Source organism: Onychomys torridus, chromosome 2 (assembly GCF_903995425.1).
Source record: "Onychomys torridus chromosome 2, mOncTor1.1, whole genome shotgun sequence".
In the NCBI taxonomy this organism is placed as follows: Eukaryota; Metazoa; Chordata; class Mammalia; order Rodentia; family Cricetidae; genus Onychomys; species Onychomys torridus.
The window spans coordinates 147,071,947-147,126,602 of NC_050444.1; the positions used below are offsets into that span (position 1 = coordinate 147,071,947).

The 54,656-nt window shown below is 49.7% G+C and overlaps 4 protein-coding genes across 5 annotated transcripts; 3 read left to right on the forward strand and 1 right to left on the reverse strand.

Moving 5' to 3' along the window:
* The first annotated feature begins 6,160 nt into the window (after nt 1–6,160).
* Nucleotides 6,161–8,969, forward strand: Nr0b2 (nuclear receptor subfamily 0 group B member 2). The gene is made up of 2 exons (XM_036177443.1): nt 6,161–6,708; nt 8,672–8,969. The coding sequence occupies exons 1-2, from the start codon at nt 6,168–6,170 to the stop codon at nt 8,911–8,913; spliced, it is 783 nt and encodes a 260-aa protein (XP_036033336.1). The 5' UTR covers nt 6,161–6,167; the 3' UTR covers nt 8,914–8,969.
* Nucleotides 8,970–24,283: 15,314 nt separating this feature from the next.
* Nucleotides 24,284–33,618, forward strand: Gpatch3 (G-patch domain containing 3). The gene is made up of 7 exons (XM_036177431.1): nt 24,284–24,751; nt 27,346–27,761; nt 29,506–29,680; nt 30,322–30,381; nt 32,104–32,225; nt 32,466–32,593; nt 33,020–33,618. Exons 1-7 carry the CDS (start codon nt 24,298–24,300, stop codon nt 33,234–33,236), a joined length of 1,572 nt encoding a protein of 523 aa, XP_036033324.1. The 5' UTR covers nt 24,284–24,297; the 3' UTR covers nt 33,237–33,618.
* Nucleotides 33,619–33,726: 108 nt separating this feature from the next.
* Gpn2 (GPN-loop GTPase 2) lies at nt 33,727–40,652 on the forward strand. 2 transcript variants are annotated; one of them, XR_004944188.1, is made up of 5 exons: nt 33,727–34,253; nt 35,307–35,463; nt 37,878–38,038; nt 38,159–38,333; nt 39,014–39,074. XR_004944188.1 is itself a non-coding variant. In XM_036177442.1 (5 exons), the coding sequence occupies exons 1-5, from the start codon at nt 33,843–33,845 to the stop codon at nt 40,366–40,368; spliced, it is 933 nt and encodes a 310-aa protein (XP_036033335.1). In that variant the 5' UTR covers nt 33,732–33,842; the 3' UTR covers nt 40,369–40,652. The 2 variants fall into 2 exon arrangements, 1 of the variants encoding a protein (XP_036033335.1); XM_036177442.1 differs by lacking the exon at nt 38,159–38,333 and adding an exon at nt 40,296–40,652 and having other exon boundaries at nt 33,732–34,253; nt 39,014–39,144.
* Nucleotides 40,653–52,004: 11,352 nt separating this feature from the next.
* On the reverse strand, nt 52,005–53,233 carry Sfn (stratifin). Its single transcript, XM_036177444.1, has one exon. It carries the CDS (start codon nt 53,139–53,141, stop codon nt 52,395–52,397), a length of 747 nt encoding a protein of 248 aa, XP_036033337.1. The 5' UTR covers nt 53,142–53,233; the 3' UTR covers nt 52,005–52,394.
* Nucleotides 53,234–54,656: the final 1,423 nt, after the last annotated feature.

Genomic DNA, 54,656 nt, shown 5'->3' on the forward strand with positions numbered 1-54,656 from the left:
GTGTTTTGATCAAGCAGTGACTTCAGCCGTCTTTTCCTACGAGCCGGCAGTCGAGACCCCGGAAGAGAGTACTCACCAAAGGGACCACCTCACCTACTCCATCATACCGGGCCAGGCTTTTGGAAAAGTGCACGAAACTGTAGTTTGCATAGAGCCCTAGGCTTAGAAACTATTTGCAGCTGGATTAATGCTCTTCCCTTACTGTCTGGAAATTAACTTTTCTGGTCTTTGTTTTATTTTGGTGGTGGGAGTGGTGGTAGTGGCTTGCTTTGTTTTGCTGTGACAGGGACGGTGTACCGGAGGCAAGGATGAACTTGAACTCCCGGTCCACCTGCCTTCATCTCCAAGTACTGAGATGGCCTGTGTGTATCACCTGAAGATCCCCCACCCGCGTGTATGCATTTATTTTTTACTTTGTAAACCTGAAAGTGCTATACTGTTGGAAGATTCTTACCAAACATTTCCTGAGAGTCAGGCTGTATCGCCTTCCGTGGAATAGGGACTCAAGAGGATTGAACCTCAGATGAACACCCGCAAAGAGCGGGACTCCTCTCCCCTATCAGACGCAGGTCTCTGAGGGCTGATCTGTGTCATCTGCCAGTTAGAAGCAGTACTCGTTAGTTTTATGTCACCTTGACACAAGCTGGAGTCATCAGAGGAGCCTCAACTGAGAAAATGCCTCCATAAGATGCCACAGAGGTAAACCCGTAGGACATTGTCTTAATTAGTGATTGACAGGAGAGGGCTCAGCCCATTGTGGGTGGAGCCACCCCTGGGCTAGTGATCCTGAATTTTATAAGAAAGCAGGTTGAGCAAACCATGAGAAGCAAGCCAGTAAGCAGCACTCCTCTATGGCCTCTGCATCGGCTCCTGCCTCCAGGTTCCTGCCCCGTGTGAGTTCCTGTCCTGACTTCCTTAGATGTGGAAGTGTAATCAATCCCTTTCCTCCCTTGCTTTTGGTCATGGTGTTTCAACACAGCAATAGAAACCGTAAGACAGAAGCCCTGGACTTCTCTGAGCAAATGGCTTCAGTCAGGCTCTGGCCTATAGCGATCTTGACCACAGCCTTCTCTCCAGGGATTCCAGAAATGACACCTGGCCTTAAGCTCCCCACAGTGAGAGGGTCCTAGCTTCCAGTCTGGCAGAGAGGCTCTACCTCCTTAGCTTTCTCTTCCAAAAAGTGGGGATGGCAGCAGCAACAGTGAGGAATGCCAGCCTTCAGGAAGTGCATTAGTGTGCTTTACATCCACTCTGAGCCCCACAGACAAGGGAAGTTCTGTTGAAGCAGTTTGTGAAGCTGAAAAAAATAAGAAAAATTTTGATCAGTTTTTTTTGGTTTTTGATTTTTTTTTTTTTTAGTTTTTTCGAGACAGTTTTGCACCTTTCCTGGAACTCACTCTGTAGCCCAGGCTGGCCTCGAACTCACAGAGATCCGCCTGGCTCTGCCTCCCGAGTGCTGGGATTAAAGGCGTGCGCCACCACCGACCGGCTTGACTCAATTTTTAGATTTATGTATATCAGTGTTTTGCCTGCATGGACCCCTGTGCATCATAGATTTGCAGTGCCTGCAGAGGCCAGAGAGGGTGTTGGAGCTCCTGGAACTGGAGTTACTGGTGTTTGGTTGTGAGCTGCCATGTGGGTACCAAGAACTGCATCCTGGTCCTCTGCAAGAGATCAAGTACTGTAACTGATGAGCCATCTCTTCAGCCCCAACATTCATTTCCTACACACACACACACACACACACACACACACACACACACAGAGAGAGAGAGAGAGAGAGAGAAACATGAGGGTGATTATCACCAATTCCCATCCAACATAACAGGGTTTGTGCTGGGTTTGTCCCTCTGCATTGACACCTTCCATCTCCCACTCTGAGAAATGTGGTTTCCATTGTCCTAACCCCCCCTTACTCGACTTGAGCATAGAAGCCAGCACCTTGCACATGGTAGGCAAGCTCTCTCCATTAACTACACTCCCATGCCAGAATCAGACTGGAGTACTGGCTGATTCTAGGAACTGGGAAGATTGGTGTCCTGTTAGAGCAGAAAACAAAAGCATGTGTACAGAACAATGTGATGGATCAAAAGACACCAGTGTAAGCATTACAGCTCGGGTGGAAAGGGATCCTGGCAGTCGGGAGCCAAGGACTACCAAAGTCAGCTTAAGCTTAGCAGCTCACAGCCCTGCTGCAGGGAAAGGCTTACCCGATGTCACAACTCTGCTCTGCTAGCGGAAGGTTTCCCAGCAAAACTGTTAAGTTCTGCTCCGCTCTTCTCCACTCTGGCTCCTGTGAATAGTTGTTACTTCTCTCTTCTACTCCACTCCAGTGAAAGAAGGTCTCACCAAACCTCATTCAAGACGTATATTGGGAGGGAATATCCAGGAGGGTGGCTGCCTCTGCCATGGTATTAAGAGGCAGCAGCAGGAGGAGGGGTCCTAGCTGGATCAGGAACAGAGTGGGAGAACAAGGAAAGAGAGACCATGATAAATGGAGACTCCATGGGAATAGGAAGAAGCAGAGTGCTAGAGAGGTCCCCAGAAATCCACAGATACCTCCACTATAGACTACTGGCAATGGTCGAGAGGGTGCCTGAGCTGACCTACCCTGGTGGTTGGGTGGCTGAACACCCTAACTGCCATGATATCTCATCCAGTGACTGATGGCAGCAGATGCAGAAATCACAGCCAGGCCCCAAGCAGAGCTACAGGAGTCCAATCGACGAGAGAGAGAGAGAGAGAGAGAGAGAGAGAGAGAGAGAGAAGAGGGATTATATGAGCAAGAGATATCGAGACCATGATTGGAAAAAGTACAGAGACAACTAGCCAAACTAGTGGAAACACATGAACTGTGGACCAATAGCTGAGAAGCCCCCATGGAACTGGACTAGGCCCTCTGGATAAGTGAGACAGTTGTTTAGCTTGAACTGTTTAGGAGGCCCCCAGGCAGTGGAACCGGGACCTGTCCTTGGTGCATGAACCGGCCTTTTGGAACCTAGTGCCTATGCTGAGACACTTTGCTCAGTTTGGGTGCAGGGAGGAGGGGATTGGACCTGCCTCAAATGAATGTACCAGGCTGGGCTGACTCCCCAAGGGAGATCTTGCCTTGGAGGAGGTGGGAATAGGGGAGTGGGAAATGGGGGGAGGCTGGGGGGTCCAAGGAGGGAGGACGGGGGAATCTGTGGCTGATATGTAAAATGAATAGAAAAATCTCTTAATTTAAAAAAAGGGGGGGGGTTGGGGATTTAGCTCAGTGGTAGAGCGCTTGCCTAGCAAGCACAAGGCCCTGGGTTTGATCCTCAGCAAAAAAAAAAAGGGGGGGGCTGGAGAGATGGCTTTAGAGGTTAAGAGCACTGGCTGCTCTTCCAGAGGTCCTGAGTTCAATTCCCAGCACCCACATGGTGGCTCACAACCATCTGTAATGAGATCTGGCGCCCTCTTCTGTATACATAATAAATAAATCTTTAAAAAAAAAAAAAAAGGCAGCAGCAAACTGAAGAGACACAGGGTTTATATAGGGCTTCTTAGGGGCAGAGTTTTTCCAGGGAGAAGATTTTCAGAGTGGGAATTGGTTGGGTTTCAATCCTCTTGAGCTTGGACAAACTGAGATTGGCTAGATTTCATGTCCAATAACAACAACAAAAAACCATCTACCACCAAAGCAGCTAGGGGATACAACTGATGCAGCTTGGAGGTTGAGGGAGGAGGGTCCCGATTTCAAAGCCTACCTAGCCTAGGCTAATAGAGTGAGATTAAGGCCAGCCTGCATAACTTATACTTGCTCTTGTGGAGGTTCCAGGTTTGGGTCCCAGAACCCACACAGTAGCTTACAATCCTGTGTAGTTCCAGTTCCACGACCTCTGAACCCTTCTTCTGACCTCCTTGGGCACCAGATGTGCACACGGTGCACATACATACATTTGGGCAAAACACATAATCTAAAAAAATAAATAAATTGAAGTGGGTGCACTGGAGGGCTAGCTAGAATGAGCAAAAAGAGGAAGAGAAGGAGGAACTGGAGGCAGTGGAGCAGGAGGAGGAAGAGGAAAAAGGAAGCGGAAGAGGAAGGGAGGGATTCAGGATGGAGTGTGGTGGTGCATGCCTGTTTTCCCAGCACCCGGGAGGAGAAGACAGGAGGATCCAAGAGTTAAAGGTTAATCTTGGCTACATAGTGAGTTCAAGGACAGGCTGGAGTACATGAAACCCTGTCTCCAAAAAAATAAATAAATAAAATTGTTAAAAATGATTGAGCAAGATGGGTTAGCAGATCAAGGCAGTTCCTCTCAACAAGCCTGGCTGAATTTGATCCCTGGAAGCCACATAAAATGGAAGGTAGAACTAACTCCAGTTCATACACACAAAAATAATATATTTTTAATTTGTTTTATTTTTGTCAGCAGTCATCATATCCAACAAATATTTAAAAGCAGCAGATGTGGTAGCTCAGACTTGTAATCCTAACAGCAGGTGGCTGAGGCAGCACAGTGCCGAGTCAAGGCTAGCCTGCCACAGAGAGCAGTCAGCACAAAATACATAACAAAAGAACGGAGCATCATTCTTCCCAAGTCATTCCTAGGAAAGAGATGAGACCTGAATGTAACTTCCAGGACCATGCGAGGACCGCCTCACCCAGCTCTGTCAGTCCATCTGCATCGTGGTGGTCTCCCACTGACGATGCCTTGCCTGCCGTACCTGACGGTCTGTTCTTTTCCGAAGGGAGGCCTGGGCTAAGATCCACACCAAGCACCACAGTGAAAGCAGCATGCCTGCCTGGCTGCAGGGATAGAGTGGGGTGTGCTCTGTCTTCAAGTCCACACCACAGGGAGACCTTACTGTCTCAGATAAGACAGCCAGGCTCACAGAACCCTGGAGACCAGCAGACAGTCACATCGTGACTGGGAAGCAATGGAGCCAAGACCAGATGCAAGGGCAGAGGACGCCAGAGTCGCTCTCCTGAAGCGGAGCACCAGGTTGCCCAAGACTTTGGCGACAGCAAGCCCGCTAGGCAAGGCTAGCCAAGGTCAGGAACCTGATACAACTGATGATCTCTGTTTCCCTCGTCCCTCACCTCCAACCACTTGAGACAGATATCCAGGACAGAGAAGCCATGTGCTAGCAGAGATGTGTCTCCACTCACACCGTAGGTGGACCACACCTGCAGACCAGGTAGGGGATTGGGGGTGGGGGCTGCTAGCCACTAGTGCTGGGAAACTCACACCCTGGCTGCACACTTGGATGCATTCTTGGCAAACAAGGATGACTCAGAGGTCAGAACTATCTGTGCTCCGTCCCTTCCACTCGGAGTGACTTGGAGCGGGTCACTTCACCTCTTCTAGTCTCACCACTGCAATGGAAAGCAACCCCCATCTAGCCGGTCCTCAGTAAATGACAGCCGTGCAGTTTCCCAGTTTTGCAAGGACCAGCAGACCAGCCTCTCTGGAGCTATAGGAACGCAGACTGAGCGCTGGGGGCTCTGAATGGTCTTCCTCCAAAGAGGCCCCTGCACTGGAGTGACAGGAGTGGGGGAAAGGGGGCTCCTAGACTGTACGATGATCAAAGTCTCCCAGGGACCTGGCTCCCTTCCCTGCAGCCTGTTCCTTACCGACAACAGGAGCAGAGCCCCAAGGTTAGGCAAACACAGCAGAGATAAGGCACTTCCAGACTGGGTCATGCATTCAAGGCTTTAGCCCGCGCTCTCTGGCTGGCTCTTTGGCTCAGTGAGAACCCTGGTCTTGCATGCCTGAAAGTAGGCACCAATAGAAACAGCAGTCACAGCCACTGGCTGGTTGGGCGCCCAAGACCTTGGTGCCCTGGTACAGCCCAGGTTAATGACCTTGTTTATACACTTGAGTCATCCGATAAAGGGCATCCGGGCAGCGGGCAGGTGGCCCTGTGCCCTGCAACGGCCACTTCATTGACTAAAGCGAGAGCAACGCCACGTGGAGCTCCAGTGCCCATCCCCCACCACTTCCTCAGCAGGTCCCGCCAGGGTCAGTGCGTGTGTGCATTGTGTGTGTATGTTTTTTTTTTTTTTTTCAATGAACATGACTTCTGGAGTCAAGGTTGCTTGGCCGTTCCCCCTCCCGCCCATCGAGGATATAAATAGCACCCACAGTACAGAGGGCCAGATAGCTGGGGAAAAAAACAGGAACAGGACGCCAACCATGAACTCCAGCCCGTCTGGGGACTGCCCATGCGTGGGCTCTGCAGGCCGCCCGGCTATTCTGTACGCCCTTCTGAACCCCAGCGTCAGGGCCAGGCCCACTGCATCCGCATCCCGAAGTCACTGCCTGTGCCAGCAGCACCGGCCTGTGCGTCTGTGTGCTCCTCACCGCACCTGCCGGGAGGCCTTGGATGTCTTAGCCAAGACGGTAGCATTCCTCAGGAACCTGCCGTCCTTCTGCCAACTGCCCCATGAGGATCAGCGGCGGCTGCTGGGGGTCTGCTGGAGCCCTCTCTTCCTGCTCGGGTTGGCCCAAGATACTGTGACCTTTGAGGTGGCTGAGGCCCCAGTGCCCAGTATACTTAAAAAAATCTTACTGGAGAAACCCAGCAGCGGTACCGGGGATGCCCAGCTACCAGAACGGCCACAACCCTCGCTGGCTGCTGTGCGGTGGCTCCAGCGCTGTCTGGAGTCTTTCTGGAGCCTTGAGCTGGGTCCCAAGGAGTACGCCTACTTGAAAGGAACCATCCTCTTCAACCCAGGTGAGCTCCCAGACTCTCCCGGATAGGGGCCAAGCTGGGAAGGGACCCATCCAGGGAACAAACCTTCTTGGAGCCTGACAGCCACTGTCCCTTTGTATGTTTGTTAGACTCAAATAGATAGCTCACAGGAGAGGCATAGAGAGATTAAACAACTACCTGAAACCATACAGCAAGGTAGAGGCAGAGCAGGGCTGGGAATGCTGGTCAAGCTAATGCAGAGGTTGCTCTTTGCCGCTGTGACTCTCAGGGACTGTGGGAGGGTGGAGGGGGTGGGGTAGACACAGCCGTGTGGCAGCCACATCTTCAAGGGCAGGCTGTACAGTGAGGTTCTGAAGGCTAAAGTCCTCCGTGGGTTCAGAGAGGCCACACAAAAACAATGAAAGGGTGAGAGTGGGCACTTCTTGGGAAATCTAGCCAGGAAAACAGTGATGGGCGGGGTTGGGGGGGGGGGAGGGTGTCGGGTTGCGGGAGGCAGATGCGGAGAATTGAGGCACAGTCTCACCACGTACCTCTGGCTAGCCTAGAACTCACTGTGTAGAGCAAGTTGACTTCAAACTAAAAGACCATGCCTGGCATGGGAAAATATTCTTTGTAGCTTTGAGGGAGACAAGAAACAAGCCTTGAAAGTTAAAGTATAATGCCAAACAGCAGTAACAGTACCAAAGAGGCACATGCATTCACCATATGTCAGGACTTAGTCTAAGGGTTTTACAAATATTGGTTCGGTTAAACCTCATAACAATCATGGGCGACAGGTACTGTCATTCCCTCTTGACAGATGGAGAAACTGAGGCATGAAATTAAACTACTCATCTACAGTCACTCAGAAAGATTAAACTACTTGTCCAAGGTCACTCAGCTAATTAGTGGCAGTGCTGGCATTCAAATCCAGATAGCCTGGTTCTGTTTTTGTTTTGTTTTGTTTTTTTCAAGACAGAGTTTCTCTGTGTAGCCTTGGCTGTCCTGGAACTCTTTCTGTAGACTAGGCTGGCCTTGAACTCACAGAGATCCACCTGCCTCTGCCTCCTAAGTGCTGGGATTAAAGGTGTGCACCACCACTGCCAGGCCTTGTTTTGTTTTGTATTTTTTTTTTAAAGATTCATTTAGCAGGTTGGGGATTTAGCTCAGTGGTAGAGCGCTTGCCTAGCAAGCACAAGGCCCTGGGTTCGGTCCTCAGCTCTGGAAAAAAAAAATTCATTTAGTCAGGCACTGGTGGCTCATGCCTTTAATCCCAACACTGCAAAGGCAAGGCAGGTGGATCTCTGTGAGTTCAAGGCCAGCCTGGTCTACACATGGAGTTTCAGGACATAGAGGGCTGCACAGAGAAACCTTATCTCAAAAAACAAAATAAGATTGATTTATATATTATTTTATATGTATGAGTTTCTACCTGTATGTATGTGTGTGAGAGCTCACAGAAGCCAGAAGAGGGTGTCAGGAATTGGAGAAATAAGCCGTTGTGAGCCACAATGTAGGTGGGAACAGGCCCCAGGTCCTCTGCGGTAGCAGTAAGTGCTCATAACCACTGAGCCATCTCTCTAACCCCTATGTCTTTTCTATCCACATTATGTACTTCCTGTCTATAAGTAGATGGATCAATAAAATGAAGGAGATGGTGGCTGAACCCTCCAAGGTGGCAGAGAAGGCCAAGGCTTATAACTCATTAGTAAAGTACTGCCTCCCGAGCTACAGGACTTGGATTTGATTCCCAGCACCGCCAATTAGGTCTCTTCTCTATCTTTAAAGGCTGGGAATGTAGTTCAGTGGTACAATTCTTACCTAGCATGTTAAAGGAGCCATTGATCTATAGTCCAATTGTAGAAATCCTGCCAAGCAGGCTCTAGCATGCACAAGGCCCTGCAATTACACCCCAGCATATGAGGGAGGGAACTGCTAACATTCCCACTTCCTGGGCTAGCCTCTAGAGTAGCTGCTCACAAGCCCTCTTCTCTCTCTGCCACAGATGTGCCAGGCCTCCATGCTTCCTGCCACATCGCGCATCTGCAACAGGAGGCTCACTGGGCCTTGTGTGAGGTCCTGGAGCCCTGGTACCCAGCTAGCCAAGGCCGCCTGGCCCGAATCCTCCTCATGGCCTCCACTCTCAAGAACATTCCATGTAGCCTTCTGGTAGACCTCTTCTTCCGCCCTCTCATCGGAGATGTTGACATCACTGAGCTGCTTGAAGACATGCTCTTGCTGAGGTGACCTGCAGAAGGAGGTCCAGTGCTTCCAAAGGGGAGCCTGAAAGGCAGCACTCAACTCCCCAGGAGCAGCCCTCACCTCAGCCACACCCCCAGCCTGGACTTCCTTGGTTTGAACACAGTGTACTACTAACTGCCTAGTAGGCCCTTGGTGGCCCCCGAAGCCTCTGGGCCAGGGACAGGGAGGGAGCATGAATGAGGTTGTATATCAGGACAGAATTCCTCCTGACTTTGTATAAAACTAAATTAAGTTATTGGTTTTTGTAATAAAAGGTATGACTTGCTGACACGGTAGTTGCCTGTGGAAGGAACCAGCCAATCTCCAGGGTACACCCTACTCTTGCCAGAGAGGACACCTGGAAAAAACCAGAGACCAGCTCCTTAATGTTCTAGAGAGGGGTGCTAAGGAAAAGGTTTGTTTTACAACTGAATGAGAAGCCACCAGAAAGCCTCATCTCACTTCCTGCCACCTTTATACCCTTCTCCCTGAGCAGGGGCACTTTTGGTCCCCGTCTCCAGAGCCTTTATTGTCCCCTTTCAGGTTACTGTCCCCTAGAGGCTGTCTCTCACCTCAGAGGAATTGGGTTTGCAGCTAATCACAGAAATGCCCCATTCTCAAAATAGACAAGGCCACTTCACTTTCAAGGAGTTTTGACCCTCGGTGTTTCCCCGCTTCCTGCAATTGACAGAAGATATTGGTCCGATACTCTCCCAGCACCAGGGACAAAGCAGCAGCCAGGGGTGCCCTGGAAGCAGCTTGGAGGCAGAGGCAGGCAGAAGGTTAACTATGGCATGGCCACCCTAGTTGTTAAAGTCTGAACCCATTGTGTCCTAAGTCCTTGAGCTCCCTTCCATCTTCCCCTCTGCCCTGCCACAGCCCCCTCAGGGGGTCATTCCCATTGTCCTGGTCACCTAAGCTGTGCTTGGTCAGGCTACAGCCTCCAGCCCTGCTCCATTCAGAGCCTGGCTAGGGTCTGTTTTGATTGGCTAATGTCTGTGCCTCAGTGTTTGTTAAATATTTTGACCTGGTTATCCTGGGTCAGGGTGACTGACCAGAAGGGTGGGCAGGAGGAAATGATATCAACACAGTTGCCCATAGGGCTTTCAGACCTCCTCCTGTGCTGATCAGGCTCCACCCCTTTCACCTCCACTTTGGATCCTTCTCACGGGGCCAAGTTAATCATTGCTCAGAGAGAGGTCATTCTTCCAGGGGCAACAGCCGAGGAGTCACCACTCAGGCCTGGCTCTAAAGCTCCCAGCTTAGGATCACACCTCCTCCCCATTATAGACACTGAGTGCCAGCACCAAGAACACCCCTGTGCCTTCCCCCAGCTCCTCATTATAGAACCACACAGCTCAGATGCCACAAGAAGGATTCACAGAACTCAGATGTACAGCTCAGGGTTACCCTCACAGAATCTCTCTCTCTCTCTCTGTCTCTCTCTCTCTCTCACACACACACACACACACACACACACACACAAAACAGACCCTCAACTGACCCCCACATAGTACTGCACGTTGCAGCAGATTCCCCCCAAAACCATATATATGTACCCAAGCCACACAGTCACAATACAATGCACCTGTGCACCCAAGAGTGGGCATACTGCTTGGAGACACCTTCAATCTGCATATGTTCTTCTGTTTATGTTACTTTCTTTTTTAATGTGTGTGGATATTTTGCCTGCATATGTGTCTGTGTATATGTCCATGCCCAAAGCCATCAGAAGCCAGGAGAGAGCATAGGATCCCCCTGGTACTGGAGTTACAGATGGCTGTGATCCCCCATATAGGTTCTTGGAATTGAACCTGAATTGGAATTGAGTCTTCTGGAAGAGCAGCCAGTGCTTTTAACTGCTGAACCATCTGTGATGGTTTGAATGATACTGGCCCCATAAGCTCATGTTTGATTATATGGTCCCCAGTTGCTGGAACTATTTGGGAAGGATTAGGAAGTATTGCATTGGTGGAGGAGGTATGTCTTTCAAAAGACTTGCCCCATTCCCAGTTAGCTCTGTGCCTGCTCCTTGCATATCAAGATGTGAATTCTCAGTTGCTGCTCCAGCTGCCAACCTCTGTCTCCATCATAAACTCCAAACCTCTGGAACCATAGAACAATTAAATTCCTTCTGTTATATGTTGTCTTGGTCACAGTGTTTTACCACAGTAGAAAAGTAACTAAGACACCGTTTCTCCATCCCCATGCCCTTCTTCTTATTATTTTTTGTTTATCTATTATGTATAGTGTTCTGCCTGCATGAATACTTACACACCAGAAGAGGGCAGCAGATCACATTATAAATGGTTGTGAGCCACCATGTGGTTGCTAGGAATTGAACTCAGGACCTCTGAAAGAGCAAATAGTGCTCTTAACCTCTGAGCCATGGCTCCAGCGCCTCCCCCGCCCCCTACTTATGCCCTCCCCTCCCCCGTTTTTAAATGAGACAGAATCTTATCACTTAGCCCAAGCTGGCTTTGTGATCCTCCAGCCTGCCATGTGCTGGGGTCACAGGTTTGCACTATTACACTTGGCTGTGGAATGTGTTGCTCCTCCTCTGCTATGTAAAGAGAAAAGTAGCCAAACCTCACTGAACATGGAGGCTCATGCCAATCACCCCAGCACTCAGGAGGCAGAGGCAGGATTGCCATGAGTTGGAGTTTCAAGGACACGGTGAGTTCAAGGACAACTTGCCTTATATAGTGAGATCATGTCTGGGGGAAAAAAAAATTTAGGGAACCAGGTGTGGCAGTGCACACCTGTAATCCCAGAACTTGGGCAGCAGAAACAGGCTGATACCTGAATTCGAGTCCAGCCTGGTCTACAAAGCAAGTTCCAGGACAGCCAGAGCTACACAGAGAAACCCTGTCTCAAAAACCCAAAACCTAATAAAAAAATAAATGAGAGAAATTAAATTAGGTCTGGAGAATGTAGCTCAGTTGGTAGAATATTTGCTCAGCATATGCAAAGTCCTAAGTTGACCTCCAGCCCTGTGAGTGAGGCTCCTCTAATCGGAGCACCTGACATTGGACACAGGATGATCAGAAGGTCAATCATCCTCAGCTACCTAGTGAGTTCAAGTCCAGCCTGGGCTACAGGAGACCATGTCTCAACAGATGAATGAGTGAGTGAAGTGGTGACCTATGTGTATACATCTTCAGGTAGTTCTCAGAATCTACAACCCAGGCCAAACTGCTCTGCCCAAACAGCACTCAAGACTTTAACTAGATAATCACTTTAAAATGACCTGAACATTCACTTTCTCAGCCATTTCCCACCAGTCACTCCCTAGAGAAATCTTCTAGTGCAATCCTTTAGAGCTGAAAAAGCCCCTCATTCCACACCCCCACCTCCCAGCAGACCTTCAGACCTGGCCTGAGCCACCGACCTCTGCCTGCCTGGCCTCCTTCTGGCACATCCCAGCCCTCCCACCGTGCCGACACAGCAGGTGTTTCCTCCATGTGACCTGATCAAAGGGATTCAGGCACTTGGGGCCATCCTCTTTTAATGTCTTTTCATCAATGGCCTCTCTTAGTCACTGTGACACCATCTCAAATCCTCAAGCTGGCTTCCTGTCTCTCCCTTTCCATTTCCAAGGCCACCAAGTATTAGGGGACATTCTCCTCAACACCCCACACCAGTTTCCCCCCTCAACTTACTTAATCTTTCCATCATCCAAATAGCTTTTCTTTTTAACTCTGTCCTGCTCCTTTTCAAAAAATTACTCTTTCTAAATGGTCAAGAAGTGTGACGTTTCTCTCTCTCCCTCCCTCCCTCTCTCTCTCCCCTCCTTTTTAGTTATTCTATGTGTGTGAGTGCAAATGTGTTTGTATCTGCTCCCTCACCCCGTGGAGAGCCATCCAAGGACAACTTTCAGGAGTTGGTTCTCTCTGAACCAGCGGGAGGTGACACTCCTTCCATGTGGGTTTTCCAGAGCTGGGAGACTGTCTCTATTATCAGCATCTCCGATTGGGCCTGTGTCGGCTTGGGTTCGGGCCTCTCTTCTGGGAGAGGAGGGAGAAGCAGGCCCAGCTGGGGTAGGGAACTTCCTGGATGTCTAAAGCTAATGGCTGTCAGTGCTTGAGACTTAAGCTCGGGCTCCTGTGATGCCAGAGGTGGAACTCTTACCATCAGCACAGGCCGCAGTGAGTCACAGACAGACTCGGGCAGTCTGCTGTCAGCTCAGCCCTGCTCACTGACCATCTACTTCTAAGACAGGCTCTCTGTCCTCAGGCTCAGCCAGGGATGACTCACTGGAGAGCTGGAGAGTGACTGGGGCTTCAGGGCAGCTCAGGGTACTGGTTTATGGCCATCACTAGCTCTATCTTCATTAGCCAGATCACTGGCTGTGCGTCAGGCAGCCCGCAGCTGCCAGCTGAGGTGCTGTGCCCAGCCATGAGCCACCCTGCCCTCAGGGCCTTTGTGTACCCTAGAACCTTTGACGCTGCAAAAAAAAATGAGGTGCTCATCCATGATCTGTCCAACCATTCATTCACGTATTGTATCACTCAGTGTCTCCTGACATTTAGTCAGGCCAGACTCTGTGTTAGATGTCAGGGGAAAAGACAGAATGAATAAGACCCATACTCTTCCCCTGGCAGATGAAGATACCGAAGTAATTATGCTACAGTGATCTGAATTGCGTGGGAGCAGCAGTTACAGAGGTCATTAATTGTGCCCAGAGGTGGGAAAAGTGCTTCCCTGGAGTGCTGATTACTCAGAAATGTTTGGAAGTTTGCAGAGGTGAGGCATTCCAGAGGGAAGGGAATATGTGAAGGCACCGAGGTGCCAGGGACAAGGCGTGCTCCCTGAATGTGACCCAGGACCTGTGAGTCTGGGAGCAGCAGAAGATGGACCTGGGGGTTTGTATCACAAAACAGAACAATAGAGAAAGGAAACTAAAGATCTGGTGGAAGAGACCAGTCACTGTCTGAAGGGAGTCACGGTCAACAAAAGGGAATTGACTTGACGTTTGTTCATGGCAGGGCATGGCTAGAGGAAAGCCAATGCTGTGTCCTCTGTGAGTCAGGACAAACCGGGTGTGGTGGTTCACACCTGTAGTTCCAGAACTGGGGAGTGGAGGCAGGAGGACTGGGAATCTGAAGTCAGTCTCTGCTACATGACAAAGTTCAGGACAGACAGGGATGTATGAGGCCCTCTCTAAAATAGCTCCTCCCTGTGCAATGGGACACACACAGTCAGGCTAGAGGTGCAGGACAGAGGTAGAGTGCTAGCTCACTGAACATGAGGCCCTGAGGTAAATCCTCAGCACAAGAAAAAAAATCTAATAACAACATCCCAGGACTTGGTGGCACACATCTTTAATTCCAACACCAGGGAGGCAGAGGCAGGTGGATCTTTGTGAGTTCAAGGCCAGCCTGGTCTGCACAGTGAGTTCTAGAAAAGCCAGGGATACATAATAGAGAGACCCTGTCTCAAACAAACAGCAACAAACCTAACAAAAATACAATACCCCAGAAAACTTCAGACCTAAACTCTTCCTCAGAGTTTTCCACCATATTGATTCCTAGGACACAAAGGAGCTAAGAGGTGGTACACATCAATAACCCCAGGGCTTAGCCGGTGGTGGTAGTGCATGCCAGCAGACCCAGCACTCAGGAGGTGTGGAGGCAGGAGGCTCAGAAGTTCAAGATGCTTCACTGGGTGAAAGTGCTGACTTGACAAGTTCAATCTCTGGAACCTTGTGGCGGAAGGACAAAACCAATTCACAAGGTTTTTGACCTCCGTACCCTCACTGTAGCATGTGCATTCCCACACTTCCCACACACAGAATGACAATAAAAATTAAGTGTACTTTCCCACCTACATATTCGTGTTCATGCAGACAACCCTAATAAATGCAATGGGTCTCAAATACATACATACGTACACACATACATGTATGAAAACTCACAGAGAGGCTTGGAAAGGAGAAGGAGTTTGGGGGAGGGGTAAGGAGAGTAGGATAGTGGACTCAGAAAACAACAACAACAAAGTGGATTTTGCTCAAAGAATACTATGCATATATGAAATTGTAAAAGAAAATAAAAGACTTTGGGCTGGAGAGAAGGCTTAGAGGTTAAGAGCACTGGCTGCTCTGCCAGAGGTCCTGAGTTCCATTCCCAGCACCCATCTGTAATGAGATATGGTGCCCTCTTCTGGCCTGCAGGGATACATGCAGGTAGAGCACTATCTACATAATAAATAAATCTTTTTAAAAAATGAAAGAAAAGGAAAAGGAAATTTTTAGGAAAAAAAAAAAAAGCTGGGCAGTGGTGGTGCACACCTTTAATCCCAGCACTCGGGAGCCAGAGACTGGCAGATCTCTGTGAGTTCGAAGCCAGCCTGGTCTGTGAAGTGAGTTGCAGGACAGCCAGAGCTGTTACACACAGAAATCCTGTCTCGAAAAACAAACAAACAAACAAAAATACCAAAAACATCAACAACAAAAAGTACAGGGCTTGAAAAATGGCTCCAAGTTAAGAGAGTATCCTGCTCTTCCTGAGGACCCGGGTTCAGTTCCTAACACTTACGGCTGGTAGCCTGTAATTCCTTCTCCTAAGGTCCTGGCCCCTTCTCCTGGCCTTCACCGGCATCCACACACACAGACACAAAGGCTTAGTTGTTGTTTTTTAGATGTGTGCTACCATACACGGCTGGATTTTATTTATTTTTACTTTAATTGTATGGATCTTTCCTGCCTGGATGTTTGTGCAGCATCCTGATCCATGGCCAGGAGAGGACCTCAGATCCCCCGGACTGGAGTTACAGATGGTGAACTGCCATGTAGGGACTCAAACCCAGGTCCTGTACAAAAGCAGCTAGTTCGTGTTCTCTCTCCCCCTCCCTCCCTCCCTCCCTCTCTCTCTCTCTCTCTCTCTCTCTCTCCTTTGTTTTTTTTGGTTTTTTGGTTTTTTGGTTTTTTTTTCGAGACAGGGTTTCACTGTGTAGTTTTGGTGCCTGTCCTGGAACTCACTCTGTAGACCAGGCTGACCTTCAACTCACAGAGATCCCCCTGGCTCTGCCTCCCGAGTGCTGGGATTAAGGGTGTGCACCACCAACCGCCCGGCGCAACTAGTGCTCCTAACAACTGAGCCATCTCTCCAACCCCCAAAACAGTCAAGTCCAAGATCCTCCTCAGTTACATAATGAGTCTGACACCAGCCTGAGTCAGATGAGACCATCTCAAGAAACAGAAAAGAAAGAAAGAAAGAAAAAATAAAATAAAATAAAATGGATTGTTCATCTTATTTGCTTCTATGTGATGCTATATGATATTTCCTGTTTATCATTTTATTTTGTTCTATTATCTATGTTTGCAAGTATTCTGCCTGAATGTATGTCTTGTGAACCGCTTGAATCCATGGTACCCTTTGAGGCCAGAGAGACTTCAGATTCTTTACTGTGATCTGTGATGTGGGTGCTTGGAATTTCACCCAGGTCCTCTGGAAGAGAGCCAGTGCTCTTAACCTCTGAGCCATCTCTCCAGCCCTCTGTTTATCTTTTTTCACTCAGTATTGTGTCCGTGTCATCCAGCTGTGGCAGGAACAATTAACTGTCATTGTTGTAAAGTGTCTCATTATGCCACAATTCATTACCTATTATGCTGATGAACATATGGTTTGCTCCACATTTTATGAATATGACAAATGACCTTGCTTTAGTGACTGTTGCTTACTTATTTACTTGTGTGTGTGTGTTGTGCTATGTACATGCATGTGTATGTGGGTGCACTCAACGGTGTGTGTGTGTGTGTAGGACAGAGATCAGGATGTCTCCTCTGTCTCTTCTACATTTTTAGATGAATTTTTAATGAATTTGTTTATTTTTATTTTATGTGCATTGGTGTTTTGCCTGCATGTATGTCTATGTGAGGGTGTCATAGCCCCTGGAGCTGGAGTTACAGACAGTTGTGAGCTGTCATGTGGGTGCTGGGAATTGAACCCAGGTCTTCTGGAAGAGCAGCCAGTGCTCTTAATTGTTGAGCCATCTCTCCAGGCCCGTCTTCAACATTATTTTTTTGACTCAGAGTTTCTCTGTGTAGCCCTGGCTGTCCTGGAACTCTGTCTGTAGAACAAGCTGGCCTCAAACTCAAAGAGATCCACATGCCTCTGCCTCCCAAATTCTGGGATTTTTTAAAAGCATGCATCTCAGCTGGGCAGTGGTGGCACACACCACTAGCATTCACGATCACAGCAGATCTCTGTGAGTTCAAGTCCAGACTGGTCTACAGTGTGAGTTCCAGGACAGCCAGGACTATTTCACAGAGAAACCCTGTCTCGAAAAATAAAACAAGACAAAAGAGCACATATCACCATCTCCTGGCTGTGTATTATTATTATTATTTATTATTATTATTGGTTTTTGGAGACAGGATTTTTCTGTGTAGCTTTGGAGCATGTCCTGGAACTCACTTTGTAGACTAGGCTGACCTCAAAGTCACAGAGATCCGCCTGGCTCTGTCTCCCAAGTGCTGGGATTAGAGGCATGCGCCACCACCGTCTGGCTTATGTTATTTTTAAGACAAGGTCTCTTGTTGAACCTGGAGCTTGCTTTATTAGCACACTGGCTGGCCAGCCAGGCTCTGGGATCTGCCTATCATGATTCCCTAGCAGTGGGGCTACAGGGGTGAACCATCATGGCTGCTGTTTATGTGGGTGCTGAGGATATGAACTCAGGTCTTCATGCCTGCAGAGCAATGACTTTACTCACTGATGCATTTCCCCAGCCCCTCATTGCGTATTTTAAAATACACAGCTCTTTGTAGACCACTCAATATATAGAATAAGAACGACCAAGTCGCAGATGTACGCTCAGCTTTATTCGATCTTGGCAGTTCTTCAGAGTGGTTGTACCAATCCATACTTCTATCAGATTTTAAAATCTAGACATTAAAATGGGGGCAGGTGGTGAGATGACTCGGTGGTAAAGGTGTTTGCTGCCAAAACCTGGAGACCTGAGTTCAATCCCAGGGACTCATGGAAAGATGGAAGGTGAGAACCGGCTCCACAAAGTTGTCCTCTGGCCTCCACGGAATGTATATCCCCACACACAAACAAATCTTGTACACATAGTACTATACAAAGATAAAATCCAAACATGATGTTGTTCCCATCAGAAATTATATGAGCAGTCATTAGAGCTTTTTTTTTTTTTTTTTTTTTTTTTTTTAAGGTTGGGCATGATTACATATCTGTAATCCCAGCATTTAGGAAGCTGAGGCAGGAGGATTGTCATAAGTTCCCACCAGCCTGTACTACATAGCAAAACTTTGTCTTAAGAATTATTTTTTTGAAGCAGGGCTGTGTTAGTACACGCCTGTAATCCCAGCACTTTCGAGGCAGAGGCAGATGGATCTCTGAGTTCAAGGCCAGCTTGGTCTACAAAGTGAGTTCCAAGACAGGCAGAGCTGTTACACAGAGAAACCCTGACTCAAAAAAAACACCACCAACAAAAAGAATCACTTTTTCACTCTGGTCGGTGGTAGCTAATCCCAGCACTCCAGAGGCAGGTGGATCTCTGAGTTTGAGGCCAGCCTGGTCTCACAGTGAGTTCCAGAATAGCTGGGGCTACACAGACAAATCCTATTTCACAAAAATAAAAAAAAATAAAATAAAAAAGGATTTTTTTCACCCACTATGTAATTCCATGGGTTAGCATGGGTCCTCAGACTTATTTTTGTTTTTTAACTTTAAGTGAATTTTACTGGCAACATAGTTTTTGTTTATTTGCTTTTTTTTTTTTTTATTAAAGATTTACTTATTATGTACACAGAAGAGGGCGCCAGATCTCTTTACAGATGGTTGTGAGCCACCATGTGGGTGCTGGGAATTGAACTGGGGACCTCTGGAAGAGCAGTCGGTGCTCTTAACCTCTGAGCCATCTCTCCAGCCCTTGCTTTGTTTTTCTGAGACAGGGTTTCTCTATATAGTCCTAGAATTGACTTGTAGACTAAACTGGCTTCAAACTCACCAAAATCCCCCTGCCTCTGCCTCCCGAGTGCTGGGATTACAGGCATGCCCCGCCACACCTGGCCTACTGGCAAGATTTTTAAGATGAATCTTGAGTTAAAAAAGAATGATATCGGGAGCCAGGTGTAATGACGTGTCTTTTTTTTTTTTTTTTTTTTTTTAATGTGCACTGGTGTTTGGCCTATACATTTGTCTTGTGTGAAGATGTTAGACCCCCTAGAACTGGACTTACAGACAGTTGTGAGCTCCCTTGTGGGTCCTGTGGAAGGGCAGTCAGTGCTCTTAACTGCTGAGCCATCTCTCCAGCCCATAATGACCCATCACTCAAGAGGCAGAGGCAAGTGGATCTCTGTGAGTTCTAGACCAGCCTGGTCTATAGAGTGAGTTCCAGGACAGCCAGAACTACACAGAGAAACCCTGTCTCGACAAACCCCCAAAAATGAATAAAATAAAATACACAAACAAATAAATCATGAAAACAAACATTTTATAAACTGTCCCTACGAAACTCAGAGTAACAGCATGGTGGACCTCACCATTGCTGCATCAGACATCTCCACCAACACTGAAGGCTCCTTCTCAATCCGTCATCCCCCCCCAAAGCTAACAGCTACCCTGATTTTCAATAACGCCTTCTTTGACCTTTGCTTTCTTTCCCCTCCCCCATTCACGTGCTCAAGGCAGGCTCATGCTCTGTAACGAGTCTGGCCCTGAACTTGCAGTAAGTCTCCTGCCTGTCCTTCTAGGTGCTGAGACTACTTGAGTACCCCGGAATTTTTTTGCTTTTTTTTTTTTTTTTTTTGAGACAGGGTTTCTCTGCGTAGCTTTGCGCCTTTCCTGGAACTCACTTGGTAGCCCAGGCTGGCCTCGAACTCACAGAGATCCGCCTGGCTCTGCCTCCCGAGTGCTGAGATTAAAGGCGTGCGCCACCACTGCCAGGCAAGTACCCTGGATTTTTTCTGATTTAAATAATCCCTAAATTTTGTTTTTAGTTTGCAAGTTTGACTTTTGCATAAATGAGACGATTCTGGCTTCTGACTTCCTTTCTCTGCCTACACCTGAGATTATTAGTACAAAATACTAATGTTTACAAAATGTCATGAAGTCATGAATGCTGACAGAGACTGTCAAGTGGAGAACAAGAGACCAACACCACTAGACTCAGCAGCAGGGTTTAAGGATTAGTAAAAAGGACTATCGCAATTATGAGGGCAGGAACCATGGCACTGAGGGGGGGCCCTGCCCCCAACTTTGAGATCTTCAAGGGTCTCAAGGGCAAACAGGGTTTTCCTTTCTCAGGTGGGATTAAGCAGGAGCTGTGCGAGCGGAAGTGGGATGAGCTGCGAGCACACGGCGAGTTGATGGGGTCAGTAAATGGGAAATATTTGGCCCTAAAGCCAGCCCAATCTGTGAGGGACTTGTGAGGAAGAGGAGGGAAGGGCTGACTCAGTCTGAGAATGGGCCAAAGTTCAGAGACCCAGGGAGAAGGAAGTTAATCCAAAGCTTGATTGGCAGGGACAAGAAGGTCAACTAAGCTTTTATGAGGCAAAGAACTGGAATTTGGAATCTGTCTGGTCTCTCGAAGGTAAACAAGGCTCACTCCTGACTTATGTAAGTCCAAAGAATAAAGCTGCTTCTCTGCAGTGAACTGTATTCAGGATACAGAAGAATGGTCTGGGGTTTTTTGTTTTTTGTTTTTTTTTTTTTTAGCTGAGGATAGAACCCAGGGCCTTGCGCTTGCTAGGCAGGTGCTCTACCACTGAGCTAAATCCCCAACCCGGTCTGGGGTTCTTAACCTCATTGCTGGGCTGTGGTCTCAAGCTCCACTCTGTCAAAATAGCTCATGACAAGCTGGGTGGTGGTGGCACACGTCTTTAATACCAACACTCAGGAGACTGAGGCAGGTGAATGTGAGTTCGAGGCCAGCCTGGTCTACAGAGTGAGTTCCAGGACAGCCAGGGCTACACGAGAAACCCTGTCTTGAGAAAAAAAAAAAAAAAAAAAATCCAGCTCCTGACAAATGCATACAAGACCTCTTTGTAGTTTTTGAGGCAGGCTCTCATGTACCCCAGGCTGGCCTTAAACTTGTTAGACAGCCAAGGGGGACACTGAACTTTTGATCCTCCTGCCTCTACCTTCTGCTGTGATCAGACACTACACCAGTTTCTGCAGTGCTGGGAACTGACTCAAGGCTTCGTGCACGCTAGGCAAGCACTCTGTCAAGGCAGCCATGCCCCAGGCTTGTCTGTTTGCTGCTGCGTCTTATAGTCATATATTAACGGTTTTGTTCTGAATTGCTACACATGTATATAATGTATTTTATCATTCTCGTTCCTTCTGTCGCTGTCTCTGTCCCCTCCCTGACTGACTTCTTTCCTTGTTACTGTCCTTCCTACTCTCTCTCTCTCTCTCTTTCCCCGAGACAGGGTCTTTCTGTAGCTTTGGAGGCTGTCCTGGAACTCACTCTGTAGACCAGGCCCACCTGCCTCTGCCTCCCGAGTGTTGGGATTAAAGGAGTGCACCACCACCGCCCGGCTCTACTCTCTCTTTCTATCTTTTACAAATTTTATGTGTATGGGTGTTTTGTCTGCATGCACATCTATGCAGCCTGTGCATGCCTGGTGCCTGTAGACCAGAGGCGGCATTTGGATATCCTGGAACTAGAGTCACAATTATCAGCTGCCATGTGGGTGCTGGGAATCAAACCCAGGTCATTTGCAAGATGCTCTTAACTGCTGAGGCATCTCTGCAGCCTCTAACCTTGTAAACTGTTTTTTTTTTTTTTTTTTTTTTTTTCCAAGACAGGATTTATCTGTGTAACAGCTCTGGCTGTCCTGGAACTCACTCTGTAGACCAGGCTGGCCTCGAACTTAGAGATCCACCTGTCTCTGACTCCTGAGTGCTGGAATTAAAGGCATGTGCCACCACCGACTGGATTTTTTTTTTTTTTTTTTTTTTTTTTTTTTTTTTTTTAGTGAAGTAAGGAGTTTCTTTTAAGATCCCTTAAAGGAGCATGGGTGAGGGGGTGTTGTCAGGAGCAGTAACACCTTACCAGTGACCACACTACTGAAGAAAATGTCTCTTCCTCCCTTTAGTGTGACTTTTCTGTAGGAAATGAAAACAATGATCTCCTCACCCTAGATAGGGAAACAATGACAGACCAAAGTCCACATAACATTAACCAGCAATGATTCTCCCAATGTCCAACTTGGTGAACCAATGAATTTATTGGAGTTATTTTCAGGAGTATGGGTAAGGGGTTTCTTATAGTAGCTAGATGACTCAAAAGCAGACAACAGCATTACTGAAAAGTTATCCCAACATGGGTGATGAATCACAAAAGCTGCACCTCTGGAGTTCCCCACTGGACTTGCAGGCAGCCAGACAGGTTAGAAAGTCTCTTTCCTCCAGCAGTCCTTACTGCTTATATCTGCTTGGGGAGGGGACTTTGTGAATCTTGTATGTTTTAGGAACTGAGACTTTTGAGTTGTATACTTTTCTAAATTGTATTTTGTATGTATATCTGTGTATTATGTGCATTCCTGGTGTCCTCAGAGGACAGAAGAAAGCATCATATCCCTTGGAACTGGAGTCACAGATGGTTATAAACTGCCAAGTGGGTGGTAGAAATTGAACCTGAGCCAAAGCTCTCAACCACTGTTATCTCTCCAGCTCCTGTTGTTTACTTGGGGACTCTTAAGGACCTTCCACCCAGGAAAGAATGTTTCAATACAAGGAAATTGCTACAGAATAACCCTTCCTACTGAAAATACCAAGCAGACACCATAACAGGCTGTCAGTCTTCTCTCAGAGATCAGGCCTCAATTTCAGTTTCCTGAGACTTGAGCAGCAGTTTCCAGGAGGGCCATGAACAAGACATAGTCCTTGCAGTAGCTCCCTTTCTGCACGTACTCTGACTGCTCAAGGTTCAGCCTACTGTTTACTGTTTGGGACCCCTTGCCAACTTAGAGCTACGTGCATGGGTCAATGTGAATGTGTGAGGCCAGCCAGCCTCCATGGCAGCTCAAGGACAGAGCCTGGGACTTGTCCAGGCCTGTCCCAAAATCATAACTGTAACCTCCAACCAGTAAATTCAAAGGTTACACACCCTCACCCAGTCATATGATGCAAAGGCTTGTACCATCCTGCTTGCAATTTTTCCCTTTAAAAAAACCCTCACCCTGAGAGCTCAGGGCCAACCTCCTCCATCCGCTGTGACAAGTGTTGGACATGGACCAAGCCTGGGCTAGCTTGTTTTCAGTAAACCCCTTTGTGTTTTGCATTGTATATCGGCTCTGTGGTGGTCTTGCTCAGGGGGTCTCGCTACATGGCACAACATTACCATTCAACAGCTTATAAATTCTTAGGGTGGGGTCCAGACTCAGCCTTTCCATCCTCCATGGTAGGAGGCTGTAGGGCCTAATTTTGGCCAGATCTGCAGTTGTTATGAGTTCAAGAATGCAACCAGGAGGCTAGGTGATGGGTCAGCGATACGAGCATTCTCTGCTTTTGAAGAGGATCTGAGTTGGGGTTCCAGAACCCACCTGGCAGCTCACAACTCTGCTCCAGTTCCAGAGGATCCGCCGCCCTCTTCTGGCCTTCCGGAGCACTGCACACACAGGAGTTGCATTATGGTAGTCCCAGTATGGATGCTGTTCATGTGTAAGGAACACAAAACACCCTGTAGGGGAGGTAGCCCACTGCTGGCCCTAGGATTTTCATTTAATAACCCATGGCTTCTGGGAATCGTTTCCTACATCCATATAGGTACTTGTTTTTATTTTGTTATTTAACTTTTAAAATTTGTTAAAGCTTTATGTGTGAGGGGTTTTGCCCACCACGTGTGTGCACCGGAAGAGTATGAGCCTCCGTGTAGCATGTAGGTGCTGGGGATCCACCCCAGGTACTCTGTGAGAACAGCAAACGCTCTTAGCTGCTGAGCCATCTCTTCACCCCAAACCCCTAGACAGGATCCCTCTCTATGTAGCCCTGGCTGGTCTTGAACTCACAGACATCCTCCTGCCTCTCAAGTGCTGGGGTTAAAGGCGTGCGCCCCCACGCCCGGCTTTTTCAACTTTTAGATTCAACCTTGTTGTGTAGCGCTGGTTGGATCGGTATTACTTAGTCCAATCCTGCATCAAACTCCGCCAGCTCTCCTGGCTCAGCTCCAGGGTGCCGCGCCCAGGGTGTCTCGGTGCTGGGTTAGCTCTCCCTGAGCCGCAGCGCAGCCCATCGGAAGAGTTTCCCGTCATCATCGGTGCATCTGAACACACGGTTTCCGCCCAAGAGCCGCTAAAGCAAACACAGCTCGGAGGACTGACCGGTCCTAGAACTGGCACTCTAGAAGCCGACTCCAGAGTCCGAGACGTGGTGTTCTCGCGAGAGTTGACTCCCAGCGATCATGTGACAACCCAAGATGGCGACGCCCAGGGAGGCGGACGAAGAGTCGCCGGTGTACCTGGTGGTGAGTGGTATACCCCCTAGGTTACGCTCGGCCCAGCTACGGAACTACTTTAGCCAGTTCCGGGAACAGCGCGGCGGAGGCTTCCTGTGTTTCCACTACCGACATCGGCCGGAGAGCGGCCCTCCGCAGGCGGCGGCTCCCGACGCCGCCCGAGCTGCCCCCGACCCTGCTGCTGAGGATCGGCTTCTCGCCCAGGCCACAGCCCCCGATGCCCGCGCTGTCCCCTCCCGGAACTCTGCTCCCGTCCCGACCCGCACCTGCTGCTGCATCGTCTCGGTGCGGGGAGTGGCACAAGCTCAGCGGCTGCTTCGCATGTACTCGGGCCGCCGGTGGCTGGACTCTCAGGGGACCTGGCTCCCCGGGCGTTGTCTCATCCGCAGGCTTAGGCTACCCACTGAGGGTTCAGGTAAGAGGGAGAGAGAGGCCTTGGGACGGAGGCACATTTCCTGGGTAGTGGAGATAGGTCAGACCTCTGCTTACCGCTGTTTAGGAGTTTTAAGTCCGTTCTGGACAAAAGTGCGCGTTTTCAACCTCAACTTGCACTTAAAAGACAGAAAACCAAACCAGAGACCTATGTAGATGAGTTTCCAGTTTGTCCTTTATTAAGACCATTCCTCTGAGGAGTTGATTTTGCACAACCGATAGGATTTTTCGGAAAGAAATTTGGAGTCAGGCGTGGTGGGGCACGCCTTTAATCCCAGCACAAAAGAGGCGGAGGCAGGTGTATCTTTTGAGGCCAGCCTGGTCTACAAAGCCAGTCCCACGACAGCCGGGGCTCCGCAGAGAAACCTGTCTCCAAACAAACAAAGGAAATTTGGTTTCTTCTATCTTAATATAAGCGACTGAAGAACTGGCTCTGCAGAGGAAAGAATTAACTCTAGAGAGCACGGGAGATCGCTGCTGGGCTGCAGGAGGCAGCAGAAGGGGGCGGGGCACAAGTGTGTCCATTAGGGAAAAGAAAGCCAAGAGTTTTCAAATGCCAGATGGAGAAGTTTATACAAATGATTTGAAACAGTTCTTCCTTGGCTACAAAGAGTCATTAACAAATGTGGTGTCGAACACCTTTAGTGCTAGCACTTGGGAAGCATAGGTAGGTGGATCTCTGTAACTTCCTAAGTTGGAGGTCAGCTTGGTCTAGAAAGTGAGTTCCAGGATTAAGTAGCTCAGACCCTATCTCCAACAAACAAACAAACAAACAAAAAACAAACTGACGCTGGTTCAAGGGTGAACAAACAGTTGCTGAGCAAATGTCTTCAGAGAAGGATGTGTGTGTGCGCGTTTGTGCGTGCGTGCGTGTGTGTGCGCGCGCAAGGTTATGGTTTTGGCAAAGTCTTTAGGAGCAATGTCTAATCAAGGTATACTTCATGGGAGCAATGAGTTGCTTCTCTGTGTCATATAGCCTATGCTGACCTCAAACTCTGTGTGTGTTAGAATGACGCTGAACTAGGCATGGTAGTTCATGCTTTAATCCCAGGAAAGGCAAGCAGATCTCTGGGTTCAAGGCCAGCATGGTCTACACATGGAGTTTCAGGCCAGACAGGGCCTTTCTCAAAAATAAAGAAGGAAAAGAAAGAACCTTGAGCTCCTAACCCTCCTGCCCCGCTTCAAGTGCTGGGATTATAAGTGTGTGACACCATATCTGACCAGTCCATCATTTCCTTATTGAATTCTCAAAACAATCCTGGGCCACCAACATGGCCAGATCTGAAGACCTGAGTTGGATCTCCAGGACCCACATGGTGGAAGGAGAGAACACACATTTACACACCACTTACACACACTAATCAAGCAAATCATAATTTAAAAAAATCATTTGATATGCCTGGAACACAGATATGTGCAGTGGGAATTGGTGACAGCTGAGCACCCAACGGTCAGCATAGGACTGGAAATATAGTTGAGAGGTAATGATTCTATCTCTGGTACCAATAAAGGCTAATCGTCAGGAAGCAGATGTTGAAGAAACCGGTATATTCCTCCAGGGAGATAAGAAATACGAGGGCTGGAGAGATATGATGGCTCACAAGTTAAGTGCACTTAGTTAAGTTACTGCTCTTGCAGAGGATTCTTTTTTTTTTTTGCCAGAGCTGAGGATCGAACCCAGGGCCTTGTGCTTGCTAGGCAAGCCCTCTACCACTGAGCTAAATCCCCAGCCCCCAGAGGATTCTTAATTCCCAGCATCCACATGGCTGCTCACAACCGTCTTTAACTCCATTCTCGGGGTTCTGACCTGCACGGGCTCCTTCATGCATGTGGTGCACATACATACATACACTCAGGCATATATACAGAATCATCTGTTTGAATTATTTTGTGGAGACAGGATACACATGTGCTTTGACACTAGTGTGGAGGTCAGAGGTCACCTTGCAAGAGCCAGTTCTCTCCTCCTACCCTGTGGATTCTGGGGATCAGACTCAAGGCCTCCAGTCTGGAGGGAAGTTCATCATGTTAGCCCTTTTTGGAGACTGGCCTCCAACTCAAGCTCCTCCTGCCTTGCTTTCCTGGGTGCTGGTCTCTCAAATGTATGCCACCGTGCCTTATAGGAATCAGCTTTTTAAAAAAATATTTATTTTATGTATATGAATGACCTGTCTTCATGCACACCAGAAGAGAGAATCAGATCCCATAACAGATGGTTGTGAGCCACCATGTGGTTGCTGGGAATTGAACTCAGGATCTCTGGAAGAGCAGTCAGTGCTCTTAACCTCTGAGCCATCTCTCCAGCCCCAGGAATCAGCTTTTAAACTGAGATTTACTACTGACTTGAGTATTACTGAAAGCTTCTAGGGATTTGTTTGTTTGTTTGTTTTGGTTTTTTGAGACAGGGTTTCTCTGTGTAGCTTTGTGGCTTTCCTGGATCTCGCTCTGTAGACCAGGCTGGCCTCGAACTCACAGAGATCCACCTGCCTCTGCCTCCCGAGTGCTGGGATTAAAGGCACGCCACCACCGCCCTGCCCTTCTAGGGATTTAACATCCATTCTTCCCCTCTTCCCTAAGATCTAGGGCCCTTTCCCTTTAAGACCCGGAAGGAGCTCCATAGTCGAAAGGCAGACAGTGAAGCTTTTACCCTGGCTGACCTGAGGCAGCTCCCCGAGCTGAATCCACCAGTGCTGATGCCCAATGGGAACGTGGGCACGCCCCTGCGGGTCTTTTTGGACTTGATCCGGGCCTGCCGGCTTCCACCTCGAATCATCACCCAGCTGCAGCTCCAGTTCCCCAAGACAGGCTCATCCCGGCGCTATGGCAATGTGCCCTTCGAGTATGAGGACTCGGAGACTGTGGAGCAGGAAGAACAGGTGTATACTGCCGACGGGGAGGAGATCCCCCAGGAAACCTGCTTGGAAGATCCACCAGCCAGCCTCCTGGATGAGCCTGAGGGTGAAGAGCAGCCAGAAGAGTCTCACTCGGAGGACGTGAGTCGTGCCGCCTTTGCTCATCTCTAGCAGAGGCCAGGCCAGGGCTGGAAATCTTTTGGTAGGATGCTCACCCAGCGAGCACAAAGCCCTGAGTTTGAACCCCAGAGCGCACCAGTCTGACCGGGTGGTGGTACACACCTGTAATCCTGGCATTATGAGAGGTCCAGGCTTGGGGGGGGGTCAGAAGTTCAAGGTCATCTTCAGCTACAGAGTTCAAACCCAAGCCAGGATACATGAGACTCTGATTTAAAAAAAAAAAAAAGACGGACCAAGGTTAGTTCTCCTCACGTGTATGATGGAGGTTCCTCTGTGGAGAAGAAGCACTCCAGCAGTGAGTGTAAAACTCTCTTTACATTTTATGCTTTTTTTTCTTTTTTTTTTTTTTTTTGGTGGGGAGGGTGTGTCCAGGGTGGTTTTTTGTTTTGTTTTGTTTTTTTGGAGACAGGGTTTCTCAGTGTAGCTTTGCGCCTTTCCTGGAACTCACTCTGTAGCCCAGGCTGGCCTCGAACTCACAGAGGTCCACCTGCCTCTGCCTCCCGAGTGCTGGGATTAAAGGTGTGCGCCACCACCGCCCGGCTGTGTCCAGGGTTTTTATCAGAAGATTTTCAAGTGTATTCTACTCAGAAAGTGTTGAAGGCTATGGGAAGGCTCCTTTTCACAGATGGAAGGTACCAAGCCAGAGATGTATAGGAATTTACTCAGAAGTGTGTAAGGAGGTAGGAGCAGAGTTAGAGGTGGGAGCCCAGTTCCTTCTCGAGGCTTCTCCAACCTCTGGGCTTTTATCCAGGGCCTTGCTCACCTCTATTCTGGTCTCACCAGCCTCCAATCTTAACTTTGTCAGCAAAATAGACATTGTCATCATCTCCTTTCTCCATGAATCAAGTGAAGTGGGATTTGTTGTGAAGCCTTATTTATTTATTTGTTTGTTTGTTTATTTATTTATTTATTTATTTATTTTGCATTTGAGATGGTCATGTGTAGTCCTTACTGACCTTCACCTCCCGGGTGGGAAAAGCGAGGCGTGGTGTTTCAGGTACTCAGCCCAGTGTTGTGATTGTACACGAGCACCACCTGCTCTGCAGCCTTGGTTCCTGTGGCCTCCTGGGGTTTAAACCAGGGTAGGGTACTGGGGGAGTCAAGCCAAGGGTTATCCTGCCATTCCACAGGTCCAGTTAAGCATATTGTAGTAAGAACTAGAGTTCAGTTCTAAAGACACTCTATGATCCGTTTCCTGCTCTGGAAGAGCCTAAATGTTGAAACGTGAAAGAAAGAGCGTGGAAAGGCTGTGTGGAGATGACCTGGGATTGCCCACTGGTTCAGCTGCTCTTGGCATAGTGTTGTGGGCAGGTTACCTCGGACCTAAGATCCCCCTGACCACTGGGATTATCCCAAGAACCCAGTTATAGGAAGGGCCTGAGCAGCAGGAAATGCTACTTAGTCCTTGTCCTGTCCCTAGAGAGAGCTGTGTACTAAGTGGGCTTTTGTGTCCTGGAGGACTCAGCGTGAGGACTTGACCAAGAGGAGAAGCAGAGGGATGGAGGAGGGACTGTTGGGCCAGAGGCACAGAACTGAGTGAGTCGGGAGTGAGGAGCAGAGGGGTGGCGCCGGGGTTATAAGTCCAGATGTGCTGCTTCTGGAGAAGCCTGAAGGCATGGTGCTGAGGTCCAGGTCCCGTGTCCCCCGCTGGGCCCTGAGGTCTGCAGGTCAGACACACAGGTCACCTCTCCCTCCTCTCTCCCAGGATGATGACCGGTGTGAGGAGTGGGAGCGTCACGAAGCCCTGCATGAGGACGTGACCGGGCAGGAGCGGACTGCCGAGCGGCTCTTCGAGGAAGAGATTGAGCTCAAGTGGGAGAAGGGTGGTTCTGGCCTGGTGTTCTACACCGACGCTCAGTTCTGGCAGGAGGAGGAAGGAGGTGAGGCTGTGGCCACTGTGACAAATGCGGAGATGCGTTAACTTCTGAAGGGAAGAGCCTTGGCTCGGATTGGAGGTCTGAAGGCATGAGCGATTGATTGGTCCTTATGCCTGTGGTGAGGCTGCACAGTGTGGTTGAGTACATGGCGCAGGAAGCCTATTCGCCTCACGGCTGGGAGGCAAGGGAGAGAGAAGGAAGACAAGGCCGGGGCCCACAGTCCCTTTGAAGGTCATGCATGAAGCAAGCTCCACCTGTTGAAGTTCCCATTTCTTCCCTGTGCTGTGGACGAAGCCTTTAATCCATGGGCTTTGTCGGGAATCTTTCAGATCTAGACTCTTAGGTTGGTACCCAGGCAAGGGCTGTCAAGCCAAAGTTGGGGCCTCTGTTCCCCATAGAGATTCCCTGACAGTCTAAATAAAGCTAGGAAATGGCTTCCATCCTGTTTTGGAATGAGGAATTGGTCTAGAACCTGGAATGTTTGTCTAACACTAGATTTAGCTCAAAACACAACTGGGAGTCATTGGGGCGGGGCACAAAGCTGGGTGGGAGATCACTTTTAGCTTGTGCGAGGCCCTGGGTCTGATCCCTAGCCCCAGAACCAAAGAACTCGGAGACCTCAACCCATGCTTCTATCCCTGTAGATTTTGATGAGCAGACGGCCGATGACTGGGATGTGGACATGAGCGTCTACTACGACAAAGGTACTGGACGGGGTGGAGTCCTGGAAGGGCAGACCACTGTACACTTGTTCTCAGTGTGCTCAAGGAGAATGGTTCTAGACCCCCCTGTGCATACCAAAATCTGCAACGCTTTCTTACACAATGGTGTAATTGCTTAGACCTCCTCACACATCCTCATGCATACTTTAAATAATCTCTCTCAAAAAAAGTTAGCAAGGGCTACATCTCAGGAAGAAAATTACTTGCCAGCTACGGTAGTGTCCATTTGGAATCCCCGCACTGGCGAAGTGAGTGAGACGTGAAGATTTCTGCAAGTTTGAGGTCAGCATGGGCTACAGAGTGAGCTCTTACCGCAAAACCAACCGACAAGTTCTGTAGATGTTTCATAGAACCTAATGCAATATAAACACCATGCATCTAGCCTTACTAAGGGAATAATGATGGGGTGGGGAGTCCATGTGTTGGTACTGATAAAGATATTTTCTGAGTAGCTTCAAAATGGTTGGATCTGCAGGTGCAGAACCTGTAGAAACAGGATGACTGTACACACCATCTCTGCTTGAGAGTACTCACTGTAGTTAAGTGTTGGTAGTGGGCAGGCCCTCGACCCTCTCTGGTAGGGGCCTATGGGAACACCTCAGGTTCTGGGTGAACAGGCTACAAATAGAAGTTTGGCCTTTGATCAACTTATAGCTCTGAAGTGATAAATGACCTGGATTTTATTTATTTTTTGTTTTTGAGACAGGATCTGTGTACCCCTGGCTGTCCCAAAACTTGATATGTAGACCAGTCTGGCTGCTTTTTTTGTTTTGAGACAGGCTTTCTCTGTATAGTTTTGGTGCCTGTCCTGGATCTTGCTCTGTAGACCAGGCTGGCCTCAAACTCACAGAGATCCACCTGGCTCTGCCTCCCAAGTGCTGGGACTAAAGGTGTGCGCCACCATCGCCCAGCTCCTGGCTGCTTTTTTTTTTTTTTTAATACTTTATGTACATTGGTGTTTTGGTACTCTAGATTTATAGACAGTTTTGAGCTGCCATGTGAGTGCTGAGAATTGAACCCGGGTCCTTTGGAAGAACAGTCAGTACTCTTAACTGCTGAGCCACCTCTCCAGCCCCTGGCTGCTGCTTTTTTTTTTTTTTTGATAAAGATTTTTATTTATTTTTTGGTGTTTTGAGATAGGATATCACTGTGTAGCTCTGTAGAGCTACACTATATAGATCAGGCTGGCTTTGAACTCACAGAGGTCCACCTGCCTCTGCCTCCCAAATGCTGGGATTAAACGCATGTACTACCACACCCAGCTAGGATTCATTATTTTTATATTATGTGTATGTGTGTTTTGCTTGCATGGGAATATGACACGTGCCCTGATACCCTTGGAGTACATGCGAGGGCTTCACATCTCCTGGAACTGGAGTTACAGTTGTGAGCTGCCATGTACATGCTGAGAAATGAACTCAGGTTCTGTAGAGAATCAGTACATACTCTTAACTGCTCAGCCATCTCTCTAGCTCCCAGTAATCTGATTTCAGATTTCATCTCTGTCTGTTGTTCTGTGACTTTTCCGCACTGTCCCTCATCTGTAAGAGGAGAACTGTGGTTTCTGTTCTTGTGTGTTCCCATCTCATAAGAGAGATTATAGGACAGTATGAAGATGAATCAGTAAGTCTTGTGAGGGGACCCCGCAAGATCAAGATCCTTGAGGAGAGGGACTTTTTTACGAGATGGGTTATGGTTCCTTAGATGGTGGAGACAAAGATGCCCGCGACTCTATCCAAATGCGCTTGGAACAGAGACTCCGGGATGGCCAGGAAGATGGCTCTGTGATAGGATGCCACGTGGGCACTTTTGAGCGCCACACCAAGGTCAGTGCTGCCCAACCCACTGACACTTCCTGTGTTTCTCCTCCAAGAAGCATGCCTCCCTCCTTCTTCCTCTTTCCTTTCCTTCCTTCCTTCCACTCTCCCTTCATGCCTTACTTCCTGTAGCCCAGCCTGACCTTGAACTCAGATCCTTCTGCCTCTGCCTCCCTAGTGATGGGACACGGACAACCTTGTCAACAAACCTCAGTCACTTTTCTTGATTCCCACTGTTTCCCTTTGCAGGGCATTGGCCGGAAGGTGATGGAGCGCCAGGGCTGGGCTGAAGGCCAGGGCCTGGGTAGTCGGTGTTCCGGGGTGCCTGAGGCCTTGGATGGTGATGGCCAGCACCCCAGATGCAAACGTGGATTGGGGTAAGTGCACCCCTGAAGGGCTCCCTAGGGTCATCATCCAGCAATGATGCTATTTGGTTTCCCTCTTCCCATTGCTTTTGAGATGCATTCTTTATGTTCATTTTAGACCATATCCTATAACTTAAAAGGATCATGGGTCCTCCAGGAAAGTCATTTCCTCAAGTCTAGGTTTGGGCTTGATAAGGGAGTCTGTTGTGGGAATGCAAAGTCCAAGGTTCCTTGTAGTTGGCACAGACCTTGTCTCTAGAAGTCGGAGAGCAGAGTTCCAGATATTTAAAGTTTTGTCTTTGGTGCTGGGGGTGTGGCTCAGGGATGAGTGTTTGCTTGGCCCTGGGTCCAAACCCTACCAGCACAAGACAGTTGTGTCTTACAGAACAAACCAGATAAGGTAGTAGCTACTTCTGTCCCTTGCCCTGTTTTATCCAGGTACCATGGAGAGAAGCTACAGCCATTTGGGCAACTGAAGAGGCCCCGTGGAACTGGCTTGGGGCTCATTTCCACAATCTATGATGAGCCTCTTCCCCAAGACAGGACGGAGTCCTTGCTCCGACGCCAGCCACCCACCAGCATGAAGTTTCGGACAGATGTGACTTTTGTGAGGGGTTCCAGCTGTGCCTTGGACAGACCCATGGAGCCTGAGTGAAGCTAGGTCCTTGGTCAGGGTCACTCAGCTCCAGGAAAATAGCCTGGCTGTTGCCTTGTGGACCTCTGAAGCAGCCAAGAGCCTAGGAGTTCGCACAGTAGGCTCATGTACTACCTCAGAGATGATTTCACAACAATGCCCCCTGCTTCTGGGGTGGTCTCCGAACCCTAGTCCTTATTTGGGCTCGCCCCAGAGATCTGGACTGCCTATGGCGCGTTCAAGTCGGTTTGGGGGGGTCTGAAGGAGGGCGTCACGAGACCAGAAAAAGAAAAGGGACCAGAGAAGAAGTGATCCCGAGGGTCGGGCGGTCCTCACCACCGCCACCCTTTGGCTGGGCGGGTCTGCGCGAGAATAAACGAGTTTAGGACTGGACCAGGCCTGGAAGTTTGCCTTAGAGAAGCCGGGGGAACCCTAAGACTGACAACCGCGGCGGGATCCGTGGCCGGTCTACGTCGTTGGCGTGTGGGCGGGACTTCCTCTTAGACAATTTCCGGCGGAGTCCGGAATTCGGGGCTTTTCCCTTCCGTGCCGGGTAGTTTGCTTGTTTTCTGTGTGGGTCTGCTTGGTTTAGTTCGGGAAGCGCCGGTGGGCCGGCCTGCTCCACCTATGGCGGGGTCCGCCCCGGCCACGGCCTTCGGGCAGGCGGTGATCGGGCCCCCGGGCTCCGGGAAGACCACGTACTGCCTGGGCATGAGTGAGTTCCTGCGCGCGCTCGGCCGGCGCGTGGCCGTGGTGAACCTGGACCCAGCCAACGAGGGGCTGCCTTACGAGTGTGCCGTGGACGTGGGCGAGCTGGTGGGGCTGAGCGACGTGATGGACGCGCTGCGCCTGGGGCCCAACGGCGGCCTGCTCTACTGCATGGAGTACCTGGAGGCCAACCTGGACTGGCTGCGCGCCAAGCTCGAGCCCCTCCGAGGCCACTACTTTCTCTTCGACTGCCCCGGGCAGGTGGAGCTCTGCACGCACCATGCCGCCCTGCGCAACATCTTTTCCCAGATGGCCCAGTGGGACCTCAGGGTGCGTCTCGGGTCCGCAGGCCCATTATGCAGATAGAGTCCCTGAGACAGGGAGGTGGACAGATGCCACACCCCCAAGTCACATGGCGAGGTGGGGGCTGAGTTGAGTTTGGAGCAGAACTACAGCCTCTTGAGTTCGAATTTTAGCTCTGCCACCAACTGTGTGATCTGGAAAAGTCCTCTCAGATCATTTTGTCATCTCATGTGGAAGTGATCACGTAGAAAGTGTCAGCAGTTGGGTGTTTGGTGTGTAAAGTATCTATTGAAAGAGTGGAGAGGCAGATGCAGTGTATGTGAGCCTGTCTCCCACCCAGGGGTTCTTTGCAGATACCTTGTAAGAGGGGTTGGAGATTTAGCTCAGTGGTAGAGATCTTGCATAACAGATGGAGGACTCAGTTCCTGGATTTGGACCTCTCCATCACCAGCATAGTAGGAAGGAGAAAAAGGTACTTTGTAAGAAAAAAATACCCCATATTTTCTGGGAGGAAGACATGATGCTATTAGAATTAGCCAGCCTGCTGGGTGGTGGTGGTACACACCTTTAATCCTAGCACTTGTGAAGGAGAGGCAGGCCTGGGCTATATAGATTGAATTCCAGGAAAGAAGCCAAAGCTACACAGAGAAACCCTGTGTCGGGGGGAAAAAAAAAAAAGAAAAAAAAAATTTCGGGGCTGGGGATTTAGCTCAGTGATAGAGCACTTACCTAGCAAGCGCAAGGCCCTGGGTTTGGTCCTCAGCCCAAAAAAACAAACAAACAAACAAAAAACAAAAAGCGCTTGCCTAGAATTAGCCAGCTATTAGAATTAAATACAAGAGCCAGGGAAAGTGTCTCATGCCTTAATCCCAGTACTTGGCATATGGAGGCGGAAAGATCATAAGTTCAAGGCCAAAAAGCCTGTCTCACGCATACATGTATACTAGGAAATAGAAGCAGAACACAGCTGAGGAAGGCTTACTCTGGATCCTTAGGCAGCTCTTCTCACGAGGACTAGACGGTGGGAAGTCCCTCCCACTCTAGTCTGCCTTCCCCTCATCCTCTGTCTTCTGCTCACAGCTGACAGCTGTCCACCTTGTGGATTCCCACTACTGTACAGACCCAGCCAAGTTCATCTCAGTACTGTGCACCTCCCTGGCCACCATGCTGCATGTGGAACTGCCCCATGTCAACCTCCTCTCCAAGATGGACCTTATTGAACACTACGGGAAGCTGGGTAAGAGCCCCTGCTTGGAGCATGAAGGAAGCTGCCCCACTGTGTATTCCTGACTTCTGACCATTTATTCTGTGCATCACTGTGCCAGATACTGCAGTTGGTTTAGAGATTACAGATGGGCATTACAAGGCAATTAAAAGGAGGTAGTGGTGGGACAGTGGCTGGCTGAAGGAAGTGGATAACTGTTGGAGGCCTGACACTTGGGTGGTGAGAAGTAGCCAGTCCACTATGGGCAAAAGTGTTCTAGTTTGAACAGCTAGAGTGCAGCCACGATCCACCAGGTGTCTCAACAGCAGACATTTAGTCCTCTAGAGAATGGAGAGCTTTAAGACCGAGGCATGGGTAGATCCAGGGTCTGGCTTGTAGACAGCCAACTTACACCTGCATCCTTACATGGCAAGAAACGGAAAATAGATGGGAGTCAGGTAGTGTCCCAATGGCCAGCCAAAAATTATTTTTCTGCTGTGCTAACAGCATCAGCTTCTTAAAATCTAAAGCCATAAAGGAACCAAGAGAAAAAGCTTGAGCGGGAAGGGGGCTTGGAGATGACATGGAGTGACCTTGCCTAATCAGGACGTGGAGGGATGTCAGCCCAGAGTCCACTCATCTTTGGAGGCGACTTTCCAAGGAGCCCAAGTGGCTGTCAGGTGTGCTTTTCTTTTTTATTGGGAATCTATTCATAGAACCAAACCAGATGTTAGAGCATCTGTTCTGATTTCTTCATCTCACATGAAGGAACTAAACAAGGGAAGGTGGTTTACCCAAGAGGCCTTGCTGCTGAACTGAACAGTGATTCAGTTTGACTAGATTTATGAAGTTCTGCCAGTGTGTGTACAAAGACCCTGGGGTTTGACCAAGCTTCATGAGGCAGAGACTAAGCGTGGTTCTCAGTGCCTGTTTGACACTGGTGTGGACAGGGCATGGCGTGGGTTTATAAGCTTAGTTCTTACAGCAGTCCCCGTAAGGGAGACACCTGTCCACATGGCTGCCATATAATGGTAGATGAAATCAAGTGTTTTAGCCAGGTGCCTGTCATCCCAGCACTTGGGAGGTGAAGACAGGAGGATCAGGGGTTCAAGGCCAGCCTGGGCCACATGAAACCGTCTCTAGAAAGGGAAGGAAGGGATCCAGCGCTTTGTTTTCATGACCCTGGGATTGAACCTGGAGCTTCACACCTGCTCGGTGTGCACTCTGCCGTTCAGAACAGCCTCAGCCCTCCTGTAATGGCGCAGGCCATAATCCCAGAACTCAGGAGGCAGAGCCAGGCGGATCTCTGAGTTCGGGGCCAGCCTGGTCTACAGAGCAAGATCCAGGATAGGCACCAAAACTTCACAGAGAAACCCTGTCTCGGAAAAAAAAAGAAAAGAAAAGAAAAAAGAAAAAAGAAAAATAAATGAATGAATCTTTGTGTGTGTTGTGTGACTGTATACCATGTATGTGAGCCTCACATGTAGATATTGGGAACTGAACTCGGGTCCTTTGGAAGAGTATCAAGCACTCTTAACCTCTCAAGCTTCCCCCCTTTATATTAAATTTCTTCATTTATGGGGGGACCATGTTTGTGTGGAGGTCAAGACAACTTGTGTGAATCGATTACCTCCTTCTGCTGTGTGGCTTCCAGGGATAACTCTAGGTTGTTGGGATTGGCTCCAAGTGTCTGTGTTCACTGAGCAATGTCATAGACCTTTCAATCTAATTAGGGTCTCACTAAATTGCCCAGACTGTCCTTAAATCTACTCTGTAATCTAGGCTAGCCTTGAACTTCCAACCCTTTTGCCTTAGCTACCCTTGTATCTAGGATTACCAGCCTGTGCCACCAGACCAAGAGAATATTTCCCTTCTAAGTGAGATTATTTCACTGCACCAGCAAGTGTTTTAGTGGGTGTAAATCATGGAAGCCAGTGTGACACTCAGGCACGTCTGTAATCTCAGCACGCAGGAGCCTGAGGCAGGAGAAGTGCTGTGAAGGCCGCTTGGGTAGCTACATGGTGAGTAACAGGCCAGCCAGAGCTGAGGTGTGAGACCCCATCTCAGAAAACACAGTGTCGGAGACAAACAAGATAAAGCCCCAGGCTTTGGATCTTCCTGGTCTTGTAGTGCTAGAGACCGAATCCAGCACCTCATGTGCCAGGCACGTGCTCTACAGCTGAACGTGGCCTCAAGTCTATTGGTTAGGGTTTTGTTTTTCCCAGAGCTGAGGCCCGAACCCAGGGCCTTGTGCTTGCTAGGCGAGCACTCGACCACTGAACTAAATCCCCAGCCCTGCTTATGGTTTTTAATCTCCCTTTGGGTGCTAGGAATAGAACCCAGGCCCTTTATGGATGCTCACCATGTTGCTGAGCTATGGCTCAGTACCTCCAGTACTGAGATCTTTAGCCTTAATGTCAGCTTCTAACTTCAGTTTCTCTCCTTAGCCTTCAACCTAGACTACTACACGGAAGTCCTGGACCTCTCCTACCTGCTTGAGCACCTGGCATCTGACCCTTTCTTCAGTCACTACCGTCAGCTCAATGAGAAGCTGGTCCAACTCATCGAAGACTACAGCCTGGTCTCCTTCATCCCGCTGAACATCCAGGTATTGGATAGGAAGAGATCTCTTCCCTGTGGCTGTAGCTCCAACATGCCCAGGACATAGAAAGATTTGATGGCTGCCTTAACCGCCTGTGTCCTGGCTCTGCCCTTGGCATGCTTTCAGGACCAGGAGCAGTGGAGCATGATTAGAGTAAAAAGCAGAGACCAGACTTCAGTCCAGTGCTTCTGAGTCACCAAGTCGTCTTTGCACATGCTCCCTCCTGAGTGTGAATGGATGTGAACGAGTCCAGAGAGTCCCATCAAGAAGTTGACCCAGGACCAAGCGGACAGATTTTTGGGTCCGTTTCACTAAGTGACTATGTTGGGTTTGCAAAGCAGCCCGCGACCTCCATCCCTCTCTTCTTGCCTGTGGCAGAGAACCCAGGAGACATGGGGTCTTAGATTCCTTCCTCAGTGGGGACTTGAGCTAACTTGGCTTTCCTTCTAACACTACCCTCGTCTCCTGTAGGAGAAGGAGAGTGTGTGCATGCCAGCCACCACCTGCTCAAACCTTTCCCTGCTAGCACTTGCTGAGGCCTGAGCATGCATAATTTTGATCTGTGCACTTCATTGAGATATGTGGACTGTTCTCACTGTTGTATACGGGTGAGGAAACCGTTATGGGCAAATAACATCGGTATTTGTGGGTGCCTCCCTGACAGGAGTGCTGTCCCTGACACAGAGGTACCTTGACCTTCATTGACTTCTGACCTTAAAGGCTGCTTGGTCTAGTAAGCAGTGGGACAGTCACTCTAGGATGGTGGGGATGCTGCCATAGGAGAAAACCCCAGGTAGGGACTGCATGGAGGAGCCGATCTCTTCTAATCTGGGCAGTTGTCTGGCTAGCCAGGCCCTGGGGAATGGACTCTTCTAGGCCAAGGACTGTGGTCTGTGGAACTGGTGAGGGAGGAGTTCGAACAGTTAGGCGTGGCCTCAGCTGACACCTGATTCCCTCACTGAGCTACTTCTCTCTGCCCAGGACAAGGATAGCATCCAGAGAGTCCTACAAGCTGTGGATAAAGCCAACGGCTACTGTTTCGGAGTTCAAGAGCAGCGAAGCCTGGAGGCCATGATGTCTGCTGCGATGGGAGCTGACTTTCATTTCTCCTCGTATCCTTAGGGAGCATGGGAGGGACAACAGAGGAGCCACAGCCCCAGAAGCCTAGACATGAACCTGTTGGGAGAGGTGCAAGGGTTCGGTTTGCTTCATGTAGTACATGAACAGGGAAGAGAGGTGCCAGAGTATGGGGAAGGAGATGTGGCTAGTGATGCAGGGCTGGGGTGGACCCAGGCTAGAATGCTTGCCCACTGCCATAAGGCCGTGGGTTTGATGCCCAGCACCAAAGTGGTGGGAAGTATGTGCAGACATCAGCTCAAAGGATGTATTTATTTTGGTGTTTTGAGACAGGGTTTCTCTACCCCTGGCTGACCTATAACCCCTGTGTAGTACAGGCTGGTCTTAAACTCTTCATCTTCCTCCTCTGAGAGCTGATGCACATCTTAGGAGAGCCCCTGTAAGTGTGGGAAATGCACTTAATGGATGTAATTAGGGGCAGCAGAGTTCTTAGTCTCACTGGATAAAGATATAGTGAAACAGAGAAGAGCCACGCGTGAAGCTTCCTGCCTGTAAACCAGTACTTGGGAAACTGAGGCAGGAAGGTCATCAGAAGCTTGAAGCTCGATAGTGGCGGTAGAGCATGCCTCCCGGGGGAGGGGACCAAGGCGATGGCTCCTGTGCAGCCAGGGTTAGCAGTGTCTGGTCTCGTCCTTTGGTGTCGTGTCCCAGAGGGAGGGAGGGCGCCCTTGTGGTCTAAGCAGAGAAGAGGAGTTCTTGGCCATGGTAGGACAAGGGAAGTAACCATAGTTACTGCACCAGTCAGTGCTAGGTGTGGAGGGGCACTCTTCATTCTATGGTCACAGCACTCATGTGACTTCAGAAGAGAAAAAGGAAGTGGCAGGGGTGGGATTTGAACACCCTGGTCTGTCTCTAGAGCATATGCCACACAGAGCTGGAGGGCTGGTGCTCCCTGGTCCTTTGTTCTAGGCAGTGCGGGGGGGGGGGGGGGGGGGGGGAGTAGAGGGGGGGGGGGGGTGGTCAGGAACGCCTGGGAAGGGATACTGGAAGGTGGATCACATCCAGCTGTGGGAACTAGGGCAGAAGACAGATGTGTTCGGATGGTAGCCATCAGTAGAGGCCAGATCCTGCCCGGGCCAGTCCCCAATTCTGTCTGTCCTCTAAGCCTTGACACACCTGCCCTCAGCACTCTGGGCATCCAAGAGAAGTACTTAGCATCCTCGGACCAGACAGCGGAGCAGGAAGCCATGCAGCTGTAGCAGCTGGGCCTGGATGATGGTCAGCAGACTACAGACCCAACTGGGAGGAAACATCCATCCCTGCAAAGGACTTCTGGATAAAAACAGACACAGCACCCTCAGCGGTGTCCTCAAGCTCGAGCCCTGCCCCCACAAAACGCTGCCCAAAGGTTGAGGACTGTCTCCACTTGGGCCGCGGTGGGGTGTGCTCTGCTACGGGGTTGTTTTCTACTTTCTGTGGACTCTCCTTCAGGCCTCAGGAAGCAGGGGTGTGAAGCAGAACAAAGGAATGTCTGCAGATGGTCGTCCTGTTTCTTTGTTTTGGTTTTAATTACATTTAGTGCTTGTGTGTGTGTGTGTGTGTGTGTGGTGGGGGGGTGCGTGTGCGCATGTGCTCGCGCGTGCTTCTCTGCTGAACTCTGGGGGTTGAACTCAGATGATGGGACTTGGTGGCAGGTTCCTTTACCTGCTGAGCCATCTCAGCAGCCCTACTTGTTTCTTTATTCAGGTCAGTGCCCCACAGCCTCAGCTCAGGTGAAAGAGGTAGAGCGTGGGCACTCAGCTCCTGTCCTGTGATTGGGTCGTTCTTTGGTGCTAACTGGGCTTGAAGCTCAGGCGTCGGCAGGTGACTCTTCCTAGCCCTATGAATTAGGTGGTTTTATTGGTTTTTGTTTTTTTGGTTTTTTTTTTAAAGATTTATTTATTATGTATACAGTGTTCTGCCTGCACCAGCTCTCATTATAGATGGTTGTGAGCCACTGTGTGGGTGCTGGGAATTGAACTCAGGACCTCTGGAAGAGCAACCAGTGCTCGTAACCTTTGAGCCATCTCTCCAGCCCATGTGGTTTTATTCTGTTTTTAGCTAATATTAGTCAGAGTTTGAAAAGTTAGCCAGGCAACGGTAACACACACCTTTAATCCCAGCACTCGGGGAGGCAGAGGCAGAGGCAGAGGCAGATGGATCTCTTGAGTTTGAGGCCAGCCTGGTCTACAGAGTGAGTTTCAGGATAGTCGGAGCTATACAGAAAAACCTTGTCTCAAAAAACCAAAAAAGGAAAAAAAAAAAAAAAATGAACATGAGGTGGGATGGAGGCTGGCTCAGTAGTAGCTAGCGTGCACAAGGCACCAGGGACAATTCCCAGCTCTGCCAAAGGAGAAAGAAAAGATTACTTCAAAACCAAAGTTAGTTTTGTGTGGTAGTACAGCCTCTAATCCCAATGCTTGAGATGTGGAGGCAGCAGAATCAGGAGGTGAAGGCCAGCCTTGGCTATATAGTGACTTTCAGGCAAGCCTGGGCTATATGAAGCCCTGTGTCCAAAGATTTGTGCCAAGTGAGTTGTTGGAGGAAAATATTTAGGACAGTTGTCTGGATACACCTGTGTAGCTGGAGGACTGCAGTTTGCATCTTCAGCCAGTAGGTGGCATAATAGACTTAGTTTTTGCCCTTAATATCAGAAGAGCCTGATGGCCAAGGGATGCTTGTGTCAGAAGGTTTTATCTGTAGACCCATTACAGCTGCATGTATTGAGGCTTGGCATTTTACAAAGAGCTTACTTAATTTAAACACATAGAGTCCTGTAGCAGGTCTTAAAAGTTCTTATTAATAAAAACAAACCTGGAGACAAGTATTAGGGTTAAAGCTGGAAGATCAGAGAAGCAGAACAAGCCACAGCTTCCTCACCTTGCCAATTCCTCAGCTGATCTTGTTCCCTCAGACTGGAAGCCTCTGTGTCCTCATCCAGAATGAATCTCCGCTTAACTGCTGCTGAAATGTCTAAAAAGCTTAACCAGCCTCGTTCCTGGTCCTCACACTTTATATACCTTTCTGCTTCCTGCCATCACTTCCTGGGATTAAAGGCGAGAGTCACCATGCCTGGCTGTTTCCAGTGTGGCCTTGAACTCACAGAGATCCAGATGGATCACTGCCTATCCTCATGTTTAATATTGTGGCTGTTCTGTCTCTGACCCCAGATAAGTTTATTAGAGTGCACAATATTTTGGGGAACACAATACCACCACATTTCCCCTTTTATGTCTAAAATTTTAAAAAGCTTATAACTAATACAAGAAAAACTATAATAAGTATATACAATATATACAGTCGAGAATTACATTAACAGGGTCTAGTCCATTGACATTTTGACAGATTCAGATAAAAACTCCATTAATATATATTAACAATATCCAGTCCAGTAACATTTGATAAACTCAGACAAAGAATTTTCATTACTTATCCTATTTAAAACAAGTAGTTCCTTTTTAAAAATAGATTCAGTAGTTGACCTGTTTATCTTTTCAGAGCCCTCACAGCGGCCCAGGGAGACAAGTAGAAAAGTGGAAAGCCTGGCTCCCTCATAGCTTACTCGGCTGACTCTGGAGTGCCCCCTCTGGTGTATGTACAGATGAAAAGTTAAAGCCATCATCCCATGGAATCTGTAATCGGGCACGAGGGGACGTTGAGATGTCTGTACATGGTTTATGAGTACCGACTGATCCATGGTGGGTCTCCGCCTTGGGCAGTGGGAGAATGCAGTTTAGCAGAGTGAAGGAAGTGGTGGGTAGACAGGTGGCTTTGCTGCCCAGTGTGGGTAGCCCTAGCCGAGAGCAGAAGAGGGGTGGCCAGCCTCAGCTCCCACGCCTGGCTGTGGAGGGCTAATAACCGGGTGCTGTTTCCCCAGCCTCTTTCATCTGAGGAGTTCAAAGCGCCTCACCCTATTAATACCCGCGCAGTAGGTGGGCAGTACCAACAGAGCAATCCAGGGAAACTGAGACCAGGAGGCACAGCCTGAGGTTTCCTGTGAGTCATCCGTGGGGCCTGGAGCCCAGGAATCCCGACGCCCAGGCTGCTGGGCAGATGCCTTGTCTGGGTGGGAGGGTGGGTTCTGTCTTTGAGTAGCAGCAGTAGCCGTGGTCATGGGTTTTTATGCTTGCCCATCACAGGCCCTAACTCACCAGGACAAACCACATGCAGAGGCTGAAGGCATCGTGTCCAGTTTTACTGCTCACCCCAGTGGAGGTGTGCAGCAGGCTACAGCCTAGAGGCTTTGGTGTGACAGCAAACACGTTGTTTTCTTCCTCAGCAAATTGAAGTAGTTCTCATCCAGGCCCCATGGTGCACATCTGTAGTCCCAGCAGCTGGAGGTGGGAGGATTGGATGAAGACCAGCTTTTGCTACTTTGAAAGTTCAAGGCTAGCCTGGGCTACATGAGATCTATCTTAAATAAACACATAAACTAATAAATGGAGTATCTTTTTTTTTTTCAGGACAGGGTTTCACTGTGTAACCCTAGCTGCCTGAAACTCGCTCTGTAGACCAGGCTGGCCTCAAACTCACAGAGATCCACCTGCACTGGGATTAAAAGCTTGCACCAGCACTGCAAATGGAGTTTCTGGTCTGTGTACTTAGACTAAGGTGATAAGACAAACATTAAAAACAGAAAGGGAGAGATGGTGGTTGTGCCCACAATCCTAGCAGGGTCTAGTGGATCTGGGTTCCAAGCCAATCGGGTGTTGTGAGACATAGTGATGTGAGACATCTTACTATGTCTCACAACAACAAAAGACTAGACAGGGAGAGATGTCTAGGTGTCTGGTCTGGCTCATTTGGTTGAAATGTGCTGATAAGGGAAAGCCCACCTTCCCGTACTTTCCTAGGAAAATTAGGGCTGGGTGTAGTGCCAGCATTTGGGAGGCAGAGGCAGGTAGATCTCATGAGTTTGAGGCCAGCCTGGCCTACATAGTTCCAGGACAGCCAGAACTACACAGTGAGACCCTGTCTCAAAAAGAACAAAAAAAAAAAAAAAAAGAAAGAAAGAAAAAGAAGCTGGGCAGTGGTGGCGTACCAGCAGCACTCGGGAGGCAGAGGCCAACCTGGTCTACAGAGTGAGTTCTAAGACAGCCAGAGCTCTTACACATAGAAACTGTCTCAAAAACAAACAAACAAACAAGGGGCTGGGGATTTAGCTCAGTGGTGGAGCGCTTACCTAGCAAGCACAAGGCCCTGGGTTCAGTCCTCAGCTCTGAAAAGACAACAAAAACAAAAACCACAAAACCAAAAGGATGAGGGGTTCAGCAGGCCTCCAAGTTCAAGGCCAGCCTGGACTATAGGAGACAGTGCCTCAAAATAATCGAAGGCTGTAGAGAAGGCTCAGCAGTTAAGAGCACATCCTGGGGGATGGACAAATGGTTCAGTTAGAGCAGTGGCTGCTCTTCCAGAGGACCCAGGTTCAACTCCCAGCACCCATGTGGCCGCTGACACTATAACTCCAGTCCAAGGGGACTGGCACCCTCACACAGACTTGTATGTGGGCAGGCACAACAGTAATGCACATAAAAATAAATAAGTCGTTTTAAAAAACTGACTTGCAAGAGAATCTGGGGCTGACAGAGGTGGAAAGGATTAGTATGGGTAAAATGCTTTTATTTGGTCTAAAGGAGAAACTTGGATCAATCCTCCTGTCTCAGCATCCCAAGAACTGAGATTATACACACGAGCCAACCGTGTACTAGGCAAAAAACACTGGATAAAATACTGCAGGACCCGGGTTCCATTCCCAGCACCCACAGGACAACTCACTGTTGTCCATATCTCCGGCTGCAGGGGATCTGACGCCCTCTTTTGGCCTCCATGGGTATTACACACATGGTGCAGACATATATGCAGGCAAAATACATAAAATCAGTATTTTAGCCAGCCAGCGGTGTCGCACGCCTCTAATCCCAGCACTCAGGAGGCAGAGGCAGGTGGATCTCTGTGAGTTCGAGGCCAGCCTGGTCTACAAAGCGAGTTCCAGGACAGGCTCCAAAGCTACAGAGAAATCCTGTCTAGAAAAACAAGAAGTGGTTACTGCTCTTGCAGAGGACCTGGGTTCAATTTCCAGCACCCACATAAGGTGGTTCACAATGACCTGTAAACTGAACTCCAAGGCTCTCTTCTGGCCTCTTCAGGCACATGCATACATTTGTGTACATATATCACACAGGCATACACACACCCTTAATAAGTAAATCTCCTCCTCCTTCAGACAGGACCTCTGCCTCTGAAACACTGAGATTAAAGGCATGTCCCACCAATGTCCTTCCTACTTTCTATTTAAATTTTTTAAATTACATTTATTTATTAATTTGTGTGTGTGTGTGTGTGGACACTATGTGGAGGTCAGAGGACAACTTGGAGGAACAAATTCTCTCCTTCCACCATGTGGGTCCTGAGGATCAAACTCAGGTCCCCAGGCTTGGCAACAGGCACCTCAACCTACTGAGCCACCTTCATTTCTGTTTTCACTTCCTGCTGTTTCAGGGTTCCCCTATGTGGCCCTGGCTGTCCTGGAACTCGCTCTGTAGACCAGGCTGGCCTCGAACTCACAGAGATCCGCCTGGGTCTGCCTCCCGAGCGCTGGGATTAAAGGCGTGTGCCACCGCCGCCACCTTACTGTAGGCAGCAGTAAGCACTCTTAACTCGGAGCTATCTCTGGCCTTTCTAACTGTACAAACATTTTTATTATGTTTATGTATTGATTTATGTGTGTTGGTGGCTGCACAGGTGGAGGTTAGAGGTCAATTTATAGAAGTTAGTTCTGGCCGGGCAGTGGCGGCACACGCCTTTAATCCCAGCACTCTGGAGGCAGAGCCAGGTGGATCTCTGTGAGTTCAAGGCCAGCATGGTCTACAGAGCGAGATCCAGGACAGGCACCAAAATTATATAGAGAAACCCTGTCTCAAAAAACAAAAAAAAAAAAAAAAAAAAGAGAGATTTTAGGTCAGCTTCTCCCTGGGAGAGAGAGGTGCCCCCGCTTCCTGCACCTGAGCGCTCAGCCCTAATATGCTCCCTATTCACAGAGCAAACTCCATGCTTCTGAGAACCCAGGGTTGGCTCTCTTATCTCCAGACAGACTTCAGTTTCCCAGCCCTGTAAGGAGAAGATTGGGTGGAAGGGAGAGATGAATCAGCCCCTGAACCCCCAGGGTGGCATACCTGTCTGCTGCCCCCACAGACATTCCTGGCTCCTGACTCAGTAAGTAGGTGGAGCCAGGGGGCTCTTGGGAGGGAGACCGACCTTGCAGAAACCTGCCTTCCCCACCCCACACAGAGCGAGGTGGGGGATGGTGCAGACCCTGAGAACCAGGTGAAGAGCTGGGGTAAGGCAGGTTAAGGAGCCCTAGATTGTCAAGCGGGCGGGAAATGGATCCACTCTCACAATCCTCTTAGAAGAGCTCCTTTCTGCTGGGGCCTGGGGTGGAGGAGATGGATGGCGACCAGAAAAAGGATTTTTTTTTTTTTTTTTTTTTTTTTGGTAGAAAATCCAAAGCAGGAGCAGGCTAGCACAACACAATGCATGCTTCTTGAACGTATTTTTAACTCCCGAAACCCCAACACACAAAACAGACATATGTGCGGCTATTTTAGCTACAGTGTGTGGAAACAGGAAACCCCAGCCACCTGGGTCCTGCCTGGAGGCAGCTTCCGAACAGCTTGAAAATAGCTGGTGTAGTTCCAAGATCATGGGCTTGAGAGTCAGATCCTGTCCCATGCCCACCACAAGCAGTGGTCTAACCTTGGCTATTACATGATGCAGTGAGCCCTGGTTGCCTCATGGGTAAAACAGATATGATTCCATGAGTATAAAGGCATGGGCATGCCTGGCACGGGTAGATCAGGACAACAGTGGCTGTTTCTGCATCCTGCTCCCAGGGGGTGGGTAGATGGGATAGCGGGAGCCATCTTGATGCAAATATCTGAAATTCAGATTTCCTGGAAAGCCTTGGGACGTTTTGATGTTAAACACTGTGTGTGTGTGTGTGTGTGTGTGTGTGTGTGTGTGTGTGTGTGTGTTGGTGCATGTGTGGATATGTCTGTGTGATTGTATGTATATATGTATGTGTATGTGCGATATATGTGTACTGTGTAATGCATGTATGTGTGTTTGTGTGTTTAATGTGTATATGTATGTGTGTGTGTATGTTTGTATGTATGTGTGTTTGTGTGTGTGTGTGTGTGTGTGTGTGTGTGTGTGTGTGTGTGTGTTGTATGTGTGTGCGTTCCTGGGGAAGAGGACTTCGCTTTCCTGGAAGAACTCACAGTGGCTGACAAGGTCTTGGCTTCCCTAAGATGCTTACTTGGTTCCGAGTTAATGTGGGTGTCTGTCACCTGAACATTTGGGTCTACAGAGCCAGTTTGGTTTCTTGCTGGTGCAGGGACATGTAAGAGCAGCCCTGGTGTGTTGGTGCACACTTTCCATTCTAGTACCTGGAAGGTGGGCCAGGAGGGTGAGGAGTTCAAGGTCACCCTCAGCTACGTACCAAGTTCAAGGCAGCCTAGGGTAATGAGACCCTGTCTGGGGAAAAAAAGAAGAAGAAAAACCCAGGCTTTAATGGCTCACACCTATAGTCCCAGCAGTTGGGAAACCTAAGCAGGAGAATAAAGACGTGGAGTCTAGCCTGAGCTACATAGTGAGTTCAGGCCAACCCAGGCTTCTGGGTGAAACCTTATCTCAGAAAAGCTGAAACACAGAAAATAGTAGGTATATTTTCTAAATAACTTTAGATTGCAAATTCTTCCTGAACCACTCAAATTGTTGCTACTTAGATTGAATATCATGTAGCCCGAATTGGTCTCAAACTCCCACTGTAGCTGAGGACAAGTTTGAACTTTTTGATCCTCCTGCCTCCAACTCCCCAGTGCTGGTATAAAAACTGTTGTCACCACGCCAAGCTGGGAAAAAAATGCTGTACCTCTTGCAGGGACACTGGCCCACTAGAGCACATGGCTCTGGCAGGCCCTGCCTTTCTCCCTATTCCCCCAGCCTTGCTGAAAACTGAAGCTAGCCCCCAGGGTCTATTCCCTTATTTGGCCATTTCTTCCTCTTGAGGCTGACTACCAAAGTCCAGTAATCAGAAGCCCCTTTGGTTCACCTAATTAACATGCCAATTAAAATTAAACACCGCATCCAACACAAGGTTTCCCCCTTTACCTTTATAAACCATTTGCCCATGTGCCACGTCTGTCTCCTCTATCCAGAGGTGGTCCCTTGTCCCTCTGGGACAAACACCCCTCCCCCTTTCCCTTGTCCCCCCCCCCCCCCCCCCCTCATCCCCTGTCTCCTCTACCACCACATCCTAGCCCGTTCTAACACAGACTTCCCTTCTCTCTTCTTAGGAGGACACCTGCTCTGCGCCAGGTGATGGTGGCGCACATCTTTAATCCCAGCACTTGGGAGGTGGAGGCAGGTGGATCTCCGTGAGTTGGAGGCCAGCCTGTCTACAAAGTGAGTTCCAGAAAAGACTCCGAAGCTACAGATAAGTTCTGTCTCGAAAAACCACAAACAAACAAACAAACAAACAAACAAAAATCACCTTTTCAGGTCATCTGCTGCTGTTTTCTGCCCGAGTCAGAAAGCAGTCACTTGGGTTTGTCTTCCCAGCTAATGAAGGATCTCTGTGTGAGAACAGGTGTTCGGGTGTGGTCTGTGCCTGACCTGGGGTCTGGAAGGGAGCCCCCACTGTGCGGAAATCTCCTTCACTCCTAAATTCTCAGTCCTTTCATAGAAACGTTGTTGCTGAAGTCACTGTAGGAAATGAGGACACACAAGACAAAGCCTGCGTGTTAGTGAACTAACTCTCTGAGAGGAGTCTGATCTGAGTATGGCTTTGTAATTTCCTGAAAGTTAAAAGGACATGATCCACATGAAAGACAGGAACGGCCACCTCCAACTTCCTGTGGGTTGTTTGGGGCACTCTTGCCTTCCTTGGTATTAGGGTTTGAACACACAGAGCTTTATACCTCATCTGCCTCCTGAGTGCTGGGATTAAAGGTGTGGGCCACCACACCCAGTAGGACTGAAACTTTTTAAATACCAAATCTAGACTAGGAAAATACAGCAATAATTTTTTTAAACTTTTTTAAACTTTATGTTTCTTTGTGTGGGCGTTTTATCTACACCTGTGCCTGTATCGGAGGTCAGAAAAGCGCATCAGATCTACTGGCAGACAGTTGTGAGCCACAATGTGAATGCTGGGAACCAAACTCAGCTAGTACACTTAACTGCTGAACCATCTCTCCACCTCTCTGCCTCATTTTCTTTTCTTTTCTTTTTAAGATATCATAGACAGAAAGTTCTGAGACTCCCTTGATGAGAAGTCACAGCCGTCAACAGCTATGATCTGATGCTAATAAACAGCGGGCATCATGGTCACAGCGCAGGCATCTCCTGTTTAACCCCGTTGACCAGCACACTACCTTAGGGCAGCACCTGTGCACTCATTTCCAGGGCAGCCCTGTGTAATCTGGAGCCGGCACACACGGAAGGCAGAGGCTGAGAGACAGGAGTCCCTTTCCCAGGACCTATCCCATTAAGAGAAAGTCACCAGACCTGTCTGGTGGAAAGAAACCAGGTCACCTCCAGAGCTGAAGGGAGCTGCCTGCCCTAGCCCAGAGTCTCTGTGGCTTGGGAATCCTGAAACCCCATACATCACCAGGAAATGAGAAAAGAGAGTACCGGAAAGGCCCAAAAAGGTCCTGCAGCTTCCCTGAAGAGTTGGGAGCTGTGACAAGTGCCAAGCACCATAGGCGCAGTCAAACTTGGACTCTGGAGAACCCAAGGAGTCTGGGCTAAGCTTGCTGAACTTTCCAGAAAGAGTCCTCTTGCTCCCAAGCCAGCTTGCTTCTTCTCTTTTTAATTTTATGTTTTGCCTTGGGAAGTTTCAGGTCTCCTGAAACTGGAGTTGCAAACAGTTGTGAGCTGCCATGTGGGTGCTGGGAGTTGAACCAGGGTCCTCTGGAAGAGCAGTCAGCGAGCGCTCTCAGCTGCTGAGCCATCCATCTCTCCAGCCCCAAGCCAGCTTTCTTAGGCAGCCTAAAGAGCACCCAGGTCAACTTTGGCAGTGACTGGGCCTGATGCCTATTCTGCTTTGGGGTGAAGACTCAATCACTATCATTTCGAAGGGTCTCCCTGACACCCCCTTTTGTTTTTCTTGGTTTCCTTCAGCTGGGGACTGAGTCCAGATCCTTGGACATCCGATAAACTAAGCCAAACACCAGCTCCTGAAAGGACTAGTGTTTATTGAGCATGTACCATCCACTACTCTCGTGCACATCTTTTTTCTTTTGAGGCAGGGTTTTACTATATAGCCCTGCTGGCCTGGAACTTCCTATGTAGCCTAGGCTAGCCTCTAACTCTCAGAGATCTCCCCGCTCCTGCCTCCCAAATGGGAGTACATGCTTGAGCTATCATGCCCTGCCTAGAAATGGACTTTTCATTTTTATTTATGTAGTTTTTTGTTTTTTTAAAGATAGGTTCTCACTATTTAGCCTTCGATGGTCTGGGTCTGGGACTCTGCCTCACAGAGCTCGGATTAAAGGCATGGCCCTACCTAGGAAGGAACTTCCTAAATTCCCGCTCCTAATCCTTTTCAAAGGAGGACACATTCATTAAGAGCCTCAAGCGAGGCAGCGGAAGCCTTACACCCCAGCAGGGGCCCTGCTTTTCGCTTTGCTTAACTGAAGAGCCTTTAACGATCCAGAGAGGAAACTGAGGCGCAGAGAGGTGTCACGGTTTTTTGGGGCAGCAAAGCCAACCAGGGACATAACCTAACCAAGCCTGCTGGCGACCAGCGCTGGTTTGCCTCTGATGCTCGGAGACGAGCGTCTTGGCCTTTTTCCAGCCGACTCAGAGCCGCGGGCTCGGCCCAGACACCGCCAGGTGAGCCGATGACTCAAAGGGCGGAGACTAAATTTTGCGCACGGCCCCGCCCTGTCCCGTTGCTCCCGGGGGTGGGGGACGAGCTCCGGAATCGGGCGGGTGACAACTTGTCGGAGTGAAACCGGGAAGGCGCCGCCCCGCTGCGCTCCACCGACCGTGGGGGATGCAGCCTCGTCTTTCCGCGAAGGGAAGCCGGGCCGGCGGGGCGGGAGGCGGGAATACTCGCCGTTCGCTATCCCATTGGCCAACCGGGTTCCGGGGGCGGGCCCTGTGGAGACCCCCGTCCTGTGATTGGGCCGTAGACTGAAGGCCGCGGTGCGCTGCGGCGGGCCGGTGCACGTCGCTGCTTGCTAGGTGTGCCGGCCGTGGGCTGGTGCAGCCCGACTCCCCGCGGCCCTTCCCACCCTGCTCGCTCCGGCTTCTCGCCAGCGGCTTTCCTCTCGTCCCCACCTAGAATCGCCGAGCCTTGGAGAGCTTTCCCTTATTAGATCTGGGTTTTCAGTGGAGGCGCTATGCCCCTGCCTCCCTCGGATCGTGCACCCCTCGGCTCAGATCTGAGCACTTGACCTGACCTCCCCCTCGCCCCCCGCTTTCAGATCTGAAGTGCTCAGTGCCACTCGTGAAGCGCGTCCCTAGGGCCACGGCGTTCAGTCTTCAGTGGCTCCGTGGCTCCCGCCACATCTGAGCCGTGCGGCTTTCCCGCCCACAGCACCTACTCAGCTCTCCTTGCCTGATCTGCCTTTGTGCTCACCTGGTCTGAGCCAGTGCGTTGTGGGGACTTCAGATGGCCTCTCACCTGAAGTCACCCGACCCAGACCCTAACTCGGGGTTCTCGAGTCAGGTTCTCTAACTCCCTTCAATTCCCCTCCCAGCCCATGACCAATAACTGGAGAAGACAGGAGTGTCACAGGGCAACTTTATTGAGAGGAAACATGGTCACACCCAGCAAACATGTGTTCCTTCTCATTCTCTCTCTCACACACACTCACACACACACACTCACAGCCCTTGCCACAGTCCAGTTCTCAGCCGCAGTGGTGGGAGCCTCCTTGATTCCTAGGGTCTGGAAGCGGCAGGTATAGGAGGAGGCACAGGGCAGAGGACAGGTTCAGGAGCAGTGTAAGGAAGTTGGGGTGCAGAGAGCGGGGGTGGGCAGGGTTAGGAACACCCACCAGACAGCTGCATGAAGAGTGGGGTCTCCAGCCCTCGTCAGCCTGGCTGCACCCCTTCCAGGGAGCGTTTCAGGGTGTGGCAGAACATTCAGGGTTTGGGAAGGGCCGGATCTCACTCCCTGTTAGTCCTCTCTGCAGACTGGGGAGGGCAAGGCGGGGCGGGGAGGGAGCAGACTGCTTCAGCTCTGGGGCTCCTCTGGAGCCTCTCCACCCTCTTCCCCAGCACTGTCGGCTGTCCACAGCGTCAGGTTGTCTCTCAGCAGCTGCATAATGAGGGTGCTGTCTTTGTAGGAGTCCTCGTTGAGAGTGTGCAGATCAGCCATGGCCTCGTCGAAGGTGGTCTTGGCCAGTGAGATGGCCTCCTCGGGGCTGTTGGCTATCTCGTAGTGGAAGACAGAAAAGTTCAGGGCCAGGCCCAGGCGGATGGGGTTGGTGGGCGGCATCTCCTTCTTGCTGATGTCCATGGCCTCTTGGTAGGCCGACCGGGCAGAATCGATGATGCGCTTCTTGTCATCACCAGTGGCCACCTCGGCCAGATAGCGGTAATAATCACCCTTCATCTTCAGGTAGAAGACGCGGCTCTCTGCTTCTCCAGCCTCCTTGATGAGGTGGGAGTCCAGCAGGCCCAGCACGGTGTCGCACACACCTCGGAGCTCGGTCTCTACCTTCTCCCGGTACTCTTTCACCTCGGGGCCCTTCTCTTCTGACCCCTCCTCGTTGCTCTTCTGTTCGATGCTGGACAGGACCCTCCAGGCCGCTCTCTGGCCGCCCACCACATTCTTATAGGCCACGGAGAGCAGATTTCGCTCCTCACAGGAGAGTTCCTCACCCTTTTCCACGGCACCCTTCATGAAGGCTGCCATGTCCTCATAGCGTTCTGCCTGCTCTGCCAACTTGGCCTTCTGGATCAGACTGGCTCTCTCCATGACTCCGAGGACAGACAGGGGGTGAACTGGCTGCCTTGAGACCGATGCTGGATTCTGTGCCTCTCTTGCTCTGGGTCTGCCTTTTGGCTGGGATGGCAAGGCCTGGAGAGGGGTTGGGAGTGGCCTGGGCGGGCCTGGGCCCTGCCTCCTCCTCTTCTCCACACCCTTTCCGGCTCTTCCTTAAAGGTAAAAGGGCTGGGATGTGATGAGGTGAGTCATCAGGACAGTCGGCAGGAGAAACCTGGCCATGGGTCCCACCTGAACTAGCATCCTTCAGGCTTCCAGACTGCCCCCTGCTGTTCAGAGCTGAGTTGCAGGAACATTCTAGATCACCAAATCAGATTGTCTTTCAGGGGGTCCTTCCAGGCCTAAGGATGGCTTCAGTCACTGGGCTTCTTTAGACTGGGTGGAGCCGAGCCCAATGAGCTGGTACAGAGGGCTGGGATGGTTCAGGTGAGAATTCATGTGTGTAGGCAGGGCTATACAGTTTCCCAAACACTTTAGCAGCCATGATCTGATATAACCCCCTTGACGGCTCTGTAGGACTATAGAGGTAGAAACATCAAGTGTCAAGAGGAGAAACTGCTTTTAAGGTTACAAGCTGCCAGCTCCTGTTTCTTCTGACTTTCCTCCCACTGAGGCCTCTGGCCTGGGAGCCATTATCTGGAATCGAGAGCTAGACTTCTTCCTGAGTCCGCCCAAAGACGGTTCCATCCCTTGGTACTTGTTCTCCTTCGAGGTCCCCTCTGAACACCCAGAATGCGCAGGTGGCATTTCAGGGTGCCTCTTAATGAAGCGTTTAACGAGTGGCCTCTGAAGCTTCAGCCCAGCCTTGGTAATTAGTCATCCAATCGGTTTCTTGGACACCTTCCCCATTACAGCACTTCCCTTTCAAGTTGGTGGCCTGTTGACACTTGTCTGAGACCTTACTCTCTGGTCCCCCATGTCAGGTCACCTGTCCCTCCCGAGCTGTCTGCCATCATGTATGAGCGGGGCTCACAGAGGGCGGGGCATAGCCCTTTGACTCTCCTACTATTGCGTGACTCAGACTGCCCGGTCAGAGGCTGGGAAGCAGGCCATGGGGTGCTCAGCCCAGTTTGGTCCCCCAGGGGGGACGCCAGCAACCTGGGGAGGAAGACAGGCCTGAGAAGGAGCCGGTGATGACACACACCATTTTGTTTTATGGGGCAGCAATCCCAGCTCAGGGAGATACCCCACTTGACTCCCAGAGGTTCCAATCCCCTCTCATTGATCAAAGCCCGGCCTCCAACTGGAGAGCAGCCTCCTCAGAGATGGAGACCACTTTGTTCCCAACTTCAGTCCTTGTTTGGTTGGGCCCTGTCTTCAAGCCTTATCAAGAGTATGGTTACTGAGGGTAGGGTAGGTTCCTGCTTATCTAACTCACCTCCCAAACTTAGACAGGACTCCGGGGTCCCTTCTAAGGAACCTTCTCCCTGTGACCCAGCCCATCTAATCCTTGAACCAGGACTATTGCACAGCCTTGCCTGTCTTCTC

Excerpts from the sequence above, each read along its gene's own strand:
- Sfn (XM_036177444.1), bottom strand. The coding sequence starts at position 53,141 with ATGGAGAGAGCCAGTCTGATCCAGAAGGCCAAGTTGGCAGAGCAGGCA.
- Gpatch3 (XM_036177431.1), top strand. The coding sequence starts at position 24,298 with ATGGCGACGCCCAGGGAGGCGGACGAAGAGTCGCCGGTGTACCTGGTG. Across the intron at positions 27,762-29,505 it reads AAGAGTCTCACTCGGAGGAC|GATGATGACCGGTGTGAGGA; the intron begins GTGAGTCGTGCC and ends CCTCTCTCCCAG. Across the intron at positions 32,594-33,019 it reads AGATGCAAACGTGGATTGGG|GTACCATGGAGAGAAGCTAC; the intron begins GTAAGTGCACCC and ends TGTTTTATCCAG.
- Gpn2 (XM_036177442.1), top strand. The coding sequence starts at position 33,843 with ATGGCGGGGTCCGCCCCGGCCACGGCCTTCGGGCAGGCGGTGATCGGG. Across the intron at positions 35,464-37,877 it reads TGAACACTACGGGAAGCTGG|CCTTCAACCTAGACTACTAC; the intron begins GTAAGAGCCCCT and ends TTCTCTCCTTAG. Across the intron at positions 39,145-40,295 it reads GCTGACTTTCATTTCTCCTC|CACTCTGGGCATCCAAGAGA; the intron begins GTATCCTTAGGG and ends ACCTGCCCTCAG.
- Nr0b2 (XM_036177443.1), top strand. The coding sequence starts at position 6,168 with ATGAACTCCAGCCCGTCTGGGGACTGCCCATGCGTGGGCTCTGCAGGC. Across the intron at positions 6,709-8,671 it reads AACCATCCTCTTCAACCCAG|ATGTGCCAGGCCTCCATGCT; the intron begins GTGAGCTCCCAG and ends TCTCTGCCACAG.